General features: G+C 45.5%; 1 protein-coding gene across 1 annotated transcript; it reads right to left on the bottom strand.

The window, feature by feature from the left end:
• Positions 1 to 30158: 30158 nt before the first annotated feature.
• Sox11 (SRY-box transcription factor 11) lies at positions 30159 to 38753 on the bottom strand. Its single transcript, XM_063254420.1, has one exon. It carries the CDS (start codon positions 38751 to 38753, stop codon positions 37377 to 37379), a length of 1377 nt encoding a protein of 458 aa, XP_063110490.1. The 3' UTR covers positions 30159 to 37376.
• Between the last annotated feature and the right edge of the window lie 33336 nt (positions 38754 to 72089).

Below are 72089 nucleotides of genomic sequence, written 5' to 3'. Positions count from 1 at the left end.
TCCTTGGGAAGTTTCTAAGGAAAGCCAAAGATGGGAATAAAATTGCAAGGACAGTGTGGGATATGGAAAGGATGGAACAGGATCAGAGAGGGAAGATGATTCTCAGAGGACCAACCAGGGGAAAGGGCAAGATCTTTGCTCTGCATGGGGATGGAGGCCACCTGGTCCAGAGCTGGGACCTGCAGTATTCTTTCTTGTGTTACTATTTGTTAGAGTGTTCAGTGTGTGGTCACTGTGTATCTGTGTGCTGTCACACCTCAGACCAATGGCACAACCAGAAAATATGCTCCTCCAGAATCCAGGATATGGCTAAGAACAGGGCTGAATGATTTCGAGAGCAGGAACCTGGTTCAACAGCAAGGGACTCCTGAGATGACAGGAAGGGGAAGTCCCTAGGGAGGAGGGAGCTGGTGGTCCCACGAAAGAAGGAGCAGAGGTCATCCAAAGGGCTTTGAAGAAGGAAAACAGGAAACCATCAATCTCCTTGGGCAATGTACCTTGAAGAACAGGGTAATAAAAGGAAGCAATAGCTGAGTGGCTGTGGTATTGCTATGATGCCTGCACTCTGGGCAGCTGAGACAGGAGGATGGCAGGTTCAAACCCAAGGTGGGCAATTTAGAGACACAGCAAGACACAGACTCAGTAAAAGGCATGGTATACAGCCCAGGCCAAACCCGTAAGGGGAAATAGATAGTGATAAGTAAAGGGCAGAATAATTCAAAGAAATGATAAAACAACAAAGCAAGACAGTTGCTACATTAAGGAAAAGTACAAAGGAAGTGTAGCGATGTAGCACAGTGTGCCACACTGGTGAATCAGGGTGTTGCCAACACTGCCTTGATTTAAACAAAATGTTCAGGAAGATTAGAGAAAGAAAATGAAAGAGTGATAGTATAAGAGAATTAACTGCTCATTTGCTAGCATATTAATGTTATCTCAGATTGACTAATTAGCAGAAGCTGTCACATACTGTTATTTTGGAAAGCCAAGTGTGTGGTCGTGATTTTGATCCCCAGTACCAAAAAAAAAAAAAAAAAAAAAAAAAAAAAAGAGAGAGAGAGAGAGCCTTGGATTCTGGAAACAAGGTAAAATGAAGAGCTTTTGACACAAAGCCTGCAATATTTTATGACAAAACTCTCAGTAATATTTAGGAAAATGTTATTTTTGATTGTAAAAGAAAATAAAACACAGTTTCAAAGTTTTCATTCTCACTGAGGTCTGGTGTTGGAGCCCTGTAATCCCAGGACTCTGAAAGGCTGAGGCAAGAGGATAACAAACTTAAGCCCAACCTGGTCAATTAGAGACATAGTAGTAGGAGCCGGTTCTCAAAATTAAGCAAAATTTTAAAAGGAAGTTCAATCTTAGTACTGCACTAAAAATAAAATAAAATAAAAATTCCAGTTGTATAACCCAAGAGTATACATAACACTGCATAATGAAATAATATTCAGTCTACAAATACCCAGTTGCACATGGGGGGCAGCCTGTGTGCAGTCCCACAGTGAAGTTCATGATGGTTTAGTCCTGGGGTGGCCCCTTCCAGCACAGGTGGGAAGGATCCCCCATTTTGTATTAGCCCAGACTCTATTAGAGCACAGCCAGTTGGGGCCCCAGCCCGAGGGCGGCACCCACAGTGCTGGCTTCTATCGCTGCTGTCCAGGATACAGGACCATGGTCCCCTCCCCACCCCACCATTCACAGAGGCGCTCAGCTTCCTATGGCCCAGAGATTCCCCCTAATCCCCAACAGCTGCCTTGGAAATGGAGCCTGAGTTCCTCACCCGTCACTCATGCAGCCCGGAGCACCTGCTGCCTCCCAGATCTTTCCTATGCAGGGGGAATTTCCACAGCAGAGACGATTTAGTGGCAGATATGAGAGCAGATTTTGAAAATGATTCTATGTAGGAATGAAATTCCTTGAAACTGATATCACAGAGGTGAGATCAGAAAACTAGAGAAAAATACTATTTATTGGGGTAAAAGGCACATCATTATAAATCCAGTCCCAAGCCCTCCTCTTCACTTCAAATACATCCATCCTACTGTCCCTGCCACTTTCAGTGGCAGTGCTGAAGTCTTCTTTCCTGAATGTCCTTCTGAGATGAGATCAAAAATACAGTGACCGCCATGCCGAGTGCCATCCAACGGAAATGCAGGTTTGAGAAATCACGACATTCAGTCCTCAGCCACCTCAGTCACCGGATCTGACACCATGCAGCTTCAGTGACCAGGAAAGGGAAATGTTTTGAATCCATTTGGGATACTGAGGTAGCCAGGACAGTGCAGCTAAAGACACTTAGAAAAGTGGACTCCAGAGCTGCTGCAGGAAGCGACCAGAACAATAGGATGAGTGTGTGCAAAGTCAGGGAGAAGATTTTGAAGGGAATTTGTGGTAAGGTGTCTTTTACTCTGATTTTATAAAAGATTTAAGCATTCACCCTATTGCATTAGTGGCACCTTTATATTTAATCTTAAACATGATTTTACTTTCACTGTTTCCTGTTATTCTCACCAAAAAGCCTGTACAGTATATATTTGTTACTTGCTATCCCAGATGAAAGAAAGGGCTCTCCACATGACTAAGTAGCTTTACTGTATTCATACAGCTCACTGCATGCAGATGTGAGGCCTTGAAATTATTCCCTTTCAATGGTGACACGAATACAAGGTCTCACTGTGGGTTCCAGGTTGGCCTGTAAGTCACTATGTAGCCCACACTGCCAACAAACTTGTTACAATCCTCCTGCCTCAGCCTCCCTTGTGCTGGGATCACAGGTATGCTATTATGCCAGCCTAGATGAGGCAAAGACTGTCCATATTTCATTGTCCTACATATAACATGAAGATATGCTCAGCACCTGACCCAACCGTGATGCTCAATAAATGACAAATGATTGTTGAAAGAATATATGATTAAGAATGAGTGTGTGCTTATTTTTTACTTTGGGAGGAAATATGCCTTTATAAACCTCAGGATCTGAGTCTATTGATTACAACCATGGATTACATATTTTTATCATCTTTAGTTACTTTGTTAGAAGATTATTATATCATGATGACTAATGAGGTTACTAACTTGGCAAGATTCAAAACTTAATTGCAAGTTAACTAAAAGTCTAAGCCAGGTGTGTTGGTGCATAGCTGTAATCACAGGGCTCTAGAAGGCTGAGGCAGGAGGGCTGCCAGTGCAAGCCAGCATAGGTCACATAGTGACTTAGCAAGATCCTAAACAAACAAACAAACACCAACAGCTGGGGATGTAGCTCAGTGCAAATGCCCAGGGTGCAATGCCCAGTTAAAAAGGAGAATAGAAAGAGTCTGATTTGTTCTCTGACCCCGGGGGATTATTATACACAGAGCTGGAGACATGGAGATCATCCCTGTTCCAGAGCTGGACCCAGGTGAGTAACAAGTAACAAGATATAAAAAGGCTATGTGGCCTCTCCAGGAAAGTCACTTTCTGCCCTCCCCCACCCTAACCGGCTCTAATCATTTATTTAATCCTTGCAACTGTTGCAAAGTAAACATTGCTCCTCAAATCCAGCAGCAGCTGTGTCTAAGCCCTCAGCCCCTTTCTCCCACCCACCACGCTGCAGCAACCAGTTCCAAAGTTACAACCACTGGCCTCCCCTACGTTCAACGTTTACAAATGACAAAAGACAGGATGTGGCCGGAGGAAGCCAGCAGACTCCACTGGGAGCTTCTGGGTCACATCTTAGATGCCAGAAGGGGACAATCATCTCCATAGCAAGTCCAAGTAGCCTCGGGGATTCCTGCCTCCACTTTTCTCTCTCCCCAGATCACATCTTTGTGCCCAGATCAGGCTCTAGCAGGCTAGTGACAGGACCGTGCTCAATAGCATGACCCTGGGTGTTGATACCACAAAGCATACACACAGGAAAAATACACTTTCCAGGCAGGGACTTATGTGCTTGGCCTTGGGCAGGGCTTCCTGGAGCGACACTGGGAAAGCTTCTGACATGGACCAGGGAAGAGAACCCAGGAGACACGCTGCAAAAGGAAGGGTTTTAAAGAATTCAAAGCTTAATGCTGATCCCAAGAAATAGTGTAAGATGAGTGACCAAAAATAGGGGCTGGGAATGTGGCTCAGAGGTGGAACTGTTACCCTGAATGCTTGGATACACAAACCCTGGGTTGATTCCCAGTACCATGCGTGCACATGCACGCACACACACACACACACACATTTAAAAAATAATTTAATACAGTGCACGACCTATTGCCATGAATCCCTCTCAGAATCTGCCCCTTCACTTGGAACACACTCATTCCATCATCTTTACCACTTCAGGAGAGCAGCTCTGGAGTCCTCTTTCCTGAGGGTCTTTCTCAGGTGTGATCGAAAATACAGTGAACATTGCTTCCCAGAGGCATCCAACAAAAGCAGTCTTGTAAAAATATGATACTGTGTCCCCATCCACCTCAGTCACCAGATCTGGCACTGTGTGACCTCCGGCTCTTCCCTTTCACCATGAAAGGGAAATAAATGTTTTGAATCCATTCAGGACATGGAGGCAGCCAGGACAGCGCAGTTAAAGACTCTCAGGAAAGAGGACTCCAGAGCTGCTGTGGAAAGTGGCCAGGATGGTGGGACAAGTTTTCAAAGTGAGGGGAGAATTGTGAGGGGGATCCATGGTAATGTGTCTTTCACTGTAATACTTGTTAAAATTCAAACCTATGTTGTATCTTTTATGGCACCCGAGCATATTCAGTGCCACAATCCAAATTCCACAGCAGTTTTGTATGATCTCCAAAATCAGTTTTTCACTGCTTTTCCCCACTATCACCATGTAGCTCATAACCACTTCCACATCAGAATTTCAGATTTTATTGCCCCTTTTCATATTATTAACTTCTTAAACCATGGATAAACAAGGATAAAAATTGAATGGGGAAAAATACTCACCCTCAGCTGTGCTCCCAGGAAATGCTACCATTCCAGAGAGGCCGTACCTGGAAACTGAGTTCTAGGTAATTCTGTGCATGGAGAAACAGAATCCTGGATCAGGGAAAGTAGACTATTCAGTTCCATGAAACGGACTTGCAGATCAAAGAAAAAAATTTAATGGGTAAATGAGTTTCTCTGTATTTCAGCATCTAGGTTCTGAAGATGGTTTAGACTCCCTGCAGCTGGGGAGTGATTGGCTGCGGTGTCTCTCCTAGTTGAGAGTCTTTTGTTTTCTTTACAGTTTACCTGGATTCAGAGAGCAAGACACATTGTCAGCAGGAAACCCCTGGTCAACCAAATCAGAACACTTTGCTTCTATGGGGTCACTTCAAAGGGTTCTACAAAAAATCACCAGCATCATTAACTTTAATTAAAAAATAATTGCACAAGGCTTGCAAATCTACAGTTCTCTCTTGATCAAAGTGTGTGTAACAGATTTCCCAGGATTAAGAATTCCAGTTAGGGGCCAGGAAATAGCATTAGTCCCATTCCTTCTCTCTGTGAACAAAGCAATACCTCAGCAGATTTAAAAGGTAAATTCACATCTGAGTCCTAGCAAAAGTAACTCCAGCTCTCGCTACCTCTTCAGGTGTCTCTGTGTGCAGGGAAGCAGCTGAGGCTGGGTCCCCAAGCTACCTGCAAATGTGCTATTAGGAGCCAATTTGGTTGTTTTTGTTGTGGTTTGATATTGGAATTAGCTGGCAACCTGTAGAAACTTTCAGGACAAGTCAATGGGCACTCTCGGTGGCAAGAGCTGGCTGCCCCTTTAGAAGTCTGGTCTCCATTGCTGCCTGTGCCTGGCCTATTTCTTCCAGTTTTCTTACATTCATGGCCCAGGACACACTGTGATTGTCAGGCCAGGCATATCTCTGATTGTGCAAGAGACCACTGCACAAGTTTGTGACTGGCCCTGGGTCCCGGCACTGTGTCCCAGCGTAACTTTTTAAAAAGGAATTGGAAAGTAAATTGTGTGAGCGAAGGAGCTGAAAAACCAGGCTCATTCGCAGCTTGTATCAGCCCCGGCATGCAGTGTGATTTCCCAAGCAAGTGGCAGCAGAACCATGCCTGGGGCCCCACCGAGTGCTTCTTACTGGTCAGCCCTTCAGATGCAAGGATTTAGAAGTCATTTGACTCTAATAACGCTCCTATAGTGTGAGCCCTCATGAGCATCAGTGTTTGGAAAATATTCTCAGTTTTTGCTTTCTCCACTTACACTCAGGAGTCTTTTTTCTAACTTTGGTTTAAAAAATTAGCAACCAATAGAGTACGGAGGAGCGTGACTGTCATTACAGAACTCCAGGAGGCTGAGGCAGGAGGATGGCAAATTTAACCTCAGCCTGGGAAACCTAGCCACTTAGCAAGACCCTGTCTCAAAATAAAATTAAATCAAAAGGGCTGGGGTATGACTCAATGAAGGAGCCCAGGGTTCAATCACTAGCACTGAAAACAAAGTCAGCCAAATGTCAAGGACTAACTCAGGCATTCAAAAATTTCTGTCAGTCAGTCAGATAACATTATTGATCAAGGTGAAGACTGCTGTTTAAAACAAACCAAAATCTAAATCTCTTGTTTACTTGTGTGTCTTCAAGATGGCTCTGCTGCTTAATCAGAAGCAAAGGCTAAGTTAATTATTTCATCTCAGGGACAAACACAATGGCTGATAATTGAAAATCAACTTTTATGGAATGAGTTATACCATAAATCAAAATAAATGCACTAGCAAAAAGAGTTAGAAAATAAAAACAAAATCATAGGAAAAATTTTTCTCCAGTTTTCAATTTGTATTTCTTTGTTTCTCTTTGCACTGAACTATATTTCAGCCCTTTATTTATTGGGGTAAGGGAGTAAGAGCCAAGATTGCGCAGGCTGGGCTTGAACTTCAATTACAGACCCTCCCACCTCAGTCTCCCATACTGCTGGGATTACAGTCATATGCAACTTTGTCTAGTCAAAATATTTTAAAATGAGATTTTTCCTTTAGTTCAAGGATGGGGTTAAAAAAGAAAAAGTGCCAGGCATGATGGTGTACACCTGTAATTTCGGCACTTGGGAGGCTGAAGCAGGAACATCACCACAAGTTCAAGAGCAGCTTGTGCTACATAGTTTAAAGTCACCCTGAATGACATAACAAGACTGTTTGTTGAAAATAATTAAAAAAAAATATATATATATATCAAGATCATTAGACTTGATAGACGCTGGATGATTATGAACTCTATGCACCTAACCTTTTGAACTGAAGTGTAATGTAAATTTAGGAAACTGGACAGGTGTTTGCCCATTGCCTTCCTAATGAATCCTTTCAAACAGACTCCCTTTATACCAGTGGGACAGGAATCTTTTCTACCCAAGCACTGTTTCAAATGTCTTTCATTTTTTTTTTCCTTGTGAGGCAGGTTCTTGTTACAGTGGTCAGCCTGCAATCACCCTTGAGAGCCTCCTGCCTCAGTTTCCCAAAATGCCTGTACATGGCACTAGGCATATACCACCACACCCCGCTTCTAACACAGGCAGGGGGACACCTCCCAGGAAGATGCTCCACTGCAGACTTTTCACCTTCTACTCCATTCCCCTCAGAAATGCGAGAGGCACCATAGGTGAGGTCAAAGCCACTCTCAGGAGGGCATGAACCCTGCAGCAGGTGCAGAAGTCATCACTGCCTGGAGCACCCTTGCCGGGGAGGAGCTGGCTGAAGTCCTTGAGCTACGGGTCGAGTCCTGGCAGGTACAAACCACATCCTGTCCCCTCTAGCACCTGGACTCATTCACCCTAGCCCTGGCTCCCAGGCACTATCGCAGAGGATTATTACCTTCAGCTCACGGATTTTCAGTCCTCTCCCTTTCACTCTGCCTAAAGTGCTGCTTGGTTGCTTCACAGAACTTGATACACCTCCCGGGGACCCCCAGAGGACGGGAAAATGCCGAGAGACTCAGGTTTCAGACGTTTTTTAATGGCTGGAGGATGAAAGACAGAAAATGAAGTCATGGAAGAGAAGAAAGAGCCCTCACAGAAAGCTCAGACGATCCTGGCAGAGGATGATTTTCCAAACATTTGAAATGGGATCCGCCATCCCTGAGCACCTCTGAGACTCAGGGTCGGAATCCAGTGAGTGTCACCTTGCACGGAGGTAAAAGTTATGGAACAGGAAAAGCTTGCTTAGCCAGAAATGGAGATAATGGGGACCCCCAAAGGAGCTGTTCGAGAAAGTTCTCTACCTCACAGGAGGAAGCGTGTCCAAGCAAAAGGTAGCTGGAGGAGCGGAATGAATGGGGATTGTTTCATTATGTTTGAATTCTGAGGAGGCCAAGTTTGCAGGCCATAATGATCACATTCCGAGAGGGCAGTTGATGCATGAATATTGGATTCATTCATTCATTTATGTCCCCTTTCTCTCCTCCTTCCTTCACTTGAATAAAGTGTAAATCAATAATTTTATCACAGTACAAGACACAGGAATCCACTTCTGAATCCTCCCCCTCACTGCCAACACACTCAGCCCATGGTCCTTGTCACCTCCTGCAGCAGCTCTGCAGTCCTCTTTCCTGAAGGTCTGTAGGAGGCATGGGCAGACACAGTGATGCTGCTGCCAAACCCCATCCCACAGAAAAGCAGCTCTCAGGACCATGATGCTGAGTTCTCATCCACCTTGATCACCGAACTGGCACTGTGCGATCTCCAGGTCTTCCCGAAAATCAAAATGGCTACAAAAGGAAAATGTTCTGAATGGGAGATTGAGGTGAGCAGGATGCCAGAAGAGAAGGCCTCCTGAGGCTGAGGCGGGAGGATCTAATCCCAGCTTGGGCAATCTAATAATGAGACCCCCACATCCAAATTTAAAAAGAAAAATAAAAGGACGTAAGATATAGCTCAGTGTCACTAAAAATGTGAAACATGGAGATAAGAAAGCAAAACTTCAGGAAGATATGATGCCTGAAAGAGTTTTGCCCTAGAATAAATAGCAGGACATTATGGTGGTAGCTCAACATGGTGGAAGGCCAAATTGGGGATGCTGACCCTGACGGCCACTTCTTCCTTCTTCCCTGATTACAACTTCCTCCTTCCTTTCCCTGTGCATGCCAAGAAAATTCCAATCAGCTCCTTGCACATCATCATTGCCTGCCCCACACATCACATCACATCCAGGCAGAGGAGAAAACCAAACCCTTGCTAGTTGTGGGCTCCTCTGCACGTCCTTTAAATAAAAAGGCCGCTCTTACTTTTTCTTATATTCTGCTCCTTTATTGCGCCAGAAAACTAACAATACCCTACAAAGGCAGGAGCAGCTCAGGGTCAGACCCCTGACTCCTCAGCAAATAAAATGATGTGGTCACTTGTTCTTTTAATTTTTTTTTTTTTTTTTAAACTAAAAGCTGCTTTCATAGCAGAAAAGAGGAGTAGCATCAGCAAAACCTAGTACTGGGGCCTGGCTGCGGTGTTCACAGGCACGTGCCTCCTGGAAGGCAGAGTGCCACGTGCAATGAATGACATATTCGCGTGCTGCTAGAGGAGAGGATGACGCAGGAAATCCTCGCCTTAGCTCTCTTCTCCATGAACAGTGAGTTTATTTTTCTCTTTGTCACTGATGCTTTTTTTTTTTTTTTTTTAAGCCGGGGTCTCCCTATGAAGTCAAGGCTGTTCCCCAATTCTCAGTGACGTTCCTGCCTCAGGTTCCCAAGGGCTGGGATTACAAGCATCCACCCTCATAGTCTGGTTCATGGTGCATTTTCATTAACAATGTTCTTTAATGAGTTTCATTTACCTTCAAAGTTGAGAAAATGCATTTTACTTTTTTTATGAGTTGCCAAAAGCTGCTGAAACCACAACAAACAGTGGGCATTATTATTCCCACCTAAAACTTGAAAACCAAACACCTACAAAGGGACACAATCTCTGGGGTCTACCTGGTCCTTCCTCTCCAGAGGCTCTGACCCCATCTTCCCAGAGAGACAAGATTTACCAAGGGAGAGGCAGGGCGGAGGCCACAGGAGATGGATCGCAGCTAAATCTGCCTCAGAGGAGGATGGCTGGGGACTGCGTGTGAGCTGTGAGTTACCAAACAGGGTGAGATAAGAAAAATTCATGGGGGATGTCAATACACAGGGAGAACAGGTCCTGGAGGGTCCCCCCGACCTACCCACTTTGAAAATAAAATTATCAAGGAGCCAGGAACAGACATTATAAGAATCTAGAGCGAAATCAGTGCTACCAATCACATTCGCAACTCTAATCACCCAAAGCTCTACTTATGGACTGTCTAAAGTGTAGGCCCATGATGCCCTCTGCAACTGAATCCGATGGCAGGATGCTATTGCTTCCTGCTTTCTGTTCTTCTTTTTCCTTTTATTCTTTGTTTCCAGTTCCAGGGATTGAACACAGGAGCTTCACATTGCACTCCATCTCCAGCCATTTATGTTAATTTATTTTTTACTTCGAGACAGAATTTCACTAAATTGTTAAATTGCCCAGGCTAGGATCAAACATACAATTCTCCTGCCTCAGCCTCCCAGAATTCTGGGGTGGCAGGTATGCACCACCATGCCAGACTCTGGAAAAATGGTGTTTGGGATTGAGTTCACAGAAATAATGAAATACCTGCACAGGGCAAGAGAAAGGGGCCTGTGAAGTGTGCACCCCTTCGCTTCTGCTCTCCATTGTGTCTGCCTGGTCTGTCCACCTTAGGAATCTTCTCCTGGGAATCAGCCTTGTCACTGATAACTTCTCGGACCCCTTTCTCCACATTTCTTTGTTGCTCTGTGCAACAAATATTGATCAAATATTGATCAGTTCCCATGAGAGGTGACCCAGGCAAACGTCACAGTTCTCTGCTCTGATGAAAGAAGGGAGAACATCACACTGGTGATATCAGCCATGAACCAAAAGTTCGGGATCCAAAGGTGTGAGTTCCTGCCGGGAGCAGACTGCAGCCGTCTTCAGATCACTAAGACTCCCATAAGAGGCCTTGTGACCTGGGAGTGTGAGTGCCCCAAATCAATACCGGTTCTCAGGTCTACAGCATCTTCATCAATCACCATTTGCATGATGTACTTGTGTTACATCATTTGGAGAGAAAGGAAAAAGGAAATGTTTGACAATAAACCACAGTTCTAAAAAACGCAGAACCAGGTTTCTATGCACACACGAATTTGTGGTGCCTTCTTCCCTGAGTGGGTACGATCACAGAGCAGCAGCAAGCTGGTCTAGGGGAACATGAGTTCCCTTAGGGAGGGACACGGGCCGCCAGGGCTGTCCGTGTGCAGCAGACAGTGAGAAGCAAAGCTGTGAGGACAATCCCAGGTTTCCCAGCCTTGAGTTCTCCTCAATGGCTTTTCTTAAAGGACAAAAACAGAAGGAGTTTATTTAGTCATTTGAATATAAAAGGAACAAACTAGCTGGGCGTGGTGGCCCACACCTGTAATCCCAGCACTTGGGAGGCTGAGGCAGGAGGATCCCTGTGAGTTGCAGAGCAGCCTGGGCTTCACAGTGAGCTCAAGGCCACCCTGTCTCAAGAAAAACAAAAACAACAACAACCAAAAAAAAAAAAAAAAAAACAACAAAAGGAACAAACCAAACTGGGTTTGGCAGTGCACACCTGTGATCCAGCCTCTGGGAGGCTGACTGGAGGACTGCCAGCCTGGGAAATTTAGGGACTGAGTGTGACCCTGCCTCAAAACAAAAACATGAGAAGAAGGTGGGGTGTGGCTTAGAGTGAAGGCCCTGGGTTCAGTCTCATCACCACATACAGAAAGGTCATCCACCTGAAGTAGGAAAGGTTTATTATGTTCCAAGGCCCAGAGGTCACGTTGAGCTTCTCCATTGCTTAGATGAGAGGAAAGGCAGGGGCAACATGGCAGAAACACAGGTGGAACCAATCTGCTCAGCTCCTGGTAGCCAGGAAGCAGAGAGGGGCACAGATAGAGGGGATAGTGATATACTTCCTGGGCATTTTCTAGGAGAACTGACTTCCTGCTGCTTGGCCTGACCCCTTCCCCCCAGCCCACCGAGTTCTAAATCCATAAATAAATCATCCACTCCTATGATCAGAGCCTTCATGGTCCTAGAACCCCAAGCCCCCCACTGGGAGCCCCACTGCACAAGGGACCAAGGCTGCATCACATGAGCTCTGAGGACTTCACAGACCCAAACTGTAGCACACACGCAATGAGACAGAATTCCTCACTCGTGCCGCACTTTCTGCACCCTCCTCATCCTCCCAGGAAAAGCAGTAAACCCAAAAACTGCGATGCTGACTCGCTGAAAACTCAACATGGACCAGAGGTGCAGAACAGCTCAATTCTAATCCCACACCTGGGCTCACAGTGCAGCCTGAGGGGTCCAGGGGTCCTGTCCTGCATGAAGCAGCTCTGCATGTAGAAGAGAGTGTGTGACACTTTGGGTGGGTGATTTCTCATCTCTGCATAGTTGGTATTTGCCAGAAGGTTTTCTCTCTCTCTCTCTCTCTCTCTCTCTCTCTCTCTCTCTCTCTGTCTGTCTGTCTTTCTCTCTCTCTCTTTCTCTCTTTCTCTTTCTTTCTCTCTCTCTTTCTGCTTAATTAAGGAAACAGGTTTGGGAAATGAAACTGCACAGAACAACAGAAAATAAATACATGTGAGATGTGAGGGTTTTAGGGCATTGTCTGTTCATTTCTCCTCAGGCTTCCTCCCTCTCCCCAGCACCTGCTCCCCCAGGCCTGTATGTGTGATCTGGGAGGAATATTTTAAAAGACAGCAGGTGATTCAGATGTTTTTTGGTGCAGAATGAAAGTTCCCCATGAGTTTTCACACTACAGTGGGCTCCAATGCATTTCCAGGTGGGAAAGAATCACCCAGCGCCATCAAGCGATCTCGGAAATCAGAGTGATAACTGTGTGTGTGTGTGCTGCGGCGTGGGAGTCAGCATTTCAAAATGGTAAGAAGCCTGAATAACTCAGCTTCATTGAGGCACTTTACAAGAGGTAAACTGAGGCACAGGAGGCTGAGCTGAGTGGTCACCAAATGGATGAGTGCCAGAGGAGAGAATAAAACCTGATGCCCCAGCTCTGGGCTTGGTAGGGCTCTACTCCCTTGAAGAGCAGTGACCCTAGCTGGGCATGATGACTCATGCCTGTAATCCCAGCACTGGGAGGCTGAGGTGGGAGGATCCTTGTGAGTTCAAGACCAGCCTGGGCTACAAAGTGAGCTCAAGACCAGCCTGAACTTCATAGTGAGACAATGTCTCAAAAAGACAAAAAAGACAAAAAAAAAAACAAACAAAAAACCAGTGACCCTGGTCGTAAACGGGCTGGTCACAAGTGACATGTGTTTAATATAGAAATTTACTGCAGTAAAAGACACCTTGATATGACTCTCCCTCAAGATCCTCCCCTTACTGTGAACACACTCATCCCATTGTCCTTACCACTTCCTGCAGCAGCTCTGGTGTCCTCTTCCCTGAGGGGCTTCATGAGATCTGATCAAAAATACAGTGACTGCTGCTGCCCGGCACCACCCAATGAAAGGCAGCTCCTCAAGTCACAACACTGTGACCTCATCCACCTGGGTCACCAGATCCGGCACCATGTGACTTCCAGCCTTTCCCCAAAGTCACAATGACCAGGTAAGGGAAATATTTTCAGTCTGCTTAGGACATCAAGACAGCCAAGACCGCACAACCAAAGACCCTCAGGAGGCTGAGGCAAGAGGATCAGCGTAAGTTCAAGGCCAGCTGGGGTTACATAAGAAGACTTTGTTTTGAGAGAAAAGAAAAAAAGAAAGAAAAAAGAAGGAAGGAAGGAAGGAAGGAAGGAAACTAAATGGATGAATACAGCATAGCGCCTCTGTGGTAGGAAGGGCTCAGGGACCCCGCCTGGCAGGCAGGCTCAGGTGGCAGTGTACCTTTTACAGATGTCATCACAGTGGCCTTGCTTCTCCCTCCAGCTGGACCACAAGGTCATGGACTTTTGAGTCCTGTGGAACTAGAGAAGGTGGTAAAATTGGGAAGACAGGGAAAGTCAAGGTCAGAAATGTCCCCTAGGACACAGGAAAGCACCCCCCCCCCCCACGCCATACTGAGTCACACAGCTCTGGGGAGCCCCAGGCTGAGGGCTATAAGGTCAGCATAAGACCAGGCCTGGCAGGGGAGCAGGAAGACCAGAAGAAGAGGTTCCCAGTGGCACCTTGCTTAGTGCTCTGCTTCACAGGCTGTGTCTGAGGGCGGGCGTGGCACCTGGTCCTGGCTCATAAATAACACTGAGAAACAGCTGCGGGAGCACAGTGCTGTGGGTGACCTGGGTGTCTGCTTTGTGTCCAGTCCAGAGTAGATATCGAAAGTTCTCTCCCTGCAACCCCTCTTTGGCCAACTCAGCAGTAATAGATGACAGCAAGAAATGACCTGGGAGAGGGGGACAGTCCACAAACTTAAAAAAGAAGGAGGAGGAAGAGGGGGAGGAAGAAGAAGAAACTGTCATTAGGGGTGACTGTAGTTCTCAGGAGTGTTTATCCTGCTAGGCATAGTGGTACTTGCCTAGAATTTCAGTTCCCTGGGAGGCTGAGGCAGGAGGAGTCCAAATACAAGTCCATCTGACAACTTAGTGAGACCCTGTTTCAAAATTTTAAAAAGGCTTGGGGATGTAGCTGAGGGTGAAGGTTCTGGGTTGGATTCCAGCATTACAGTCAATCAACCCAGCGTTTACTCAGAACTCTTTAAAGGTGAGCCTGGGAGAGCCAGCCGGGCCTAGCCCGGATACAGATGGGGTGGCTGGGAAAGAGTCCTCAGAGTCTTCACAAAGTCAAATGGAGTCATCTGAATTCCAATGACCAGCCCCAGGTGGTAGCCTCCCCTCGGGGAGGGAAAAGCCCTGGCCTCATGCAAGGTGAAAACTGTTTCTCAGCCGGCCAACACTTGTCAGCCTCCTGCAGGCTTTTGGGGTGACTCTCCTCTAAGTGCACCCCACACCCAGCATTCCTTCCCTGGCACTCCAGTCTCTTCTATCACCTGTGGGTTTTGAACTTCAAAGCAGACAGCTCCAGTTACTTTTCAAAAGGACCCTTAGGTCCCCTGCCCGCTGCCCATGGCCTTCAGAAACAGCCCCTGGCCTCGAGCTTCTGTTTATCTGCTGGGTGCGTTAAGTGAGTTCCTTAAGTGAATCCCAACTCCTGTTAATTATTTCCCACATTTGCATAGCTTTAGGGTTAGCCTGAAGCCAGTAGGCTTGGGGTTCCTCCCAGCTGTGGGGAGATAAATACCTCTAAGAGAGAGGTGAGAAGGGGAGGAACAGGCCCCAGGCTCCTAGCTTCCTGAGCACTAAGCTCACTCAATCCCAGGATCCTGGGGTCCGTCCACTTCTGGGTCACAGGGTCAGTACAGAGTGGAGACTCCCAGGAACCCACCAAGCCCACCCATCCCAGGGCCTCGCTGGTAACCAGCTTGACACAAATTGACCTGTTGTAGTATCTGTGCTGCAGTCTCTTGCTTTACTGTGAGTGTCTGTCTTCCTCTAGAAGAGAGGGGAATTATCTAGATTTGGAGGACAGCAACATTTCAACATTTTCTTTCGAAATCATCCTTTGGTTTTGGTATATCTCAAATTCCACAAGAAGGGTCTTAAATTCATCTAAACCTTGGGGTGGACCCTTCTTCTAAAGATAAAACGTCAAGTATGGCCTTTCAGGGACTTGAGAAAAGGTGTTTTATTTTTATTTTTTGAGATAGGGTCTTTCTATGTAGTGTAGACTAGCCTTGAACTTATGATATAGCTCAGTTGAGTTTGTGCATTCCAACTCGTGGTGATCCTCCTGCCTCAGCCTTCTGAGAGTGCTGGGATGACAGGCGTGCACCACTGCATCTGGCCTGGTAAGTTATTTTGTAGGCATTAAGTCCATTAACTCTAGAATTCCATCCAAAATGGAGAAAATCTCATGAAGTGCCTTCTTAGCTGGTGTCCAAATCCCTGTTTATAAAACAAATAGTAGCTGGGTGTGGTGGTGCAAAGTCTATCATTCCAGCACCTGGGAAGCTGAGGCAGGAGAATCCCTACTTCAAACCCAGCTGTGCAACTCAGTAACTTAGCAAGACCTGGTATTAAAGTAAAAAAATAAAAGAGATCTGGGGATGTGTCTCAATGCAAAGGCCCTGGGTTCAATCCTTAGAAGCACACAGTAAGCCATTAATTAATCAAACCTTTTAGAAATAAATCATACAAATTAGCCTGGAAATGTCCTGAAGACTAGGACTGTGCTTTCTCCCTTTCTTCACCCACTGTGGTAATCCACCTGCATTCCAGACTGGTTTCTGGTCCTATTGTGTTAGGGAACCAACTGTGCCAGAAACAGTTATCTCTGCAACAGTTCGAAGAAGCCAGCATTTATTAAAAGCCCCATAGACCAGATGCCACCAAAGACTCTTCTGCAAGTGTCAGGGGCCCCATCTTACATAATAGCCCCCCTCCCTGCATCCTAGAGATGGGTAATTCTTGGCAGGTGTAGTGGTGCACACCTGTCATCACAGCACTCAGGAGGCTGAGTCAGGAGGATTGCTATGAGTTTGAGGCCAGTCTGGGCTACATTGTAAATTTAAGCCTTATCTGAACTACACAGTAACACCCTATTGCAAATAAACAAACAACAAACAAATGACTTTCTATGAAAGACAGCCCCCTCTAAACCCAGTGCAGTTTGTCACAAGTCTCAGGTACTCAGTAAGCAGTGCTATTAGGGGTCTGAGTTTATTTTGCACACATAATTACTCATGCACGCTGGTTGTACAGATTAATAGGTTTTATGTTGGTGGATTAGGTTCCTACACTTAACCACACCCCTGACTCCCCCTAACTGTACACCCAGCTTCACGGTTTGGAGGTGCTATTTTCTTTTATTTTTGAGACCAAGTCTTACTGTGTAGCTCAGGTTGGCCTCCAACTCGAGACAATCCTCTTGCCTTAGCCTCCCAAGTGTCGGGAGGAATATTTTAAATTATGAGTTATTCATTTTGTTATTAATAGTAGGCTGTGACATTCAAGTATATATTTCTCTGTATATGTGAGAAAATAAATAGGAAAGTCTGTTTGAGGAATGGAAGATTTGCGTTATTCTAGCTAGGATGGGGTGAAAGCATCAGCGTGTCAGCTTGCCCCACTCTGGGTTCCAGGACTTGTTAAGTGCTCAACATGTCCTGCCTGCCTCAGCATCCCCTGAGCAAGGCTGGGTAGGGTGACAGCTTTTGGTGTGGAGCCCCAGCCAAGGGGAAGCTGCAGCCACAGCTGGAAGAGGTTGCTTCTGAGGAACGAATGCAAGCCCAGGAAAACTGGATCCGGGGACCCAGGGCTTCCAAGTAACACCAGGAAAGCAGGCGAGGCCCTCCCACTCAGAATTCTAAAGTGCCCTCCTCCTGGGCCTGGAGTATGAACCTGACCACAGTACCACAAGTCGACCAACAAATGCAGCTTCATTTTATTTCTTTAATTTTTTCAGAACCAGGCATTGAACCAAGGGCCTTCTGGTTAAGGCCCAACCCCAGCCCTTTGCAAAAAATTTTGACAGCGTCTTGCTAGGTTGATGAGTGACCCAAACTACACTTGAACTTGTGATCCTCCTGCCTCAGCCTCCCAGAGTGGTGGGAGGATGGGCCTGTGCCGTCGCACCTGTCTGGAAATTCACATTTTTGTCTCCCATTTCTGTGTAGCTTTATCTGTTCTGAGGCTCTTTGGAGAAATGAACCTTGAGGGCTCATTCACAGGCGACCCGCACGTTTTCACCCATGCGCACACACAGCAGGTGTTTGCGACAGGTGTGGGAATGCAAGGACCAACAGCAGTTTGGAATCAGCCTCGCCGTGTCCTCACTGTGCTGCTGGAGATGGGAAATTGGACACTTGGCATCACTCGAGTTGGCTAGAGAGAGCACTCAGCCCCACAGCGTGACAGAGAGGAGTGGTGGCCCAAGGGGCAGACTCCACAGAAACAGGTGATCAGTTGGGATGGGTTCCTGGTGTTGGGCAGGCTCAGCCAGGGGCAGGGCGGGAAGGAAACTGAGGACTCTCTCGGAGTGGCCTGGGTACATTAACAGGAGAAAGACCACCTTCACTGGAGGAAGGAAGGATGCCGATGGGGGCTCAAGGGCAGGAGCAGTAGCTGTACCCTGAGCACGGGAGGCACTGAGAGGTATGCAGCTGCCTCGAGGCTGTCACCCCAGCACTTTGGGAGGCTGAAGCAGAAGAATTACAGGTTCAAATCCAGCCTCAGAAATTTCATAATTTAAGATCCTGTCTCAAAATAAAGGATATGTAAAGTATGGAGATGTAGCTCAGTGGGAAGGTGCTGATTTCAATTCCCAGTATCAGAAAAATAAAGTCATGGGTAGGAACAAGTTTATGAGTGTATGATTAGTTTGATTTGTTTTGTTATTGGCTGTGGCTACAATTGTTCTGTTTTGTTACAGGCTGTGGCTACAATTGTTCTTTTTTGCTATTGACTGTGGCTACAATTGTTCTGTTTTGCTATTGGCTGTGGTTATAATTATTCTGCTTTGCTATTGGCTGTGGCTAATTTGTTCTGTTTTGCTATTGGCTGTAGCTACAATTGTTCTGTTTTGTTACTGGCTGTGGCTACAGTTGCCCTGTTTCATGATGGTTCTGGTTTTTCATTAGCTGTGGGTACAATTATTCTATTTTTTTATTGGCTGTAGCTACCATTGTTCTGTTTTGTTACTGGTTGTAGTTAGGATTGCTCTGTTTTGGCTGTGGTTGTTCGCTTCCCGCATCTGCTTTGTAAACTGCACTTGACTCCAGGTCTCCCTGCAGAGTCTACTCAGCACTCAGGACCTCCCACTATCCACCGGCCTTGGTGGGCACTAGAGTTCTAGACCACACTCACCACAGAGCAAGGCACATAGCGCTTCCGCTATTGCTTTCCGAGGCCCACAGAGACAGGGCCAGAAACGTGGCATCTTGCACAATGGGCACTGGAGGCCGAGGTCTGGGACCCGGGTCCCTGGATCCTTCCTGTTTGGTGCCACCTGAGCTGGTCTGTGGGCGATGGCAACACTGTCCCAAACTCAGCCTTGGTCTTCACGTGGCAACTGTGTGACACCCAATATCCCTTCTGCTAAGGACATTGCATATTAGCTCAGAGCTTACCTCATCTTAACTTGAGCATCTTCAAAGTTCCTGCTTCTCCCAGTACTCTGGGAAGCTGAGGCACATGAACCATAAATTGAAACAAGGAGTGGGTAACTTAGTGACTTAGCAAAACCCATCTTAATAATAATAATAATAATGATGACTAGGATTGTAGCTCAGCCAGAGGGCTCTGGGCCCAATCTCCAGCACTCCAGCACCACAAAAACGAACAAACAAATCGATAAATAAATAAATATCTTGTTTCTAAATAATGTCACACAGGTCCAGGAAGGTGGGATTTAAAATATGTCTAGAGACATTCTCTGTCTAGTACCTGGGTGAAGAAGTAAAGGTTTGGCTCTTCCTTTTTTTTTTTTTTTTTTTTTTTTTTTTATCATTTTTTGTTTTGTTTTTGTTTTCTTGTGTGTGTGTGTGTGTGCATGCATGCATGTGTGTGTGTGTGTGTATGTGTGTGTGTTTAGTACTGGAGAATGAACCCAGGGCCTTCACACTGAGCTATATTTATACCCCTTGCATATTTCTTTTTTGATTTTGAGGCAGAGTCTCATTACATCACCAAATTTCCATGGATGGCCTAGAACTTGAGATTCTCCTGCTTCAGCCTCCCAAAGTGCTATGATGACAGGCCTCTGTGGTCTCAGTCTGGAAAGCAGGGCCTGGGTCTCCACACAGGGCCTCAGAGCAGGTATGCAAAAGAAAAATGTGTGTGAAGTCTGCCTGTTACCTGAGGCTTCTGGCCACAGCCCTGCCCTCTGTCTGCAGAGGTCCTGTCTTTCTATCTGAACCACCTTGGGGTCTAAGGGAAGCTGCAAGTGGGGATCCCCAGATGTGAGGGTCCCAGGGGCACTGGCCACACCTTTTTCCCCCTGCTAACTTCTTGCTGCTCATCACTAACCTTTCCTGGGATCCCTAGTAAACATCTGTAGCACTGCAACACAAGTGGCCCTAAGCAGGCAGCAAGTCTCATTCCACAAACTAGGATACAAGGGGCAAGAGAAGAAAAGTTCCTGGTGGGAAGCAGGAAGGGGTATCAGGGCCCACATTTGTCCTTTATTCCAACAGACAGAGACAAAAGACAAAGGAAGCCCAGAGATTCCTTACCTGGCCCCTGTGGAAGTCACAGGTGTACACTTCCTGTGTCCTGGAACGGTTGCTTAGGAACTTGGTGGAAAAAAACAAAAACAAAAACAAACCACAAATATTTCTCTTTCTATTGTCCAAAAGCAGCTTTATTACAATAGACTCATAATCACCTTTCTAAAAGCATACAATTACATGGCTTTTGTTATCATTTAGGATATGTATGAGCATTTGCCTATGTAATTTTATATTATTATTATTATTATTTTATCATATTTTGTTTTCTATGTAACTGAGGCTATCCTCAAACTCATGGCAATCCTCCTGCCTCAGCCTCCCAACTCCTATGTAGCCTAGAACATTTTCATCGTCCACAAAACAAACCAGCCTTGACAAGCCATCATTCTCTAGCCCTGTCCTCAAAGGCTCCCCTCTACTTGCCGCTTCCACCAATAAGGAGGATAAGGAGGAAGGTGATCCTGACAGATGAGCGTGGGTGTTTAATGCTTTGCTCTTGAAAAAAGACAAAACACAAAGAACAAATGTTAACTCGGTTTACTTTTCTGGGGAAGTCATTCCCTGTGAATAAAGGAAAACCCTAAGTGTTGTTGACCGGGACTGATGAGTTGATGTTTTGCCAATACAACGATGAGATGCAGGGAGGGTGGGAAGGGATAGAGGAAGAATTGCAATGTGTTCTGAGCTCGCACCAGGTCCCCATGATGAATGCGATCATTATGCCCTGCAGATGTGAGCTCTTAAAAGTAAAAATTGAAAAGGTCCTCCTGAGGGGCAGAAAGCGCAGGCCGAGGGAGAGGAAAGCTGGGATGCTCAGGCTGAATCCGCTGTTAGGGTCAGGGTTAGGTCAGGGCTAGGGTCAGAGCCATCACCTGTGGGTGCCTAGCACTGCACAATAGTGACAGATCCCGAGGGGCATGGGGTCCCAGGGCCCTGACACTCAGTGACAAGCTGGCCCCAAGAGTTCAGCCCTAGTGATTAATTTCCAGTGATAACAGTGCTTGGGTGGGCCGGGCGCTGCAGAGGTGAACTGCAGGGCAAGACCTGAATTTCGAGTTTCTTCCAGCTCTGGGCCTTGTGCTGTGCCATCGGCTGGAGGTGCAGAACTGAAGAGACATTTCCCAGGGGCAACTTAGCAGGAGCAGCTGGAATTCCCAGCCTGGAAGGAGGCTCACATATCTGTCCTCTTAGTCAGCAAAGTGCTGATTTCTGTGACCAGCACACACTGGCCACAGTCTACAGGGCAGGAAAATGTGCAGATGTGGATAGTGTCTTCAAATGTCTCCCCCTCACTGAGTGTGATGGTGCAGATCTAGAGTCCTAGCAGAATGGGAGGCTGAGGCAGGAAGATTGACAGTTCCAGGCTACCCTCAGCAATTTAGTGACTTACTGAAACTCTGACTAAAATAAAATATTAAAAAAAAAAAAGGCCTGAGGATGCAGCTCAGTGCAAAAGCTCTGGGTCAGTTTCACCAGAAGGAAAGAACAACTCTGAGCAGTGACTTTGGTGTCTGCATGTGTGCAGTGTGGGGGTCAGAATACCTTTCCCAATGGAGCAGGAGAAAGGATTCAGGGCAGAGAGCAAGTACATATGTGAACACAAGGCTTAGCTTAGGGAGAGGCGGTATCCACCAAGGAAACATGTACACAGTACACATACACACATGCACACTTGTACACACATATAGGTACGTGCAAACACAATCACTAACATGCATACACATTCATTCATATACACTCACGTGCACATTAACATGTGCACATATATTCATACCTGTACACATCCACAGTGCATACACACATGCAGATATACACACCTGTGCTCATATTTACACATATGCACACACTTGTGCATGCTGTTACATGTGTGCACACCTGTATACTCACACATGCACACTTTTACTTGCATCAATAAAACAAAGAGTTTAAAACTAAGGGTGCAGTGGAGCAGGAGGAGGCTGGAGAGGAGGGAGGGAAGGGCCAAAGCACAGAGGTGCAGGCAGTGAGTGAGGAGGCGTCTCCTGTGCCCTGCACCTTGGCTTACTATTTCTAGGAACCCTGTGAGGCTCAGCAGTGTCTGCTGTGCCGGGGTCCCATGCAGGGCGCTACCCTGGGGAGAGACTTCGGGAACAGCACCTGTGCTCTAAGGACGATTCTGGTGTACACAGCAGTATGTGGTCAGATCTGTGGTTTCCTCTTTACAAAATCCTTCCTCCAAAGACAGACTTTGGCTTCTTCTACTAAGACCTCAAACCTCTGCCAAGCTCCCGGTTTCCTGGTTTCTCTCTGGTTCCAGAAGGTTGGTTTTGAACCTCTGCCCTTAAATCCACAGGGGGAGTGAGCTCGGGGATCACTCAGTTCCTTCACATCTTGCCTCACCTGTGCTAGGGCAGCATCACTGCTCACAGGTCTAAGGGCTTCGGTGAGTGTTGAGTGACATTGTTAGCGAATCGGCCACCTAGAGTAGCACTTGGTGACCTGGTAGGTCTAATGGCATTGGTCTTGCTTTGGGTTTCATATAATGAAAAATGCAATATCATAAACATCAAATTCCTTAGCTATGGTGAGGGAGTAGACATTGTATTTACAGGAGCTGACTCCAGGCTGTAGAATAATACGTTATTTTACTTTTTCATGTGGGGAATTCAATCTAGGCCTTGCATATACAACATCAGCATTCTATCACTGGGCCACATCTTCAGGCTTAGTTTTTATGATTTTTTTTTCTTTTTGTGGATGTTTAAAGCAAGGTCTCACTATACAAGCCAGGCAGGCCTCAAACTTGCAATCCTCCTGCCTCAGCATCCTGAGTGCTGGCATCACAGGTGTGTGCTACCACGGCTGGCCAGTCCTGTTTCTCTTAATGTATATTTTCTTAATGTGAAGCAATTAATAAGTGGCATTTCTACAATGACAGCAGCGTGATTGCTTAATTGACTGACTGATTGGGTCTCTTTAACTCTGGAATAACATATCCTTTGTTCATATCATGTTTGAAAGTCTAGAAAACTTTACATACATTCTGAATTATAAAATATCCTGGCAGGACTCCCAGGTCTGGCCAAGGAGAGGAGTAAAGGGTGAGATGATTGAAATTACCTTTCCAAAGGCTTAGACGGTATTAATTGGCCTTCTGAGTACCCAGGGCCTATTTTTTCCCCCTTTCCTTCTTATTTGGAGTGAAAGACAGAAATCCAGCCAGGTGATGGTGGTGCACGCCTGTCATCCCAGCACTCGGGAGGCTGAGGCAGAAAGATCAGAAGTTTCAGCCCAGCCAGGGCAGCTTACAGACTCAGCAAGACCCTTTCTCAAGATTAAAAATAAAAATAAATAAATAAAAGGGGCCGGGGATATAGCCAAAGCCCTGGCTTCAGTCCCTAGTACTGCAAAATAAACAAAGGCCTCTCTACAGCCTATGCCATTAGGCCTGGTAAGAAGGGAGAGATTAATTATATCACAGCACAAATAAATCATTCACCTTTGGAAACTGTAACATTGAAGTTTACTCCATAATATTGGATGGGTAAAAGGGACGGAAGATGGTATTTAGCATGCTGCAAATTTTTGCGTCTGTGTTTGTGTGCAGAGAGACAAACGGCACGGCTGTGGAACAGTGGTTGATGCTGAAGTTGCAGTCCTGGGTGGCTCCTGCTCTTCTGGCTTCTGATTTCCCTCTTCCAAAATTCTCCATAACGTCTGTGCATAATCCTCTGTCTCGTACCTCCCGATTGTCAGACATTAGCTTTCTCTCAGTGTCCCTCCTCCAATGATAACATGAGTAATAAAAGGATTTTATAGGAGATTGGTGGTTTTTGTTTGGTTTGGTGCAGTTTTTTGTTTGTTTTGCATTGCTGAAGATGGAACCCAGGGCCTTTGCACTGAGTTGCATCACCAGTCCCCCACCTCCCTTAAAGAAATTTTGTGACAGGGTCTCATTATGTCACAAGTTATCCAGGCTGGCCTGGTACTCACCATCCTCCTGCCTCAGCCTCCCAGAGTGCTGAGATCACAAGTGTGCACCATGACACCCAGATTTAGTTATGCTTGCTGGGACCATTGAGAAAGAAGAGCTTCCAAATTATTTTTACAGACATACAAAAAAAAAAATGGATACTAGCATGCTTTTCTTTTTCTTTTTCTATTTTCTTTTTCCTTTTTTCCTCAATAGTAAGGATTGAATCGAGGGCTTTCACACTGAGCTACATCTCTGCCCCTTTTATGTTGATTGATTGATCGATTGATTAACTAACTGGTTGATTGGGTCTCACTAAGTCACTGAGTGGCCCAAGCTGGATTTGAAGTTGGGGTTCTCCTGCTTCAGCTTCCCACAGGTGTGGGTGACAGGTGTGCACCACCACAGCAGACTAGATGACTGCTTTTGTGGCATTATTTTTTTCTCATTGAGTGGGAGGTGCAAACCCAGTATGGTGCCCTGAGTTCAGCTGTGAGTGTGACACTGAACATCATAGGATGTGTCCTCTAGTTTGGACACAACTGCAGATGTCACACCCACAAGACCTGCTGGTTTTGACACTTGGATAACTTCCACTTAGGAAGGCTGAGTCCCTTAGCGAACTTCACGAGGGGGTCAAGAAAAGTCATCACTGGCAGATGTCAGCATTTCTGAATCTCACTAGTGGGGAGCCCACCTATTTCAAAAGCAAGCAGAACACCATTCTGTCTCTAGCCAGTCCCCAGTGCCCGGCGTCTGTGCTTGGTGGGACAGAGAACTCCAAATAGAATTGTGTGGGCAGTCAGGAATGTTTTCATTTTTTCATTGTAAACCATCATATTTCCTCCCCTCATTATTTGTCTGCATTATGTATTCAGTGCTAATTTTCTCTCTGTGGCACTCGTGAATTTATGGCTATGTTAATATGTTAGTATTTCTCCATCGAGGAGAGGAAATGAATGCTTTTAAATGTATTTTTTTAAAAAATGAAAGACTAAAATGGACTAAATATAATAATAAGGCTCATTATGTGATATCTTTTATCCTAAAGATTACTAGAGGCTTTTCCAAACCTAGAGAAAAATAGCCAACAGCAACCACCAAACACAAAGCTCAGGGAACCATGATTCATCACTGAAATAGAGCTATGATTGCTTGCTTTTCTGAGCCTATTTGTAAAAGTTACCTCATAGCAGGGGGAAAAGTCAAGTTTAAGCTGTTAAAATAATAAATTACCATTTTTATTCTCGAATAATTAATATAATTTGCTAATTCTCTTTTAAGAAGTGTTTTTTTTCTTGGTAGAGTTTGAAGTTTTCAAGGATGGGATCATTTGGAAGAGAGCCAAGTGCAAAGGCACACACCTGTCATCCCAACACTGTGGGAGCTGAGGCAGGAAAGTCGAAAGTTCTAGCCCAGCCTGGGCAGTTTAGGTCCAGTCTCAAAATACAAAAGCAAAAAAGGGCTGAGCTGTAGCTCAGTGTGAAGGCTCCAGGTTCAAAACCACCTCAGGTTAGAGACTTCCTATTTCTCTTTCCTTCATGTGATCACAGTGAAATTTCAAGTGTGCCCCCATTTTTCACCAAAACTCTGTCCACCCCTTGTACCAGGACTGGCTCCCTGCATTCCAGCAAGTCATGCATCACGGGCGTCACTGGTGTCACCTGCCTCTGTGCCCTCTCCTGCATCACACAGTCATGGGCTGAAACAGCAGCTGGGGTCAGGTGGTCCAGGGGACCCAATCTCAGCCACTTGAGCTCCAGCCAGTGGCCCTGGTCAAGCTGCTCCCTGTCACCTGCTGCAAGTGCTGGGACCCTAATCCTCTCACTCTGAAAACCCTGTCAGGTGAATGGATTCTGCCAAAGTGTTTCTTTTAGCTTTAGCATCCAGGAAGAACAGCAAAACAAACGAAACTCCCTGCTTGCCCACCGTCCTCGGTGGGCCATGGTGGGCCGGAGCTCAGCTTTTCCTGATGACCTGGTGTTGCTGGCTCGAGCACCGATTTGTGTAATGTGATATAACACAGTGACTGCTCAGCAGCCATCAGAGCAGGGCTGTTTATCTTTACACTAAACCCTCCCAGACACGGAGCTTTTGGTTCACTTTTAATAGCTTCCTTGTTAATCTCTTTCGGGGATTTTTTTTTCTTTTTTTTTTTTTTTTGCTGCTATCTTCTGTTCCCAATTTGCTCCTCAAAATCTATTGATTCTGATAGTCTACATGGTGTGTTAGAACATTAAAATATTAACTGTTATCTGGGCAGCATGGTAGTGAACACCTATAATCCTAGCACCTGAGAGGGGAGGCTGAGGCAGGAAGAATACAGTTAGTTTGAGGCCATCTTGGGCTAAATAGTGAGTTCAAGGCCAGCCTGAACTACATAGTGAGCTCCTGTCTCAATAAACTAAAAATAAACAGGGGCAAAATAGGGATAAACAGCATTTGAGACTCTATTTTAAAGATGCCATTGTCAGAGTCCAGAGACAGAGACAGTGTCAGAGTCCAGTCTTTTCTTGCCCGGCAGGAAGGTCCTGAGGACTTGGACTTCTAAGATGTGCGCTTACAGCACAGAGCCCCTTGCAATGCCTGAGATGGGAGGACAAGACTCCCTGCATGGTCCTGAAAGCGTCACAAGGGGAAAGTGATTCTCGGAAATATTTTAAGGCCTGGGATACAGCTCAGCAGCACAGGGCCTGCCTGGCAAGTGTGAGGTTGTGAGTTTGATTCTTGGTACCAAAAAAAAAAAAAAAAAAGAAAGAAAGAAATATTTTAGTAAAACTGTCCCTTAAAAATATATCTAAGGCAGGCATGATGGTGATGCACCCTAGAAGGCTGAGACAGGAGGATCACACACTGGAGCTTGGTTTGGGTAATTTAGGGCCTTTGCAAGAGCTTGTCTCAAAATAAAATGTAAAAATAAAAAAGAGATGGAAATATAGCTCACTGTGAAGGCCCTGGGTCCAATTCTTAGCAACACAGACACACACACACACACACACAGATACACACACACACACACACACACACACGCACACACACACATACACACGAAGCCAAATCTGATATATAACAATGCTCAGTGTTTGCCAGGCCTGGTGGTACACACCTGTAATCACAGCACTTGGGAGGCTGAGGCAGGAGAATCACCATGGTTTCAAGGCCAGCCTGGGCTACATAGCGAGAACTTGTCTCAAAAATCAATAAATAAAGGCTCAGTATATCTCTTTTCTTTTCCTTGTGTTACTATTTTCAACTTTTAGGAGGTTCACTGAGCTCTCAACACCCATTTCCCACTGCCGCTCTTTTAATGCCCCAGCTATTTAATGTGTGTGTGTGTGTGTGTGTGTGTGTGTGTGTACGCACGCGCCCATGGGTGAACACACGCACCATGATGCAGGCTGCTGTGTAGCCCGGTATCTTGGAACTATACAGCCCAGGCTGGCCTTGAGCTCCAGGCCATCCTCTTGCCTCAGCCTCCTGAGTGCTGGATGACAGATGTGCACCACCATGCCTGATTTATTAACGCATTTAATTCTTTGTAGTTTTACACAGTGGGATGCAGGACACACTGGGCTGTGCTTCCACACTGAGGAGAAGAGGGGGCAATGTGGGCCTCCACAGCCACGGACCCAGGTCGGAGCTGTGTGTGTCTCCTTTCTCCCTTCATGAAGCCCAGGTCACAGCTCAGCTGGTCGTTCGGGTCACAAGTCGCCATCCCTGCTGAGGCGAATGGTTTAGGGGCCCTCTGTTTTGGAGTTTTCCTGGCTCTCTCAGAGCAGCCTCCCCCAGCATCTCAGGGCCTCAGAGCTCAGCACCCCACCCCCACCCTGAACCTTCTCTCCCCACCAGGGAGTCCCTAGCTTGGCTAAGCAGCCCTTCAAGCCCACAGCAAGCACCGAGCACCCAGAACGCTCAGTGTCAGCTGCACAGTGAGTTGCTGTGGGGACTGAGAGGCTTGGTCCTCAGGACCTGGCCTGACCTCTGCCCCTCCCTGGGGCCCCAGTGCTTGCAGAGGTCTCTGCTTTCCACATTTCTGTATTCTCCACCTCCTCCTTCTGGCTCCTCATCCCAGCCTTCACCTCGCCTCCTGGGTACCCCCACCCCCACCCCGATTCAGCTCAGTGCCCAAGCTTGAGGCCTGTTTCTTTCAGACCCAACTCTGGCACTGAGGAATCTGGATTGGAAGTTCAGCTCCCATTAGGTGGCCCACTCCTGTGATCCCAGCACTTGGGAAGCCCAGGCAGGAGGATGGCCATGAGTTCAAGGTCAGCCTGGGCTACGTAGTGAGACTCTGTATTAAGAAAACAAGTTAAACAAAGCACGACAATAAAAATGAATCCTGTTAAAGCTCTAGAGACAGGCAAGTGAGCCCAGGGTGCCCAGGAGCCCACCCCACCCTCCAAGGGATTCTCCTGCTAGGGTCCACCCACTGACCATTTGGTCCAGCAGGAAACAATAGCATCCAAAAACTTCAGAAAGGGACACAGGTGACAATCATGACTGCTGCCTCTGGTCTGGAAGTGCTAACAAAATGCACACTGGCTATTTCCTCTCAGAGAGAGTAGTCTTAAAGGATCGAGCTCCCTAACAAACTGGTCTTTTTTTTTTTTCTTTCTTCAGATTTATTCATATGCTCTCACTTGTGAGCAGATCTACCTCTCTGATGGTTTACTCCCCCAAACTTTTAGCTCAGTGACTCAGTCCAACTGGTAACAAAGTGACAGAGGGACCCGGCTGGGACTCCCTTCTACCCCATTTCTCTGATGATATTCCAAAAAGGGACAATTTTAGCAAAATTTTGCACTCTTTGGCCCATGTCAAAATAAAGATTTAATTATCTCAATTCTCTATGCTAAGCATTTCTTGAGATTATTCACTTTCCAGTAGAACGAGTGATTTGTCTGGCGAGTATATTTGTCATCTATATTTGCTGGAGACATTGTGTGAAGGGAAGTTAATTTCATGGTGTATTTTAATCAGGTAGACATTTTTGAGATTTGCTGGGAGAAATCAGGTGTTTTCACACCTGATGGGGTTTCTTTAAAAAAAAAAAACACCTTAGTAGGGGACATTTTTAGCACAAATGCCAATCAATTTATTAACTTGGAAAATTTTCACTAAAAATAAATTCAAATAGCATAAATGGGCTTGATGAAGAATTTGCCCCACAGTGAAGATCTTTTTTGTGTTAATTTCAAGGAATTTTATTGCTAGATGAAAATTGTTGGGGCTTATGTTTTTGTTGCTGTATCCTTCAACATATGCATAAAAATAGTCTGACCAAGGAGGGAGACATCCTAAAATACTCAAGGACTAAGTGGAAGTCCTACGGTGCACACATTCCGTGTCATTCTTGGACTTTAGCCTCTGTGTGTGGCAGACAGAAATCAGTATCACCCAGCACCCCAGAGTGGCCTGCTCCTTGCAGACTGAGATTTGTGACAATACAACACAAACGTTTCTACAAAACCAAATTTAATATACAACACACACTCACCATGTAAACACATCTTTAAAAAAATCTGATAATAATTCCAAGGGTCACTTACAGGCTTTCATAAAAGCATTTTATATCAAGAATCTCAATACAGAATGATTTCTATGTCAAAATACATTTACACTGTAAATCGTTCAGTGAGAGGGAGGTTGGGGTGACGGAGTCTGCTGGCATTGAATTCAATAGCAGCAACTGCCCTGATAAACGTTTTCTGTTCCTCTTCTACTTCATACGTTTTGACAAAACATGACCATCTACCCTTTCATATTATGACTATGCTTTTATTCACTCTATTGGCCAGATAAAAAATACCGAGACATGATCGCCACGCTCATTCCAACTGTCACCAGCTCCGCAGGTTGCCCATTGGCCTCTGCTGCCCCTAAGGGACCCGATTCTGTCCTGGCTACAGGTGGCTTTAGACACTGAGGCCCCAGAACTTTGCAAGCCTGACTTTCACATCGACTTGGAGACAACAGGAAGTCATCCAGTGCAAAACTGGAAGGAAAAAAAAAATCACATAAAAACCACGAGTTGGAGCTTGATCACACCATTTTTATTTAAGAGTCTTTTGAACAAATTGTGTTCCTCTGCGAAAAAACTCTTGCGAAAGCAACATGGGAGTGTTACTATTTTCAACCCTGAGCGTTAACACTGCGCACCGAGAAGGGTGGTCGAGAAGTTGGTTCCATTCGAAGTACAAGCACAAGCCACTGATATTCTCTATGTGATCAGGTTTTTACAAAAAAATACATAGTTTTCAATAAATAATGCTTAATTTTACAACTTTGATACAGCAACGTCATACACTGTTTTAACATACTAAACTCTGCATGCTATAGATAGCCTACCCAAAGACACGACTGCCATGCATTTTCGTTACCCTAGTCCTAGCAAACACTTCTTTCTCCAGCGCATTGTCTCAGGTAGCTTTTTACCCTCTTTTTTCTGTTTCACAGCAACCGGTCCTGCGCTGACATGCAAACCCTAAAAAAAGGATCCCCCCCACAAACCACTCAGACTTCTAAACAAAAGGGCTTTTCAGCCTTTCCGCTCCCAACCCTGGAGGGGCTATGAAAGTTTAAGTTTCATGTGGCCTTAAAAAATACACACTTGTTAAACAGGGCCGTGCTGAAAACGGCTCCAAAACGTCAGGTCACCCCGTCCTGTCCAGGGTGGCCATCCGGAAGTGCTACACCATACCACAGCCACAAGGAGTCCCAACCCTGAAACACAGGCCTCCGTCTTAAAACAGTCCATTCAAACAAAGGTGTCACAAAAACAAATGCGAGACTCTCTAAACCCACAACGTATGTACAACAGCAAAAGTAGACAGTGAGGAATCCATGGTGATGGCGTGGAAGTTCTCCCTGCGGGACTCAGGGACCAGGCATACTGTGTCTGAACATAAGCTGGGTGAAGGAAAGATGAGACAGAGGGCCCACTGTCCAGGGCTATTTGATCAAAATTCTTTCTGTGGCGGTGTTGTTAGTTATTATCATTATTATTTCCAGTTGTTCCTTTTGGAAAGGGGCAACGTGATGTGTTTAACGTAAGCATCACATTTAAAAAAAAAAGAGACCAGAAAAAAAAAAAAAAAAAAAAAGGAACTCTTTGAGGACCCTGGAGGAAATTCTAGTTCTGATGCGTTTTCAAGCTTGTTGTCATATTGCTTTATGTGAATCACTGTCACAGAAGAGAAAAAGCGACCTAAAAGAAGTTTGATCAAACAGTTAAACCGGGAGCCTCTCTCTACATATGCTTAGAAATCACCAAGTGCTCACTGGAAACCACAGCCCCACTCGACCCTATTGCTCTTTAGTGGTTTGTTTACTCCACGGAAAAGTCTTGTTTACAGCTGCAGGCGACCAGAAGTTCCCAAATCATTTACGACCGTCCTATCTGTCCTCGGGCAGAGGTTCTGGATCTGACACTATCTCTACCCCCATAAAATTATTACTTTTATACATGGAACCTTATGAACTTATGTTTTCCCTTTGTAAGCCTTTTATACTTTCTGCACTTTTGTGCTTTTTTATTGAGTATAAAAATAGGTCTCCTTTAAAATTCTGTTTTAAGTTCACTAAAAAACTACTTGTTTTGTGAAATTCTCTTATAAATCCACTGCATCCACATGGAAATAGAGAAACGAATTAGGCAGCTAATGGATATAGGTAGTGTTAAAAAAATACAATGAAAATAAAAAATAAAGACATGATAGGGGTCAGGAAAAAGCAGTCCGAGGAAGGGAAATGGAAGAGAGCTTGGTTTTGTGAGTTCTGGTTAAGTTTTATTGTGGATGAGAACACAAGATCCACAGAAAGAGAGAGGAAAAAAAAACTCTTAAAAACCAAAACCTGAGTTGTTATCAAAGAGCAGAATATTTTAGATCACCAAACCAAAGGGGAGAAGGCAGAATAAAGCAAGTAACATGAACGGTGTGAAAGAACTCGATATCAAAAAAAGCCAAATCTCAGAAAAGCATGTCACAGGTCGTTACATGGAGACGGTTATTGGGAACTTGGAAATTCTTGTGATAGGATATATAAGGCTCATTCCTGTTATCCTCACAGGCCGTAGGCTATACAAAGGGTTTTTGAAACTGACATTCCTAATGGAAATTTTACAAAATTTGGCCCTTAGAATAACTGAGAAATATCCTGAAAAAAGTTTCCCTGAAACTGTAATAAAGAATGTTTTTTTTATTATTTTTTTTATTTTTATCTACTGATAAAGTCGACAACTCAGTAAACTATTTTCGCTGGTCTTCCCACGTAAGAAAAAAGCACAAATATAGTTGCCTTAGAAATCTGTTAAAAGCAGAAGACCTTGCAGGAAAAAGAGTATAAAGATTCTATAAATGGGAGAGTCCAAGAAAACCCTCTCTCCGAAGTGTCCACAAAGATACATATGCCCGTTAGGAGACAAAAGTAAGAATATACATACTATTAATCATATCAGAGAATAAAAAAGTTAAGAGTGATATAATATATTCATATTGAATGACCACTTTAATATAGAGCAAGTTATTTGCTTTATTTCTCAGATTCCTTGGGCAAATCATCTAAGTTCAGACCCATAAAACTAATGTACATTTCTTGTAATATCCCAGTATCAAGACGATGATGGTTTTTAATTCCCAGAAAGAAAAATAAACCTTGCCTTTTGAGCCTTTTTTTTTTTCCTCACAAAAAACAAAACAAAACAAAACAAAAAACCTAAATCATCCTGCTGGCTACAAGCATGCATATTCAAATCCCTCCCCTTGATTAACATTAAAAAGAAACATCTCTGGCCCAAGAGTTGCAATGATTCTTTTTTCTAGCTAAAGGATAATCATTCTACAAATAATTTGCCCAGTGATAGTCATTCCAAACAGACATAATATTTGCAAAGCACAGTTAAGTACACTGCCTTTTATTAGCATTTTTTTTTAAATAAAAAGGATGCATATCAGAGCGTAAGGACTGGAAAATATTTCCACAGCTTAAAGAATTAATAAGATGTTGCTGGTTCAAGCTCTTAAGGATGGAAATCTCACTGAAATGTATTCAGTCTGTGAACTAGTTACAAACAGCAGGGTACCCAACTGGCTGGGCTTTGAGAAACGCCCACCCCTCCCCCACGTCACCATTTAAAGATATTCTGTCAATGTTTAGTTAAAAATAAGACTTACTTAAGAGACAACAAAAATGCAATTAAACTTTTATTGACGCCTATCCAGTGGCAAGAATACCTTGCGTATATTACGTTGTAGACATTCAAAAGAATTTATTAAGAATGATTTTCACAATGCATTCATCAAAGAGCCTTAAATAGTGTTAAAAAGGGCATTCAAGCACCTGTCCTGAGTTCTAGCAGGTTTTCAATTTTGATCGCCAAAAAACTACTCCTCTCTGAATTTCCTATCGAGAATTTCGGCCACATAGCTTTAAAAAGAAATTAATAAAAACCCAGGCCAAATCAAGGCATGTTACGAACTGACTTAAAAGTTTCTACCTCATCACAGAAAATGTCCAGGATTCTCCTATGATTTAAAATGCAAAACACATGCAGTCTTCAGATCTGCAAAATATACACAGCGTCAACTTTAGCCATGGGTTCTGCGTTTTCAGTAAGTTTTAGAACTGCAGCAGGGGCCTGCCACGGAAATTCACCAGCAACAAGTAATGGTCAATTAACTGTAAACCGCTGGTCGAAGTATTCGTGGCTCAAATAAACGTCTCACCCCTAACAGGAGGCTCCTGGGGGGAGGGGAGGAGACGGAGGTAAACAACTCCAAAAATCCAGTTCTAGCTCGGGAACCTTGTTAACGCCACCGCGAGCGCTTTCTTTTCCCAAGTGTACTGCTGCAAGCTGATGGTTCAGCGGCAAGAAGGCGCAAGCCACAAAAAAGAAAATCTGTCCTCTGCAGAAAAGGCTGGCTGGCTTCGCGTCCCGGGGTGGGGGCTGGGGCAGGGCTCGTCCTGCACGGAGGGAGGCCAGGAAGGGAGGGCTCAAGAGGGACCCGGGAGAGTGAAGGGAAGGCGGGAAGGGCGCAGGGCCCCTCTGGCCTAGAAGTGCCTGCTGCGAACACGCGGAAGCTTCCTTCGGATCGCGCCAAATCTCGGTTAAAAACGGCTCAAGGGCCCACCTTCCTAAACCACTTCAGATGGTGATTTTTGCACCAAGTTTCAATTAGCCGTTGCAAACCTCCTGCATTGTAGACCCCGGGGACCTGAGCTCTGCGGCTGGCGCACTGGGTCCCAAGGGCCTCCCCCCGCCTCTCTCCTCGGCCCCCGTGAACGACGTGGCAAAGGCACCGTGGAAGGGGGTGGGGGTGGGGCTTTGGAGTCTGCCGTGGGCGCGCGACCCCCTCAGGTTTCGCCAACCAGGGTCCGCTCAAGAGCTCCGGGACAGGGCCAAGTATGGACAAAGGGTGGTTAAGTGGGGTGCTACTGGCTCAGCAGCCCTCCTCAGGGAGCCGGGCACGCGCGGGATGGGTGGTCGCCGCTAGCCCCGAGCTCAGAGGAGGTGGCTGGAGAACAATATCAAGATGCAAGAGCCACCTTGCAGGAGGAGCCCACCAGCAAGGAAGCCAGACCCAGGGACGCCCCAGACCCCGCACACGCCGGGGAGGACCTAAGGCGCGTCCTCCCAGGTTTGGCTTGTTTCCTCCCGCCTCGAGCCCTGGCAGCTTTCTGCCCACCGGCCGCGCGACGGACAACAGCACCAGCCTCCAGTGAGCCAGCGAGATCTGATGCGCCCAGACGCATGCAGAGGTGGGGCCTGGAGGACCCCGCCGGTCTCCAGGCTGCACGCCTGCTGCTCGCGGCCAGCCCAGGCGCCCCCTGAAGCCCACAAGGCCTCCGGCAGCCAGGCGCAACTCAGGTCACACCGGCGAAGCCGATGACCAGCCAGAGCCTGCGGCCCCGGCCGGGGACACCAACGCCAACAACCTGTCCTCTGTCCGCCCCCTTCTTCCTGGTCACCGCGAGAGGCCAAGAGGGGTGGCGGTGTTCGCCACCATATCCACTGCTGCTCACAGGCAGGGAAAAAATTCAAAACTACAAACGGCTGTCTCCACCCTTCGAAAGGAATCACGGGGATCGGAAACCCCCGAGACCCCCAGGGCCTCTGTCCCCGCGACGCTCAATCGGTCTCCGGATTCGGGCCAGAACTCACAACCCCCAAGAGCTCAGGACCCCGACCGCGCGCCCCGGCGACCAGGGCCTTTCCAAGCCCGCCTGTCCCCGACCTGCTGCAGAGCCCTGCGCGTCCGGTGGGTGGAGAGGAGGGAGGGAGGAGGTGAGAAAGGAAATGGGGGTGGGGTGGAAAGGAAAGCAGAGAAAGAACACTCTCGGCCGGTCCTGCAAACTAGCGGGAGGGAGCAGGAAGAAATCCTGCTAATTGAGTTCTCTGCTGCGCCCAGACGCAAGCCTGGCCCTCTCCGGGGCACCAAACAGGCCACCGAATGCGCTGCGACAAAAGCCAGCACCATAGACTTCCAGAGAGGCTATGGTCCGTGCGAGTTCTTATCAGTCCCAGCTGATTTATTATTAAAATTACCAAGATACAGACTCCCAGCACACACCAAAAAAAAACCCCCAAAATCAAAACAAAACAGAACAAAAACAGCCAATGATGTAGACAGCGCATTGAGTCTGCCTTGCCACCATTTGCTACAAAATATGCAGATGGTCTGTACTTTATTTAGGTTATATTGCACAAAATGAGAAACTTTTTAAAAACTATGTGCCTTTTTTTCCTTTTTTTGCTAAAAATCGAGAATCCAGTTTCAAACCTTCCACCTGGGGCCCCATCCACATATCACAGCGTATGAGATACATAAATTCCTACTATAGTACAGTACATATACAATCTTTAAACTAAGATAACAGCTCTGAGGTCTATATCACCATTTTCAATAAATCTTTACCTACAAATATTGAACAAATCTCTACTATAGCTGTACAAAAAAAAGTTTGCTTTTTTTTTTTTTAAACCACAAGGCCTTTAGATGCAAGGATTACTTTAAAATTTTAATCCTTTTTTTTTAAACCAGGATATAACGTACCAACAGCATGCTAAAAATAAAAGTCAAAAAGAAAAAACCCAGGAAAATAAAAGAAATCAAAAGGAAAGAAGTGCCTGAAAGTCTTACTGAAAAAACACAGCAAGAATGTTCCCTTTTCACTGTACAAAAATACGCCTGAAAATATATTAATTTTTAAAAAAGACTGAGGTCTGTTATGTATCAAAAATGTTTCAATACCTTTGTACTGAGGTTTAGGCTGTCTGGTATTCAATCAAAGAGGTATAGGGAACAAGTTACAAAAAAAAGTTGGCAAGTAGAAATCACATTTGTAAAACCATAAACAATTTTGATCTGAAAAGTAAACGCTGATCTTATGTCAGTTCACAGTTTTTTTTGTAAGCGTTTGTACAGTCTGCATTCTTCAAGCTCCCTGCAGTTTTGTTAAAGATTCAGATGCATAGAAGACATCAGTTTTCTCCCTCCAAAAAAAGAAAACCAAAAAAAAAAAAAAAAAAAAAAAAACCCAACAACCAAAAAAAAAAAAAAAAACCCATAATAAAATAAAATAAAATTTAAAAAGTTGCAATGGTCCCTTTTTTGTTTTTGTTTTCTTAAAGAAAAAACACCAGTCCTTTAAGATCTCTTAAGAAACAAAATCACCAACTCCCTAGGGTAAGAGTTGTGCTGCCGGAGGGATTCACGGTAGACGTCTTCCACTGCTAACACCAACCAGCTTCAAACAGCGCCTTTCCGGAGCGGAGCAGCGGGTCCTGCCTCCCCTCCCCCGCCCCGCCTACTAACCTTTGTTGCAATCACGAATTTCAGGAAAAAGAAATAGTAATTACAAAAACACATGGGAGGGGGGGGGGTTGGGTGTGGAAAAAAAAAATCACAACTCCAGACTAGATATGCAACTATCTTGAAAATACGATCAAAGTAGGAAGGGGAGAGGGCAAAAAAAAAAAAAAAAGGGTAGGAAACATTTTAAAACTACCAATTTCACTTTAACTCCACCAAAAAAAAAAAAAAATCGTTTCCAATTTCTTTGCGTCCCATCTTAGCAATAGCATCAATATCTTCTTTTCCTCTCCCCTCCGCCCTCTGAACCACCACCGACTATATCATCAAAATCATCATCATCTTTATCCTGACCGCTACGACCTCCTCCCAGGGAACCCAGCTCTGGAGAGAAAGAGCCTGAAGCGGGGGGCTTGGGGGACCCCCCCCCCCGTCACTCAATACGTGAACACCAGGTCGGAGAAGTTCGCCTCCAGCCAGTCCCCCGCTATCATCTCGCTGAGCTCCGGCGTGCAGTAGTCAGGAAACTCGAAGTGGGACCCCAGGCTGCCTTCGCTGAACGAATCCAAATCCTTATCCACCAGCGACAAGGACAGATTCCCGGCCGCCGCGCCGCCCCCCAGCTGCTGGTCGCTGGCGCTGTGCGCGCTTTGGGAGAAATTCAAGCTCAGGTCGAACATGAGGTCGTCGGCGTCGTCGCCCGCGCTGCTGCTGCCACCGCTGCTGCTGCTGCTGCTGGAGGAGGAGGACGACGAGGTGGACACGGAGCGCGAGGACCCCGGCGACAGCGCGGGCTGCGCCAGCGGCGGCGGGTGCTGCTTGGTGATGTTCTTGAAGCTGTAGTAGAGGCGGCTGCCGCCCCCGGCGCCCGAGGTCGCGCCCGCCCGCACCTCGTCGTACAGGCTGGCTCCCTCGGGGGACTCGGCCGCGCTGCTCAGCGTTGGGCTGGCGGGCACTTTGGCGACGTTGTAGCGTCTCAGCAGCTGCGGTGGTTGCTGGTGCCCGGGAGGCTGCAAGAGCTGGTGGTGCGCGGGCTCCTCGTCTTCCTCGTCCGCCTCCTGCTTGATGCGCATCTGCAGCTCGTCGTCATCATCGTCGTCGTCGTCGTCCTCGTCCAGGAACACGCACTTCACCGACTTCCCGGTGCTCCCGCCGCCCGCACCTCCTCCCGCGCCGTTTGTGCGCAGGCTTCCCAGCGAGTAATCGTCGCCGGCGCCCCCGAAGTCCCCGGGCTGCGTGGTCTTGCCCGTGCCCGCCTTGGAGCCGGCGGCCGCGGGGGCCTTGAGCTTGGCGCACTTCTTGCTGGAGCCCTTGGAGGTCTTGGCGCCGCCCGCGCCCGCGCCGCTTGCGCCCGCGCCGCTTGCGCCCCCGTTTGCGCCGCCACCCGCCGCGCTCTTCTCCGGGCTGTGGCTGGCGCTGGGCTTGGCCGAGGGGTCCATTTTGGGCTTTTTCCGGGGCCGGTACTTGTAGTCGGGGTAGTCGGCCATGTGCTTCAGCCGCAGCCGCTCCGCCTCGCGGATAAAGGGGATCTTCTCGCTGTCCTTCAGCATCTTCCACCGCTTGCCCAGCCTCTTGGAGATCTCAGCGTTGTGCATGTCCGGGGACTGCTCCATGATCTTCCTGCGCTCGATCTTGGACCACACCATGAAGGCATTCATCGGTCTCTTGATGTGGCCCGACGCCGTCTTGCACCAATCTGGGTCGCTCTCGTCCAGGGCCACCGGGCTGCAAGCCATGAATTCGCCCTCCTCCGTGTCCAGTGCCTCCCGGGGCAGGTTGCTCTCCGCTTCCAAGCTCTCCGCCCGCTGCACCATGATCTGCTGTGGGGCTGGGCGCGCCAACCCGGGCCGCTCGCTGTCCTCGCTGTCGCGCCTCGCTCCCCCTCCCCCTCCTGCCCCTCCACCTTCCCCGGCAACTTGCGAAGTCCTCGCGGCTCCCGGGGTCCGCGGCGCCCCCCCTCCCCCCCGTCCCCCCTTTCCAGGCTGCGCACAGCGGCGGCGGCCGCGCGCTGGGGGTGGGGGCTGCGACCACGACCGGAGAGGAGGCGACGGCGGCGATGGTGACGACGACAGCGGTGGGGCGGTGGAGACAGCCCGGGACCCCTGTCTCTCTCCCTCTCCGGCTCGTGGCTCCAAGCGCCGGACCGGTGCACTTCCAGGCGCGCGCGCTGCTTCTGCAAAAAGTTGCGGGCTCTCTCTCAACTCGTTATCAGGGTGTCATATGGGTGACGTCACTCCGGCCACCAGCCAATAGCGCGTCCTCGGTCCCGCCCACCTCCCTTTATTAACCAAGAGGGTCCGCCCACTGCCCCGCCCCCGCGCCCCGCCCCCTGGGCAGCTTTGCAAAGATGGGGGCGGGGAAGGGGGGGGTGGGAGGAGGCAGTGTCTAGAAATGTTATTTTTAAAAAGTCCGCGTGTGCGCACAGATGCGACTCTCCCTGGGATGTTCGAGAATGGCGCCCAGCACCGGACCCCAGAAAGATCAGGCTGGTACCAGTGCCAACAAAAGGACCCTGTCCCCATGGAAACTCAGGGATTCTTTGTGCACCGTAGACTCGGTGCTGCCAGCGAGGGGGCTCCTGGTCCCCTCTCCAAGGGCGCACGCTCTGACTCGGGAAGGACTGGGACGCTGGGCGCCCCGAGGGCGAGGGTTCGGGGTGTCCGATCTGACCCGGGTGCGCTCGGCTGCTCCCCGGGGGTTCAGCTGCTCCCGGCTCGCCCAGCCCGCTGCACCCCGGGCCGGCGGAAGGTGGCGCTTTAACACAGCCGCCTTCTGCGGGCACGTGGGTGCTTTTTTTCTCGTCTTTTTCTAAAGCAGGCAAAAGAAAAAAATCCATTTGCAAAGCTAGAGAGGCTGTAGGCTCCCTTCCCCGGTTTGCATGATTTATTAATATTAGTATTAGTATTATTTCAGTTTTTGGTTTTGTTTTGTCCCTTTTCTCCGTCTACTTGCCTTCCCAGGGCGCGCGCCTTTGGAGACGTCGCTGTGCGCTTTGGCTGCGCCGCGTCCCCGCCGTGCGCCCCGCCCCGAGTAACGGTCTGGGGGTTTGGTTGGTGCTGGGTCCTCGCCTCCGATCTGGACAGACAGGAACTCGGGGACTCGGATCCCCACCCCCACCCGGCGCGTCCCCCACTACGAGTCTGGCTCTTCTCCTCGCTTCGCCCCTCCCCCGGCTCCCCGTCTTCTTCCCAGTCCTCCCTTCCTCTTTGTCCCTTCCCCCTTCGTGGGTCACCAACGCCCTCTGCCGCAGCCTCCTCCTGAAATCTTGCAATTGCTAGCTTCGCTAAGCTTCTAGGTCACTTGCTATTTTAGCTCAGCGACAGAAAGCAACGCTAAAAGAAGGTGCACTCGAATTTCCAGCCCGAAGCCTTCGGATCGGCGCGCGGAAGCGACCAGCGGAACAAAGGTGGGCTGGGCTGCCTGGCGCTGAGAGACTGCACGGCCGGCTGTAGCCCCCTGCGCCGTGGAGCCGGCGGCGCCACGGAGAAACTCGCTTTTCTTTGTGTCTTCTTGGTCCCCATTACCTGTGCGGGGCTATTCTGGGGCTGGGAAAATAAAACCGCCACTTCCCATTTAAGGTCTGTGGTCACCCTTGCCTTCCTCGTCCCCCTGCCTAGCGCCGGGGGCGGGCGACTTGGAGCAGTTCCCCGGCCTCCTCCTCCTCCTCAGCCTCGGGCGTGCACGGGAAAATCAGCTGCTGGGGGCGGGGAGGACGACCCCAGCCCGCGTCTCTCCAGATGCCCTCTCTGCGAACAGCCCTGCATTTCTTCTTCACTTTCGCGTTATTTTCTTGGGGATTTTAAGATGAAATGGTAGCAGATTTTACAGGTACTCAGTTGCAAATAATGCTGATAATAATGATAATAAAAAGTAAAAATGAAAACAAATGACAATCGCTGTATTTCATTCCCTTCCTGGAGGCACCCTAATTGGAAACACTTCTCCAAATGCTTCTGCTAGTCAAGCCAACGTAAATCTTCGTAACTCTGGAATTTTATTTTATTTTATTTAGAGTCGTGGGAAGGGAAAGAATTCAGTCCTTCGCATAGGGCGATCGGAAGGCTGGAGACAGGAAACCCAGGCAGTGTGTGAATCCGTCTGCACACGGGAGGACAACTCTGCCTTCTCTTACCTCACATAGTTGCCGGCTGAGGGGACCCCACGGAGAGGGGGAGGAGCCAGCAGTGAATCCACGCTCCCCTCCCCCGGCACGTGTGACAAATCCACGCTCCAGAGAGAGGGAGGGGCTGAAATGTATGCCCTCAGTTGCATCTGCGCTGCTAAGTCCGAGGGCCTTGACCATTTCAGACGCCAGCGGGGAGCACAGCTGAGGTTCTCGGGCGAATTCCACGTCGATGTGCGGCCGTGGCCCTGCAGATGAAAGGAGGCGCGGAGCGGGGACAGCAACCCAGGTCTCCTCTCAAAATGCTGTGCTCCTTCGCGAAGAGGTAGAAGTTAAACATCGGCTCTTTCAGATAAGACGCGATTTCTGTGCCAAGAAAGACGCTCTTGTGTTGGAAAGGACAAAGCCAAAACAGAAGCGGAGTTGAGAATGACTGAGAGATCTGGCACCCTGCGGAACCGGGGAGAGCCACCCACAGGGGCCCGGTGTGTCCTGACCCGGATTCTGTCCCCTTCGCACAGGTGGCTAAAGACGATTTTCACGAAAGCTGAATCCTGCTGCTATTTGGGAAAGTGGCCCCACCTCTGTGTGTTTCGTGTTATCTGCATTTGGTGAGGTCTTGAGGAAGGAAAGGAAAAGCAAACTCCGTGACTGCCTTGCAGTTTTTTATTTCCATTTTTGCATCCTAAGATAAATTTAAAAACAAACATAACTTTAAAAGTAAAGAACCAAGAATGTGTTTGAATAGTTGCGTGCTGCAGTCAGAAAGGACCAGTATTTACTTCTGAAAAATGGGCGTGTGCCTCTTGGGCAGGAACCAACCATCTAAAGGAATTTTAAACTCACAAATACATATATATAAACAAAACACAGATAGTGTGGCTGGGGGTTTAGCTCAGTGGCAATTCTGAGTTGTATCTGAAAGCACCTGCCTAGTAAGTGTGAGGTCATAAATTTAATTCCTGGTACAAAAAAAAAAAAAAAAAAAAAAAAAAAAACCAAGATAGATGTGGATTACTGGGGAGTGAACCCGAAGCCTCCATACTGACCTACATCTCCTCCAATTTATTATTCTTATTATTTATTTTGAGACAAAGGTCTCACTATTTCGCCTTCTTTGTTCTTGAACTAGCAGTCTTCCTGTCTCAGCCTCCCAGGGTTCTGGGACTGCATGTGTGCACCAAACACTGGGTGGTGGCCTGTTTTAGTAGTATCTCTTGAAAACCTAATTTAGTAAAATGAAAATGATTTTTTTAAACCACTGGAAGCAAATTAGGAGGAGGCCCTTCAGTTATCTTTACAGAGCTGGTGTGCACGCATGTCCTGTATCTGTCTCTGCTGAGCTTTCTTGGTAACAGAGATGTGCGACTTTCCTGGTAACCATGAACACTGCTGGACGCATAGTTAATGCTTGCAGTCTTAATGAACACCTTTGTTTGGAGTCGTGGATGCTTGCATGGTTGTGGTGACTAATATCTTTTCCAGTGCATTTTTCAAAACAAGATAAATTTGGCTTGTAAGGATTGTTGCAAGGGAAGATACGACAGTACAGAACATCTCTCAAAGTTACAACCCATGTGAACACATAGAGAACCTTCCTTTTTCTCCTGAAGAAGAAACTTTTGAGGAAGCAAATAACAATCCATAAATATCACTGGGCAGATGTTTGACTCTTTTTACTGAACACTTTTTTGGGGGAGCCATGAAACGGCACACTTTCCTTGTGTTCTCTGGCCCTGCTCTCCCCCCAGACAAGTTCCTCCACCCCTTGGGTTCAATCTAACCTTTAGGCTCTGAGCTGTATCTGAAAACCCTCTATCTAGTGGATGTTTCGTGTCTACCAGGTGCTCCCCATTAAATGACTTTGGGGTCAGAGGGGCCTGTGAGGATCTTGCCTGTCCTGCTTAGGATACAGCGAGCCTGGCCCCTTCTTACATTTCCTCACTTGCTGACTCTCATCACTTTGCACACAGATATAAAAATAAAGTGAGGGGCCATCTGCACTCTTCACCCCACACCCATGTACTGAAACACCAAGCTCTCCATAAGGTTAATATTTCTGTGTTGGAGAATTCCACCACCCCTCCAGGATCTGACACCTGTGTGGCTCTAAATACATACTGTTTCCTCCTGCTGGCTAGGCTGGAGGGTTTTGAATTTCATTTCATTCTCCTTACCTAGAACCTTCTCTTCCCCTGTTCAAGCAGCTTGCTTGCTGCATTTGGGGCCAGGTGCCCTGCTGAGATGACGTGGGTGTCTTTGCACATGCATGCACACACACAGCTGATGTGTGTGGTTGCACCCTTTCACTAGCCTGTACTTCCATAGCCCAAGCAATCTTAATCTTTTCATACACGTATTCTCAGAATCATTCCACTAGAGGTTGAAGCTCATTAAGGTAAAATTAGAAGAGCATGCATTTCCCAGAGGGGCCTCAGAAACTTTTTCTGCCTCCAATCTAACTTATGAAACACAGGTCTCCATCATGGCCCAGCTCAGAGGCTGCCCAGGATATAGCACAACCAGTGTGCCACAAATCTGTTTCTCCTCCCTCAATCTGTGACATTGGCTATTCCCTAGTCCATTCCATTCCATTCCATTCCGCTCTGTTAAGCATTGGCTAAAATCCACTGAACTACTCTACTATTAAGACATTGCTGACATGAAAAATTTTAGTTTAGGTGTTGACAACTAAGACCTTGTCTTAATTGGCCTTGAACTGAAAATTCTGGTTTCAATGTCTGTCTCTGTTTCTGCTTCTCTTTTTTTCTTTCCTTTTTCCATGGTTCTTATCATATGTCTCTCAGCGTTTAGTTAATAATGACCAGAAAAATTATACACATTTGCTACAAAATCAATGTCTTGTCTTTTTTTTTAAAAAAAATCATTCAGCTGAATGATATACACACAGGCACCTTAGTTTATGAACTTAATTTGTTTCACTACTTTGGGGAAGAGAACTGCATTTGTGTTTGTGCTGCAGGGAAGACGACAGTGATCCTGTAGGTCACCTGATGTGGAGTTTGTGAATGGAAGCAGAATTTTTGCTGAGTGTTTTTGATCACAAAATCAACGTTTTGCAAACAGAAACATTTACAAACCAGTTCATTGACCAGTTCATATGACTTTATTTTTAAGAGCAATTTTAGATTTACAATCAAATTCAGTGGAAATTCCCACCCCATCCACTGTGGACCATTTGCAAACAATCATTAAACTGAGCAATACACTCTCTGACACCTGATGTCCATGGGTGACACCAAGGTTCATGTTCAGTGTCCTGTGCTGTGTGGGTTCCACCTGTGCCCTTGTACACTGACGGTCCTGGCTGCAGTGTCACTCCAAGGATGACATCCTCCCCGTTCCACCTATTAATCCCTCGTCCCTCTTCAGCCCCTGGCACTAGCCCAGCCTTTCACGGACTTCACAATTCTGCCTTTTCCAAAATGTAAGAGGCATGTTTTGGAACCCTACAGCACGCGACCTTTGCAGATTGGCTTCTTCCACTTAACAATCTGATTTTAGATTCCTCCCTGCTCATATGTTTTGAAGTGCTCGTGTATTTTTAGCCCTAAATGTCTTCCTGGATGTAGCAGGGTTTATTCACGTATCTACTGAAAGGCATCACGACTGTGTCCCAGTTTTTGGCAATTATAAATAGACGCACTGTAAACACCCTCGTGTAGGTTTCTATGGGGCCACCAGTGTTCAGTTCCTATGAGCAGGTGCTTCGATTGCTGCACCATGTGGCTCGAGGTGGTTTAGGTTTATGAGAAACTTCCAAACTGTCTGCCAAAGTGGGCGGAACACCCTCATTTCCAACAGTAAGGAAGGAAAGTCCCATTTCTCCAAATTTTCGGGGTTTGGGATGTCAGTAATCTAATAGGTATGAAGGGCTTCATGTTCTTCTAATGTATATTTCCTTAAAAATGTAGTGGAATCCATGGAATTGCTTTCTGGATGCTTACTTGCTATCTGTGTGCCTTCTTTGACCACTTACCTGTTTGGATTTTTGGTCTATTTTTAATCAGTTATTCATAACTTATTGTTGAGTCTTATGTACTCTTTGAATATGTTGCATGATAATCCTTTATAAGATATGCCTTTACAGGTATTTTTCCCTGGCCTGTGGCTTTCCTTCACACACACACTGCATATGCAAAACTGAAGGTGGCTTGCTATGGTGGCATATGCCTATAATCCCAGTGCTCTGGGATACTGAGGCAGGAAGATCACCAAGTTCCAGCCCAGCCTGGGCAAATTAATGAGACTCTGTCTCAAAATAAATAAATTTAAAATGGGTTAGGAATGTAGCTCAGTGTGAAGACTCTGGGTTCAATCCCCAGTTCCTCAAGTAAATAAATAAATAAACCAATAAATAAATGTGAAACAAAGTGCTAGATGCTAACACGAAAGGCATGTCTTCTTCCACGTCACATAGTAGCATGTGTTCATTCTGCTCAGATTACACATCTTCCAGAACTTGATATTTCATGCAGTTGAAGAGTTTTTTCCCTCAGCACTTCAGGAAGAGTGTGTTCACCTATAAAGAAGTTGAATGCCAGGTTGTTAAAGCATTTCTTTTCCAGGTCAACTAAGGCATCATGATGGGGACAGTGCTCTTTCAGGAAGTGCTGAGAGTGGCAGTTTCTGCTCCGCTGCTGTCCCTTGTGTAAGAACTGACACAGCCTCAGACAAATGCTGGACGGGCCTCAGTTATCAAAGGGAGGGGTAACGGACCAACCACCCACCACCCTGCCCAAGATCTGATAGAGTCTCTGTTTTTTGGTGACTTGGATCCCTTTTGTATCCCTATTTTTGTGTTCTAGGAAGTGTGATAGAAAAATCAGGTGAGTGTTTAAATTTTTTAAATTTATTACAGTAAGATACATTGCCATTGGTTCCCCTCACTTTGAATAAACCACTCATCCCAGCATCCTCGCCATTTTCCACAGCAGCTCTGGAGTCCTTTTTCCTGAGGATCTTTAGGTATAATGTCCTGGCTGCCCTCGAGTCCTCATGCAGAGCCGGTAACTGAGGTGGCTGAGGACACAGCCTTGTGTTTTCTTTTTTAAATTTTTTTTTGGTCTTTTTTGTTTTTTTATCGGTACCAAGGATCGAACTCACAACCACCTGCTTGCAAGGCAGGCGCTTATGCCGCTGAGCTAAATCCCCAGCCCCTCGCCTTGTATTATTTACGAGCTGCCTTTTCATTGAATGGGGCTCCTCAGCAGCAGCCACTGTGTTTTGGTCTCACCTCATAAAGACCCTCAGGAAAGAGGACTCCAGAGCCGTTGCAGAAAGCAGCCAGGCCAATAGGATGAGTGTGCTGGAAACGAGGGGAAGATTTTGATGGGAATTCATGGCAACATGTCTTTCATGGTGTAGGTTTTTAAAATTTTAGCCATTTACCACACAACTTGATCACCTCTGGCCCGTAACAACTTTATGGAGTTTTCTGCGGTGGTGAGTTTCCAGCCTTCACCTTTTTAGGGAGCACAGGAGGATCCCTGTGGGCCATGGGAGGTCTCAGTACTGTCTGCAGAGCAGGGTTTCATCGCTGCGTCTGCTGGTACAGCTTCAAAATCCAGGTTTATATCATCCTTGCTTGGCTTTGAGCAAAATTCTGTGAGAACCACAAAAACACCACTGAACTGCTTCCTGGGCCAAAGATAGAATTACACCACTCTAAGTTAGAGGGGCCCACATGCTGACAATGGACACACCAGTGACAGTTTCTCCCTGTCCTCTGAGTGCTATGCAGCATGGACCTGACTCTATAGAATCATATCTCCTGGCCCATTGCCCCATTCCAGGAAGACGGGTGACTTTGTGGTATTAATCCACGCAGCCCCACATGCCTACTTTATTCTACCATCACTCACATCTACACCACAGAATGGCCTAGATCACACAGGACACCAGGACAGAGTGGAGAGGACCGAGTGATATCATACGGGAAATTCCGCTCGGTTATTTATAAAGACCTGCTAGGTGCCACCATACAATGCAGCTCCTCCGGTCCACTTTCCTGGTATATTTTAGAAGCAGGAAGAGATGACAGACACAAGACAATTGATGTACATGGCAGCTTATGCACGGTGTCACCATTGTGGCAGTGCCACAGGCAGGACCATGGTGATGCCAGCACGATCCAGAGAGAACAGTGTTCACAGTCCACCTGTGAATTCTCTTCCAGGAAGAGATAAGGTTCATGTGTCCTAGGCTTTCCATAGGCATTGATTAGTAGTTCTTGGTTCCATCAACAAACAAAGAAAGGAAGAAGAGAACCTAGAGGCCACAGTCACGGCGAGGAGCAAGTGGTTAGAAAGGAAGACAGAGGACTAAGAAAGAGAAAAGGGACACACAGGCTGCTCTCCTCTGGTTCCTTGTTTGTCTCTGCCTAGCTCAGTGACACAGCTCTCTGCCAGAACAATGTACTCCATTCCACAGTACAATTGTTCCCTTTGAACTTGGTGGTTATTTTCCTACATGATGAATGCTGGTGTTTTCAACATTTCACCCAACCTTTAGTGAATTCGCTCTTACAGGTTTTCTCCTTCTTGCAAGAGGCTGTAGGCTCCAGCTTAGGGAAACCTAGAGTAACACAAAGCGTACTGTACCTACCCCTCAAGCATCTCCAAGACCAACAGCTTGGTTGTATTTTGCTCGGGAGCCCTGAAACCTGTGCAACTCTGTACAAAGTCACGTGGTTGCAAAATTGGAGGGGATTTCTTAGACCTTCAGTTGACGGTGTCTGAAGGTTCTGTGTAGTGGGTAGATGTGTCTAGGACTAACTGAAGAGAAGTAGAAGCATAACCATCGGTTCAAGTTCTACTTTAGTTGAAAAGATGCACCAAAGGATTTATCCAGACTGGTAAAGCAAATCCTTATCTTCAAGATACAATAGCAATAGCTCCAGTTTCTCCTCAGTATTAAAATATTTTTTATATTCTCCCCAAGCCTGGAGGACAATCTCTTTTCCTTCATTCTCACTGCCCATCGTTTAGAAGAATGATACGCCTTTTCCATACATTTTTGTTGCTCTTCTTAGTATTCAGTTCTGCTGTTCCTAAGACCTCACAGTGTGTCTAGATTTACCCTCTTGTAAGCAGAGAGCAAGAAGCTATTTCATAGCATTCTGGGTGAATAAATGATCGTGCGAGTAAAATGTCACTGTATGTCTATTTTTGGATCTAACTGTGAAGAATAGGATCTGGGGTATAAAAGGAAAGGTATTTATAGTATTTCCTGGCCATGTACTTACTTGCCTGACTACCTCAGCGGAAGCTTGTTTATTGTGTTCATGCTAATTCCAGCAACTCTATAGAATAACATTATACTCCACACACAAGTGCTCCGAGAACTGTGCTACATGAAATATTAATACCAGCAACATGCTGGATATAAAAAGCCCTGACCCCACTGACGTGGATCAAGGCTAAATCTGGCCATATTTTCCAGAAGTGTAAATATGAGAACTATGCTCACTGCCCCCACAGAAAGAATCGATCTGCCTCACACCAAAGACCATGGAAGAAGGTGTGTGCGCCGTCTGTTTAAGAAGGAAGCATGGTGAACATTCTCCCTACCACAGGGCTCTTCATTAACTTCTGGGTATGCTCCCAGCTTTGGGAGGTTTGGAGTTGATTAATCAAATTACTGGTCCATCTCTGTGCTTGCTGTGCTCAGAAAAGGGCAGGCCTACACAGGATACTCAGAGTACAAAATTCACCGGGAAATTCCACGTAGACGACTGGGGCGGGGAGGTCTCTCTTTGTGAAGCCTGGCCTGTGTCCTAACAGCCTCTGCTCATCCTTAGCAAAGTGATTCTCCACCTCCCCCTACTTCATCCAGTGTTATTGTGCGATGGATGAAAAGACATGGAAATGCTTTCTGCAGCTCCTGTCTGACCCTGAAGTATTTTGGCAAAAGTGAGCCATCCACGTATTATTGTAAAGTGCTTTTCCAAAATTAAGCATGTAATTGAGGTGGAATCCAAGAAAAAAGGCATTTGCACCATTTTTGTAGAGATACTATATGAGTGTTTTGTATTAATCACACTGAAGGTCTTTGACTGTTTCCAGAAAGAAGAATGCAAGGAGAAAGAGAAATGAAAACCCCACCTTACATGTCTCATTTAGGAAAAAAATTAATAATGCTGTTAAGGATGTGAAACTGAAAGACTCAGGCAGGCTTCATGGCATTCCAGGCTGACAATGGTGGAGTTGTGGATTCATCCATTAATCTGGGAGTGGGGAGGGGGGTTCCGGCTCCCTATCACTTGCAGTGCTCAAGCACTCCACACCACCTTTTCCTCCTCCACCCTCTGCCTGCTATTGGTAAAGTCCAGCAATTGTAGCTGTGTGGAGATGCTAGAAAACAACAGATCCCAGTAAGTTATAGAGGAAACTACAGTTCGTCATTTTGGTGATAATCAGTCACAATTGTGTCTCTCCTTTTATGTGATACCTTCTGTTTGGGGCTAATTTGGGCACTGGAGAGTCACAGGGAATTCGCACCCAGGGCTCCTGTTCCTGTGTGAACATGCACACGGGCGAGTGTGGCGGGCATGAGCTGAGATTCCCAGGGGACGCTGGGCAGGGACCAGCACCTTGTGAACACAAAATGGCTATTTGGAGACAGAGTCTGCATCCTTTGGTTGGATGTTTTCATGGCAAGTGTGGCCTTAGGATGAAATCAACTAACCTGACACGAGACAAGCTACCAGGAATGTGTGCTTTAGAGCAGAGCGACCTTCATCTATCTCCTCCCTTCCTCTCTGCTTTCCTTCTTCCTTCTTTTCCTTCCTCCTTTCTCTCTCACCCTCCCTTCCATGCCCCCACGCTGTCTCTCAGAGTAGCCTGCCTACAAACTTAGCCTTCTCCTCAACTGTCCTTTCCGCCTTTCGCTTCTCCACCACAACCAGAATAGCATCCCAGCTCCTGCCAGCCTGTCTGGAGGCCACTGCCACTTAATGACATCCAACCACGTAGTGAGGCTTACTGGGTCCCAGAACCTTCTGCCTGCACCCAGTGGGAAGCTGGAGAACTTTAATGCGGCAAGGAGAGGTTCTGCATTTGCCTCTTTGTACTTGGGGACACAGGGAGAAACAGAAAATATGTCCACGCCACGTTTAATAAAACAGTTTCTCCTGAGCACATGACACTTAACTTTCCCTTTGAGAGGGTTTGCAGAATTGCACAGTTTTCCAGTAGCTCTTGAGGATGTGAGATTTTCCAGTGGCTGACAAGGACACCACACTTTCCAGTAGCTGTTGGGGAAGCAATCATCTGTCCTCCTGGGGAGGCAGAGACATAATCTACAGTCTGATATTTCTCCTTTGTGTGTGTGCTCTGAGTAAGGTCTATACTTATTAAGGAAAATAAAGAGGAATCAGACGCTTTCATAAAGACCAAAGGAATCCTCCCATATTCTGCACTTTTTTTCTCTGCTAATCAGACACAGCCCCAATTCATTACACATGAATGCAGTTATAGGTTTTCAATTTATATCTGCTTTTTGTTTCAGCAAATCATCTACGGATAAAATCTACAGCAGAGAAACCTGGCAGGCCAGAAACCTTTTAATGCTAATGGCAGAGTGAGGGTGAGAATCACACCTTTTTCTGGGCTGCAGAACAAGGGTATTTTGATTGCCATTGTCTGCTCTGGGTCACAATTGTGTCACCACACATTCAGGCTTAAAAAGTGGTAAAGTCACTGGGTAAAATTTACTATAAGTTAATACAAGATTATGCAGGATGAGGTCTTGATATTGGGCATTGCACCCCAATTGTTTTATTTTCTGTTTTAAGAGTTAGAGTTTTGCTAAGTCACTAAATTGCCCAGGCTGAACCTGAATTTATGATCCTCCTGACTCAGCCTCCCAGAGTGCTGGGATCACAAGCCTGCGAATTATGCTTGGCTTAAATTGTTTCTTTTGCATTTAATTTCTTTCTCGCTTTTGGTTGTTAGCCTACAGCTTACTGTTATATACTTGAGTTGTCTGCTAAGTTGAAAATGAGTTATTTGCCTTCAAAGGGAAAGGGTAGTCATCTCTATCCAGGCGTCAGCCTGTTATTTCTTGCTGATTTTTGAATGCCAGACACAAATACAGCTGAATACTAAATAATTCCTTCTTTTGTCACTACCAACATTGTCACTATTGCTATCTCCATGATCACCATCTGAAATTAAATGTCCATGGCCTGGCATGGTATGAAGTAGCTGATAGAAAAACATGGTGAATGTTTAAATTTAAAACAATTATAGTAAAAGTTTACCACATCTGTTAACACCCTCGCAATCCCCCCAAAATCTTCAAACACACTTGTCCCAGCATCTGGAGTCCTCTTTCTTTCCTGAGCTTGATAAATAAAATATGGAGAGAGCAGCTGCTGAGTGCCATCCAAAGAAAAACAAGGTCGTGATGGCACAACACTGTGTCCTCTTCCACGTTAGTCACTGGACCTGGCATGTGTGACCTCTGGCCCCTCCTCAAAGTCAAAAGGACCTAGGAAGAGAGATGTTTGATCCACTGGGGAAATCAAGGCAGCCAGGACAGCACAGCTAAAGACCCTCAGGAGACAGCGTGCAAAGGAAAGGGGAGGATTTGACCATCTCAGAGCTCACCACTGCCTGGAGAGGCCCCGCTGATTTACCTCCCGGTCCTGGGGCTGCCCCTGCACAAGCCTGCCAACTCCCCATCTCCCAGGAACATCATGGCTAATGCTCTTTATTTTTCTGAAAGACTTTTGTTCAGTGTTTGTCATACAGTATATTTTCATTCACTCGGGAAATTTATGCATACGTACCTTGATTCTATTTCACCTCCTTTACAGCACTTACTCTTCTCACTTCCCCTGACCTACTTTCCCATCTCCAGAAAAATCTGTTTTTACTTTTACTCTTTCATTTACTTACGGCCCAGGTTTCTCCTATAAGAAGAGCCACGCGATATTTAACCAAGTGTGTCTGCGTTACTTCACCTGACGTTATGATCTCCAGATCTACCCATTTTCTTGCAGATGCTATGAATTTATTCATGCTCATGTCAGAAAAGAAAATGCCACCGTACCTCTGCCACATTTGCTTTCCTAACAGACTTCTTTGCATCTCAGCTCCATCTGGGTAGCTGCTTACAGAGCTCTGGCCTAGGAAACTGGGAGTTTCCTTTCATCATCATCTGTGATGTCCTGCTTCACTTCAGGAGGAGACAGAAAGAAGCCATTATTACTCCATAGTGAAGTGCTGCCTTCTGGGTGAGTGTCTCCACCTGCCCCTGCTCCCTGGAGAATTTCTTAATCCTCTGTTAGCTTCTACCCCATCTGCTGGTGTGTGTGTGTGTGTGTGTGTGTGTGTGTGTGTGTGTGTGTGTGTGTCCTAGGCATCCAGGTAGAACAGAAAGTCCCATTCTCTGTGCTACATGCTCTGGCCACCTGCTGCGCACATGATTCTAACATAGTGCAGATCGTGTACCGAAAACCAGGGTCGTGGACCAGCCCTAGCCAGTACCCTGTTAGGAGCTGACTACACAGGTGAGGGACTTTCCAGCTGCCCCTGTCACTACCTGAGCTTTGCCTCCTGTTAGGTCAGCATTAGATTCTCCTGGGAACATGAACCCTACCGAGAACTGTGTAGTGAAGGGGATCTTGGCCCCACATGGTTATGGGCACCCCAGGTAAAAAGAGTAAGAGCAAAGTGCACAGCGTGATCGTCCTAGGAAGGAAGTGCATGGTAGACACAATGCGCTCGATCGCCCCCAAACCCTTCCCGAACCAGTCTTTGAAAAAACTTCCATAAAATTGGCCCCTGGTGCCAGGGAAGAGACACCTAACATTGATGATTGCTGTCACCTTCCCCAGTGTCCACATTGAGCAGCAAGATGGTGAAAGAAGCACAAAGGTCACACCTGGATGTGCCTGAGAGAGAGAGAGAGAGAGAGAGAGAGAGAGAGAGAGAGAGAGAGAATGATAGCTCTTGCTTTCAGTCACAACTGAAAGGTGTCAACAACTCTTCTCAGTGTCACTTTCGTTTTGAATCTCTCATCACTCAGGCTGCAAGGGACTTATCTCAGATACCCTGAACTTTCTATACCCTGAAGTCTGATGGTGCATGGGGAAGACAGGGGGTCTAGGGGTGCAGCTAGACCAGCTGCCCAGCACTGGGGAGACCACCTCTGTCCACTGCTGTGTGCTCTGCAGATGCCCAGACAGGTGGCCTTATCTCTGCTGTCTCCCTGCAGGTGAGGCTCCTCTGCCTCAGGCCAGTGTCAGGTGGAAGAATCTTCCCCACTGCCTGCTGACAGGACTTGGACATCTTGTCAGGGCTCCCCAAAGTCCATCTCCTTTGATCTTTTTCTCAGTTATTATCGTATCTTGGTTTTGCTGCCTCCTTGGGGTTCCAGGGGAATCAGGGGAGAGACTCCCACCTTTCACCCTCTCTGAGCCCAAGCCCACCACTTGTCTTTCTAATAGCTTGGAGAATCTTCATAACAATGGAGAAAGAGATTAGGAGAAAGGAGAGAGAACTTACTGTCTTTAGTGAGGTTGCTAGAGACTGAGCTCCAGTCACTTGCATTGCCTTAAGCTATTAGAACCTCAGCGCTCAGAGCCTGGGATCCGCCAGGCTGCTTCCCTTTCCATAACCTAAAATCCACCCCCTACTCCGAGGCCAGTACCCAGGGCATTTGTCTGCACAATTACAAGCATGAGAAGCAGGAGTCATAGGACAAGATAGGTTGACCAGAGAGACATAAATCTCAGTGGATATCTGCAATGCCTTACAGCATCGTACAGCTGTGAGAGCCTGTGACTCACAGAAGGTCACACACCTTTTTATGGTGTCCCATGGATGGGTAGGAGGTGGACACTACTCCCTATACGGAAGAGACGCAGCTATGTCTCTCTTGTTTTTCTTGCCTTCTGTACCTACTTCTCTGGGCCCAGGACCACGTTTGCTCTACCACAAACTCACATAAATATTTGATAAATGGATGATTTTCAGATTCTTTAAAAAATACAAGACGTTAGACCCTTCTCCATGAAAGATCCAATCGAAAAAGTGGCAACTGAAATGAACAGACCCTTCTTAGAAAAAGTACAAATAGCCAATAAATACATGAAGAAATGCTTAACATCACTGGCCATTAGAGAAATGTAAATTTAAACAACGCTGAGATTCCATCTTACTCCAGAAAGGATGGCCATCAACAAAAACTCAACTAATAAATGCTGGTAAGACTATGAGGGAAAAAATAAATGCTTCTACATTGCTGGTGGGAGCGTAAACTAGTACAACCAATATGGACACCAGTGTTGAATTTTCTCAAAAAACAAAAATGAGTTTGCCTTTTGACCCAGGTATTCCCCTGGTAGATGTCTTCCTGGAAGAGGTGACAATGGAATACTACTCTTCCACGAAGAAGAATGAAATTGAGTCATTTGTAGGAGAATGGATGCACCTCGAGACCACCAATGTTAAGGGAAATAAATCAGACCCACAGGTCTAAATATTGCATGGTTTCTCTTATGTGAGAAACCCAAACTATCAATAAAGAGTAAAGTGAAAAATGCATGCTAGGAAGAAGAGGCATAGATCTTTTGCAAAAGGGAAGGGAACTCGGGAGGTGGAGAGAAGAAGAGAACAAGGCATGTAAACAGAAATAAAAGGCGTCGTGCCCACTTCCAATCCACATAAGGAATGTGATCGTTGTGGAATGCAGACATTGACTCATAGAAACTTTTAAAAATTAAATAAGCGAATTTATTCTTTGCTACTTAAAAACTAAAACTAAAACAACAACAACAACAAAAAAAAAAACCCAGCATCAACAAAACGCTGTCTTCGCATGGCCTCCTGCGGATGCCTCTGTCTGGGCCTGACGGGAAGCCTGGACTTGCGTCGTCCTGGTCACCACCACTGCAGGGGAAGACGCTGAACCCTCCGCTGCGTGCCGCGATGCTGCTGTGTGGATCTCACAGCAGTCGGTTTGCTGGAGCTGGAGCTGGAGCTGGAGCTGGAGCTGGAGCTGGAGCCAACACTGTACACGCATCGAACACTATTGAGGATTTGCTGATTAAGTCACCAAGCCGGAAACAGTTACAGTAACTCAACCTCCAATCGGATTCCGATGTCAAGGCAGATGATGCTGAGGTCCTTGAAGCGGGGAAGCGAGCAGCGCAGGAGAGCTGCCTGCTTTGGGCACCGCTTTACTGCTCCAAGCTCGCATTCGCTCATCTTTGGGTCTAGCGAATCGCACATCAAAATGCCATTAACAAACGCTGTGGGGTCCGTTTTCTTCTTTCACACAACTGACTATAATGTGTCCTAACAGATTGAGTTAATACATCGATGGAAATTTATAGGCGCTGAAGAGCCTCCTTGCAAATCTTTCGTACTTTTCTTTGGTTTCAGGAGAGCCAGGGGCAGTGCAGGGATGGGAAATATAATTTCTAGATGTGGAACCAAAGGAGATTCCAGCTCAGCACAGTAGCTCTGGCACCCTGAAAGGTGACTATGATGGGGATGGGGTCTCCACGAGGCCCCCACAGTCCATGCAAAATCAGTGTGTGTGTGTCGGGGTGTAGTGCTCTGGACTCCTTTTAAAACCTGCCGCTGGGGGCCTTGGACAATCCAGTGAAATATTTCTGGATTTCTAAACATTTTTTTTTTCTGCGTAATACTCACTATACAACAAGTACACATAAATATGTGTGAAATACATACATAAACAAATAATGTTCAGAATCCACATGTTTTAGAGTGAGAGGTTCTCTCTGGTTTCCCTATGGCTTTATAATCCACAGATGTAGTGGTGTGGTCTTCTGTTTCCTTACCTGTGTGTGGTAATGGGATTGAACTCAGGGTCTTCACTTGACATCTCCAGTCTGTTTTTCATTTCCAGAGAGGGTCTTGTTAAGTCATTCATTTGCCTAGGCTGGGCTCTAACTTGTGATTCTTCTGCCTCAGCCTCCCAGAGTTCTGGAAATTTTGGCATACACTACCACACTCAGCTTGGTCTTTTTCGTAATGATTTACCCAATGATGTCTCACCTACAAATGAAAGAAACTAATCTGAGACATCTTTGAGACACATCTTGCGCTAGCTGGACCTGGTGGTGAGTTCAAGAGGAGCCCAAACCACACAGTGAGACCATGTCTCAAAGTATAATAAAACATAGAAGAAAGAAAGAAAAAAAGGGGCAGGGGGGGAGAGAGAGAGAGAGAGAGAGAGAGAGAGAGAGAGAGAGAGAGAGAGAGACAGAGAGAGAGAGACAGAGAGAGAGACAGAGAGAGAGAGAGACAGAGAGAGAGAGACAGAGAGAGAGAGAGAGAGAGAGAGAGAGAGAGAGAGAGAGAGAGAGGTCCAGTGCTAAAGATCTGATGGGAAATATTAGAGAATAAATTTGCAATCACTTCTAGAACTGTTTGCTGTTGGCATTGTTTCCTTGACCAGTTTCTTTCTTTCTGGACCGTGCTGATGCTCTAAGAGAGGGGACAATTCCTCACGTGAAGCATTGTTCTGGGATGAGACCAAACATGCAAGTCAGCTAACATGGTAGACTGTCAGTGGTGGGTGGGTTCATTAACAGCTGTAAAACTGTAAATGTAAAGGAACAGAAGCAGGAGGAACGTGAGGAAGTCACATTTGGTAGACTCACAGGGACATCCAGGGGAAGAGAAACCTCAGACCAGTGCATCCCTGATGTCCGGCAAGTCCAAGCCTCCTATTCTGTGGAGTTTGGGGATCACTGAGGGCAGATAAGATCTATTCCTGACATCCTGTTTCTTAGTCTATTAACTCTGCCTGGTCCTTCTAAAGTGAATCAATTATATTTTTAGGAGTAGTTTTAAATTTACCAGAAACTTGGGCAGGAGGGACAGAGGTCCACATCCTTCTTCTCTGGATTCGCTTTAGCACAGTGCATAGAACCAGGACTGAGTTAACATCATCAGCTCGAGTCCACAGTCTACGGTGGGGCTCGTTCTTGGCGCGGTACATTCTATGGGCTTTGAAAAATGCTAAATGTCAGGTATGCATGGTTACAACACACAGAGTAGTGTCACTGCCCTGAAAGCTCCCTGCATGGCATCTTGTCACCCACCAGTGTAGGCACTGACACAGGTGAATTCAATACTTCCATCCATACGAATGTTCATGACAGCTTTTCCCTCATTTCCCAAAGCTGGAAGCAGTGAAGGTTTTCTCCGAGAGAGGAATTACTATACAAACAATAGCCTTACTGTGGAATATTGCTCAGTGATAAAAAGAAACTGTCAAGCCACAAAAAAGGAGGAAACACATTCATTATTAAATTAACGCAGTACTGAAAGCATTTTTTAGTAGAAGAAACCAGTCTGAAAGGGTTATATACCATGTAAATCCAACCTCAGAACATTCTGAAAAAGAAAAAGTTACAGAAAACAGAGACATACAAACCCAGGAGGACCGCAAGTTTGAGCTCAGCTCAGCAACTTAACAATGTAGGGAGACTGTGTCTTAAGATAAGAAAATGAGAAAGAGCTGGAGGCATAGCTCAGTAAGAAAGCCCAGCATTCAGTCCTCACTACTGCAGAAGTCCAGGAAATGGTCAGGAGGGTGTGGGAGAGAGGAAAGGTGAGCTTTGGGACAGTGAAATGACAGCACCGTGGCGGTAGAAAACCTCACTGTCAAAATCCATGCAGTGCACAATTCCAAGAGTGGCCACAAGGATCAATTTCCGTTCTTTAACCTAAACCAAATGCCCAGGACTGCACACTGTCTGTGACGTTTTGAGAAGTGAAGTGGAGCCTCTCTCTGTTTTCTGTGTAAGTTTTTCATAAACCTAAAAGTGCTCAGAAAAACAGAAAATACTTAGAAAATGTATATGTACATGTAATTTAAATGTATAGTTTTAGGAGATTGCAAAAATGTATTTTATATGAGGTTTGGTGCCGAATGATATGTAGTATATTCTACAATTTATTTAGTATGTTTACAATTTTTTTTTCAGAGGTATTGGCTTGGCTTCCCAGAGTCCTAAGTTCCAACATGACGTGGATCTCAGGAGACACTGCTAGTTCTCCCCCTGGAAGGGCTGCAGTGCTGGGAATCAAGGTCCTCGTGCAAAATGAGGTAAGAGAATATGAATTTTTGATGCACATGTGCTTCTACATATGTCAAACGTCTACCCAAAGATGGACAAGAAACTGTAACATTTCACATGACAGGGACAAGACCTAGTTTACTGTTATTTCATGCTATTTTGTATCTTCTTGAATTTTGTAACATGTGAACTTATTACCTATTCAAAATCATAAAATAAATAGATGTAATTAGCCAAGAACGTACAAGACACACATAAAGAGAAAATGGCAATAAAGTGATATGAACTAATAAAACATAATGGCAATAAAAAGGCAGAACTAAACAATCAGATCTGCTAGACAATTTAGAAAGTTAGAGTAATAAAAACAGAACTATAAGATCATCTAAGAAATTATATAGGGAAATGTTCTGAAATATAATGATGGTTTAAATACAAAGAAAGAAGAAAAATAGAAAAAATGTGTTTTGATGTGTATCATAGACACACACCATATATTAATATATTACATATCATACATATATGTAGATCAATAAAACTAGGATAGCTTATGTGTAGTATTGTGTATACAAATCCTATTAAATATGAAATAAGTCAGAAGAGTTAGAGCAAAATACGTGGAGAGAATTTTATAAAAGATGGTTGCACGTATATTTAAGAAATATTGCCTTGAAAAACTTCACATGCAAAGATCTATAAGAATTCATATATTTTCATGAAGGATTATGTATTTTTGGGGGGTAAGCTGAGACAGGGTCTCTCTATGTAATTCAGGCTGGCCTTGAACTGCATATATAGTGTAAGCTGGCCTCAAACTTGTAGTGATCTTCCTGCCTCAGCCTTCCAGAGTGCTCACACAGACTTGTGTTACCCTGCCTGGTTGGAGTGCATACATCCCACAAAGTAAGGCACATAACCAAGCATATGGCAACCTCAGATTTTAGTCATAGAAATGGGGAAGAAATAAGTTAGCACAGATTTATGTGATTTTTTTTTAACCTTAGGAAAGATTTAGTAAGACTTTATAGGCATAAAGTTTGTCACAATAAGAAACTGAAACTTCATCATCCCGTAATGTCCTTAATGTCAGGGCTTACTGAATGCTCTCAAGAGCAGAGCTATCTATGTTCACAGAAAAACCACACACACATGAACAATGCCTGCTTTGATTTTGTGACAAACTCTGTGCTTTTTTGGTTACCTGTGACAGAATTAAAAGATGTGATCTGTGTGAGGGGCTGGGGTGCTCGGGTAGCTGGGAGTAGAAGAGGAATTTTAGCACTTTCAGGTGTGATCACAAATACTGCTGCCGATTACCACCCAACAGCAAAGCGGGCTTGTAAAAACATGGTGCTGTGCTCTCCTACTCAGTCACTTCTGGCTCCTCCTCGAAGTCAAAATGGCCTTGAAGAGAGACATTTTGTATCCATTCAGTACACCGAGGCAGCCAGGACACTGCAACTAAAGACCCTTAGGAAAGAGGACCACGGAGCTGCTGCAGGAAGCGGCCAGGACAATGGGATGAGTGTGCACAAGTGTCTGGAAGACTTTGTCCCTGCTTAGAGCCAGGGAATCCTGGAGAATCTGCCTGTGCAGGGTGTCAAGGGATAGAGACGGGCATGACACCTTCTCAGTACTCCCCAAATCCTAATAAATATTACCAACATCCAAGGAAGATTTATTTTTGTTATCACCCAAGACCTTTGCACTGAGCTACATTCCCAGCACTTCCCATATTCTTTTATCTTGAGACAGGGTCTCACTGAGTCACTCAGTTACGCAGGTTGGGCTTGAACTTTTAATCCTCCAGCCTCAGCCTCCCAGAGTGCTGGAACTGCAGGCCTATTTCCCACACCTGGTTATTTTGGTTGTTTTTATGAGACAGAACAGCTTCCTGTACTGCTGAAGATGTGGAATAGCTTTATTGCCTGGATATTGGCTTTCTACGCAGATGGTGCCAAATCATTCCTGTCCCACACAATGAGACTTAGGGCCCAGCGTAGGGACAGTAAATAACAAAGGGCAAAGGGAGGATCAAGAGTACCATGCTTGAGGTGTAAGTGTTCAGGTTCTGGCTGAGCTTTTGTGGCATTTTCCTAACCATTAAAAGATGAATCGCAGCGCACTGGTTTTAGGGCATCTTTTGTGGTCTGTTTAGACTCCATGTTGTTTCAATGTTATTTTTTCCATGTTGTATCCAAGCATGCCACCGAGAGGCCTCTCTGCAGATGCTGCTATAAACAGCAGCTGCTATAAATAGGTAACATTGTCACAGGGCCCTTTCGGAGCCCAGACAGGAAGAAGTGGTGTGAATGATCCCTTTGGACCAGTGTAGGGGTTGAGAATAACTCTGAGAAGCCTTTGTGGGCTCCAGACTAACAGAAGAGTTTCTCTTTTGTTTTGTTTTAATTTGAGTTTTGAGGCAAAGTTTCCCAATGCTGTTTAGGTTGGTCTTGAACTCACTATGTAGCCCAACCTGGCCTCAAACTCACAATGATCCTCCTGCCTCAGCCTTCCGAGTTCTGGGACAGTAGGTGTGTAATATCACACTCACCTCAATTTATTTATTCAGTTGTGTGGCAGGTATTTTAAATCTCTGTGTCTGTTTCTTCTCATGAACATTAATTTCTGACATTTTAAGGTGAGAGACCCAGAAAGAGGCTCTTTACATGGGATTTGGAACTTAGAAATCCAGTGAACAAGTAATGGGAAATAACTCATATTTGGAATTCCTATTGCAATACAGAAGTGGCCCAGAGGAGGCCTATTGGGGCTCCTAAATTCCCTAGTCACACACCCAGCCTCCCACGCAGGGAAAGATACAGGCCAGCAGTGCCTGGACCAGAAATAGCTGGGGCCCACATTCCTTCCCAGGTTTAGGAGGAGCAGTTGCAAGGGCAGAATCCACGGTGAGTGTTGCCTAAGTGATACGGCACTTTTTCTTTCTGGGGAAAAAATGTATAGTATTTGTTCACTTTTTCCCTATGCTATGAAACTTTACTCCATACCAAAAAAGTATGCGTCTTAAGTGAAACAAAGTCACTCCAAATCACACTGCCCAGACATAATCAGTGTTGATAGCTTGGTTTGGTAAGATTTCAATCTTTTCCTACATCAACGAAATATTTAAAAACCAAAGAAAATCATCTACAAAGAGTACATTGGGTGAGTTGATAATAGAGTTACATTTAATATACTGAAAGTAGCCCATCTCTTAATCTTCAACCATAATATTTCTTTGGGACAGTGCTGGGGCATTGAGCTCAGGGATTTTGGACTCAGATCCCAAGAACTACATTTTAGATTTTTAAAATTTTGAGGCAGGGTCTTGCATAGGCTGGGCTTGGAGTTGGCAACCTCCTGCCTCAGCTTCCCAAAGTGTTGGGATTACAGAGCAATTTACTTTTTTTTATCTCTTACTATTGCCCACTTAAAACTGCTGGTGCTACTCTAGTCTATTTTTATTTTAAAGGGGTAAAATTAAACATAACAAAACAAAATAGGAGATAAGAAAGCAACGTAAGAGACATAAATTTCAAAGCTAGACGAACAGAGATCTTCACTATCATAGTCTCTTGTTTTCTTCCAAATAGTTGTCCATGTCTTCGCATACAGAAAATTCATACAATACGACATAGTATAAAACTGATCCAAACAGAATGAGGAAGGCGTTTTAGGTCTTCAAAACCAGACAACAGGGAGTCACTAATGGCTATTGTAGAGTCTCTCGTTCTCTTCAAAATAGCTGTCCATACTTCGATGTCTATTGAAGTTCAACAATACAAAACAGGCTAAAATTAACACCATTAATTAGAACAAAGCAAAACAGGGGCTGGGGATTTCGCCCAGCGGCATAAGCACCTGCCTTGCAAGCGCATGGTCATGAGTTCGGTCCTCAGTACCAATAAAAAAAAAAGAAAAAAAGTATGTATAAAAAAAAAAAAAGAACAAAGCAAAACAGTGATAAAGGTATTTGCCTTCAAAGAGATGGTAGAAGGAAATCCCCCCTATTTGCTACATTGCCTATGGTCAGCCTCTCAAGGGATGTCCAGACCACTGGCTCCTACTTGCTGACAGTGCGGGGTGGATGGTGGGGAGGGGTAATGTGATGTTTGCAGGCTCACAGCCGCTCACCAGGGAGGGAGGTGGTTGCTTGGTTTCCCATCACATTAGGTCCAAGCATGGCGTGGGTCCCAATAAATGCCGGTGGCTCCTGTGCTGCACTGATTTAGTCTTATAAATAGTTGTGACAACTATGCTTGTAGCTCAATGTTTATACAGTATGTGACTGTTTCCCTAGTACAAATTTCTAATTGTACAGCATGTGAGATACAAGGGCATGTATGATATAAATGTCCAGGCATTCTTCCTCAAAATACATTCAACACCATTTCTGTAATGGTCAGCACAGTCTAAGTATCCAAGTCCCCGCACAGACATTATCAGAGTATTTCAAACCTTTTAATCTCTTTTTTCTCTTTCTCTTTCTCTTTCTTTTCCTCTTTCTCTTTCTCTCTTTCTCTCTCACCCTCTCCCTCTCTCTCCCTGTCTATCTGTCTTTCTTTGAGACAGAGTTTAACTGTGTAGACAAGGGTGCCCTTGAACTCATGTAATCCAGGCTGGCCTCAAACTCATAGTGATCTTCCTGCCTCAGCTGCCCAAGTGCAGGGATCACGGGTATGCACCATTAAACCTGGCAATCTTTATCCATTTCACAGATCACTTAGGCTGTCTTCTTGTCAACAAATTTAATTTTTAAAAGTATTCCTCTCCACCTGACAGATGCATCAAAGAAAATGCAGAGAACTTGGCAGTTATCCCAGGGTTTAGAGATAATCAACACGGAAAACTTTGGATTCAGTTTCCAGGACTAGATGCGGTCTCTGGCAGGGCCAGTGCTAGACAAGAGAAATTCAGCCCAGGGTGGGGCGGTCCCTTGCCTAGCTGAGGTCCACAATGGGAGTTGGAGTCAGGGCCAGACGTGCTTGGAATGTAGAAGGAAGCTCCCGTGGGTGAGTAGGAGGAGCTGCACAGATGTCGCTGAGCCCAGGAAACAGGTGAAGCCAATCTTGAGAGATGGTGAGGAGGCTGGAGAAAGCCAGGAGGAAGGTGAGGTGGATGGGCTCAGGTGACATTTTCAGGTCCCCGAGCCCCAAAGGGAGAAAATGTGAAGACCCTCAGATGTGACTGCGAAGCAGCACATGTAGGATGATGCACTTGAGTCTTGGTTGCTAAAGTGCAGAGAGGGGTGGCAGGCAGGAAATGGAGCTCTTTCCCTGCAGATCCCAGTGCTGAGCCCCTTCAGCCTTTCCTAGGCAACTGTGGGCATGGGGCTCCATGACCTTCCTAGAGTTCAAGCTGACCTTCTACGGGGCTGTTCAGAAGCTGCCAGCTCTCCTCCCTTTGGTTTGAATGTGTGTAAAATTCAGATGTGGGTTAAAGGGTATAAGACTCATGGAGTTTCAAATGTATAGAAAACATAAAATAAAAGGACCTTGGGTCATTTTAGTCCATGAGTGGCCCTGGGAACTGCACACAAGAGCAGGATGGCAAGTCCAAAGGCAGGTGGAACCAAAGAGCCAAACCCAGCACAGCATCCCAGCCGGGGAAGGAAGCTTTTCTGTGGGACCTTGCACAGGGCCCTGTATTTCCACTGCCTGTGTTTCCCTAAAGGTTTCTCCCCTGCTTGATACATTGTGTCAACATGAGAAGTTTAAAAGTTTAACTAAGTAACTTAATAGGGAGTCTAGGGTCCTCACTTTATGTACCTTAAGCCTGAGCATAAGGAGGGCCTGGAGATTGTGTGGGGGAGTAGTCTGGTACAGTATGAGGGGGAAAAAGAGACTTATTTTTCCTCTTTTTGTTGTTTTTGCTACTTTCTGGTGCTTGAAAGTGTTGCCCCAGGGCCATGCCACCCTGCCTGAGAGCCAATTGACTATGTACAGAAACTCCACAAACTGTGCGCTAAATAAACCTTTCCTTAATTTTGAGGATTGGATAGTTGGTCTCAACAATGAGAAAAAAGTAACCAAGACATCCCCTGATGTAAAGAAACAGCACCCCTTTCTGTCTAAAGTATTATGTCCTGTTATGGACCATGCTCTGATCTGCTTTGAAAGACATGATCCTTTCTCCTCTCAGATTTTTGTTTCATCTTTCTCCAAGGGAAACTTGTAGAGAGCTAGAAAGAGAAACTTAATGTCTTGGGGGAGACATTTTAACCACTTGCTAAAAAATGCACTGAAATATTTAGTACATGTCTTGAATGTGCTCTGGCCCTCTAGAGTTATTTCTCGCAAGTGGGAGGATCATAGCTGGATGATTTTATGTAACGGTCATCACTGCTGTGCCCTTGAATGTGGGCCCATATTGGATGCATGGGAGAGGTCTCTTCCCTCCTAGGAAAGAACTGGGAGTGGCCTTGTACTCGTGTAGAATCTGCATGAGGGTGGGGACATTCACATCCCTTCCCTCAGCACCGAGCCCATTTCAGCAGTGACTTCTGGTCATTGTATATTTGTTGCTTGGTTGCCTGAAGAGAGGAAGCAGCTGCTAGCTTCAAGCATTAGTTTCTCCTCTGTCCGTCGCCTACTGGAAGTATTTATCCCTCTGCTCTGCAAGCTGCATGTCACCTAAGGAGAGGTCTTAGGTGACACCTAAGGACAGCCCCATGTCCACCCTAATGGTAGCCTGACTGGTCTGAAGCCCTTAATCTGCTCCAAAGTAGAGAAGGGGAAGGTTGGGTTTCACGGTGTCCTTATTTCTCAGACCCCTGTAAGGAATCCTGAAAAGATCAGATTGACAGTCTTCATGCAGGCATACTTAGTTCTATTTGTGTTAGGGTAGAAAATGGCAGGTAAAGGAAGAGACAGACCTTCACAGCCTCCCTTTGACCACTAAGCACTGGTGGTGGATGGCGGGAGCAAGGAAGCCATGATGTTGGCAGCCTTGGCAGTGGAGAGGTTGGCAATGACAGAGTCTCTCAGGAGCATAAAGGGCAGGCTTGTGGGGCCACCAGGGATCCTTTGATGCCAAGATCCCTGGCACCAGGGAGCAGGGTAGCAATTCCTCAAGCACACAAACGCCAATGAGATGTGAGCGTGGGTGTGTGGAGGGGCGCATCTCAGGGTGGGGGCGACGAGGATTCATTTATGACTCTTCCCTGGAGAAATGAAGGGACTGTTATCTTTTGAGCCTACCACTCTGTTAATTAAAAAACTTATTAGTACATGTTTACAGTCCATAATGACTACATTCATCCCGGGGATTGGTACATGTATGTGACACATCCTAGTTCTTCTTAGTTCTTCATCTTCTCCCCTCTCTGCCCACTTGTTCCATCTCTTGGTCCCTTTCCTGCTCACAAAAATTCTGTCTCCTTGTTTCCTATTATCTGTCTTTTATTTTGCCCTCTAATTTATCTGTAATTTGGCTTTTTCATATGAAAGAAGTCAGGTGATGTTTTAGCTTGTGCATCTGATTATTTCACTTAACAACATGGTTGGATATGAATCCATTTTCTTACAAATGCCTCAAATTTTATTCTTCTTTTTATTAAGTCTAGTATGTCTCAACCCCCCACATGATATTATACCTAATGCACAGGAAGAAAGGCTCGGGTCCTATTAACCAGTGGGGTTTGTGTACTTAGATGGAGGTCGTCAATAGATGATCAAAATATTTCCTTAGCAATTTTAGGTTCACATTTGCTCTATTTGGACTCACAGAAGACAGATGTCCATTTGCATTGCTCCTCCACAGAGCCAACTGAGAAGTCGGCCACCAGTCTTATTCTGCTCTGTTTGGGGAAAGCAGCTTCCTCTCCTACCTTGACTCTGTGTATCTACTAGTTGTTTTCTTTCAAATTTTCTTCCTGGTTTTCTGGTTCACTACCACAGCTGTAAGCATAGAAATGAGTCCTGAATTACAGGGCATCATTTTATAATCTCTCAACCTGATGATGGTGGGAGAGTGATGTGCACTCAGTAGGAACCATGCCTAAGGTTTTCCTTTAGCTGGCAACCTAGAGTGGTTCTCCCTGTCAGTTCTGTATTCAGAAAAGGAAGTGATGGTGATTCTACAAGGGACTCATGCCAGTGACTTTTGGGCATTGTAGTTTGTGTCTTCTGCATCCCATGGTGCATGCAAGAATTCCCATCTCACTCGTCTGTGTGTGCTCAGAAGAAACTTACTCCCCAAGTGTGGCCAGTCCTTGCTTTTGGGAGACGATTTTTCCTAGCATTAGGTTGTTCTGATCATACTGAAGGCAGGCTGGGTTGCACATGATGCTGGTAGATGATGCAAATTAAATACACTTTCAATTTACGATATTTTCAGTTTATGATGGCTCTACCTGGACATAATCTAACCATAAGTCATCGATTTTATTTTATTTGTCCTGTGGTGGATTTGGGGACTTTATGTTTTCTTTCCTTTGATGTGAAAATTTCTTAGTTGTTATCTTAAAATATAATCTAAAGTTATTGCCTCTGCTCTATGTAATTTCTCTTTTGAAATCCAGGTAAGTACATGATAAGGTTCCTCATGGTCTTTTGATGTTATTAAGCTCCACACTATTCTCTGCCTCTGTTTTTCTGTGATACATTTCATGTAATTTCTTCCAAACAATCTTCTGATTCACTGATCATACTTTAGCTGTTTCAAAGCAGCCATTGTATTTATAAATTTATTTATTATATTTTTTTCTATTTCAGATGCTTTGTTTATTTTTTCTTATGTGCTAGGCCTTTTTCTTTTAAACAGATTTCCTTTCCTAAGGTCATTTTAAACTTATTATAGTTCTGTGCATCATGAGGAAAAGTTATTTTTTTTAAACAACTGATTATTCTCATATATGGAGTGTTTACTGAGCTGTTTGTTTCTTGGTTATTTCTTTATAATGGCCCTCTTTTCCTCTGGCTGTTATTTTTGTTTTGTGTTGTTGGGATTGCTTATTTTCTTTGGAATATTGTTATGGGAATTCTTTCAGGACCAACAGGAACTGTATATATTTTTTTCTATCAGATACCATGGACTATTTCAAACTAAATTTGTGGCTGGAGCTTTTCAGATTACAAATGCATGAATGGCAGCACTCTTCCCATGTGCTATCAAGTACCAAGTGAGAATTTCCTTACACTCACATGGAAGCGGGGTGGCATAGGTTTATTTTGGTTTATCCTTACCATGAATTTATGGCTCTTCTGGGTCTTGTTTTATAGAGCACAAGTTTCTGTAAGTGTGCATGTAGGGACTTCAGAGTAGCTATTTTCATATAACTCTATAACGCTTTAACATTTTAAACTCAAATCACTGCTTTGGTAAATTTTCCAAGGGCAAAAGGAAATTCAAAAAGCATTTGGCTTCTGTTTCTGGGATTATGACATGGCCTTTTGATAGACTTTGGCTTTACATTTTCTTACCGTTCTGTACATTCTCAATGCTTTCAGGAAAAAAATCTTTTCTATTTGGAATTTTTACATGTTCATTGTAGGAGTGTAGATCTTAATAAGTAAACATAATATTTGACTAGAAAAGTATAGTTACATTTTTATGATGCACTCCTGTTTATCCAGAGGCTCTAGAAGCAATTGATGTAACTCATTAGCCCAAGAAGACTCATATTTATTCCAGAAATAGGTTACATATTTTTAAAAGCTATATGATATTTTAAAAATTTTGATGCATAAATGGTAATAAAATATTCTCCAGTACAGCTGGAAAATTGTTCAGAAACTTGCAATCTTCCTGTGAAATGCCAGGGACCACCAAGAGGCGGGACAGATACAAACGTGTGCATGTGATTAGCTCTTGCATCCTGACTGTATTTTAATACCAAGTCTCTGATTGGCCCACATAGAAGAGAAAGGTAGATCCCAGTCTTGCCTAAAGGCATTTTCCTTGTCTAACAGTGCTTGATCAGGTCCCCTGCAGCACCGGACACATTAGATATGATCAACCACACATATGCTTTGAAGCCCTGGATATCTATGCGTGTTGAAGTATACTATACAAACTTACAAGATAGAGCATGAAGACAGAAATACAACCAAGTTTTTGTGTTTCTCTTTTATGGGCCTTAGCAAAGTTAAACTGTAAGAATGTTGCTGAAGATGTTTTCTAGAGTCTCTTTGGCTGACTTCCTTGGTATTCTACAAAAGCAGCACTTTGCCAAAATGAGACTCAGGTATCCAATAAGACTTTTTATCTCCCCATTTCTGAGCCTTTGATTTCACTATGCACTCACTATTTTTCCTAGAGGTTATGGTGTCTTACATAGGTGTCACGCTGTTGAACACGTTATTTTAGTTTTGAACTGTGACGCTGATGTCAATGCTTGCACATTTAGGAGTCTTTGGGCTTTGTGCCTATAGGAGATGACCCGGGAAGGTAAATGGCTTTTGCTTATGTTCCCCCTCCTTTTCTTTAACTTTCCAAGGCCACTCTCCAAACTCAGGTCCTTGTAGCTGCTGATCTAGGCTGGAAGCGTGGGTGTCACGCGAGGCAGCTCTGTCTTCAACCCGTAATCTCTGTGCCTTTTCCGTGCCTTTTCCACGCTGCCGCCCACTCACTCTCTAAATCATTACCTGGTGTTATTTTTCTGCTCAGGACAATTTGACAGTACTCTTTCCACAGAGAACAAACTTCTTAGCTTAGCAGTGGACGCTTCCCATATCCTGGGACTAACACACCTTTTGTGGTTTGCATTCTAATTCATGCGCACTGACACAATGCAACACAAGCCCAACCTCTCCTCTCTCAGTGCACGGATCCAGTTTCTCTATCCAGCATGGAGTCGGTAGGTTTGCCTGAGTGAATCCACCATAGCCGAGAACCATCTGCATGTGTGCACACTCATAAAACACAGCCGTCTACTCAACTTCGGTTTTCCAAATGGATTTGGCACTATCTTTGTGATAGACTTTCTATTCTGAGCTGTGATCTTAACCCTCTAGTTTCTGATCTAGAAGTCTTGAGAGAGATCTTTGTGTGAGCAAGGGAGAGTAAAAGTATGTCGTGCTTTTGCCAAGCAGAATATTGCACTAAGTCAATCCAGTGAGTGTTAGCCCATCTAGGAAGTTTAAAGTCTACAGTGTCTAAGTATTCTTGTGTATCTTTACATGAGACATGCTATAATCCTCGGTATTAACATCATTCTCATTTGGTAAGACCAGGAAGCTAATGTTTATAGATTTTATAGCCAGAGCTAAGTGCTGTGAAGAGGAGATAGAAATTGACTTTGGGATCCATGGATGTGCCACAACCCACCTTCTAATCTGTTCTGTAGTTGTCAAAGTATAAATCAGAGAGTGGGTGGATGATACCTTCCTCACGGGTCTCCCAGGGACCCTAGCCTATCAGATCACATAGATAACGGGACTCAAGTTAGCTCGAACAAGCTTATCCAAAAGTCAGCAGGTAGAACCAGTTCTTGATACAGTTAGGGCAGCTATCAAGGAAGCAGGGAAATCTCTTTGCTTGAAGCAAATAACTGGCAGAGTTTGTACCATATATGATTTGAAGACTTTCCATTTATGGACGAAGTGAACGCTGTGGAAACACATTGTAAAATGACAAATTCAGCAGTCACCATAAAATAGCATGTGTTTTTTGATGTATGTCATAAATACCCTCAGTGGTATTTCTCTGATCACTTTAAAATTTGTTCTATGAATTCAGTAAAAGCCTTTGATCTGTGGAGGAGAAATGCTTCCTAAATGTGTGACAGATCCCAGGGACTGAAGCATTTTTGTATTTTTTTCAGATAACTATAAACATGCAGACATTCCATTAAAATAAGTAACACACATCTAACTATGCTTTTATGTTTACCTCCAAGACAAAGAATGAAGCATTTTTAATGTCACTAGAGTTTTTAAGATCCTATCCAATTTCTAAACAAAGTACATGATTCTGCTGAATATCTCACGGGAGAAGCAGGTACAGAATTAAAGCCCCAAACTTAACAATGAGATGTGAAAGTCCAGTTAGCAGCCCGACCCTCAAGGGGATGCCTTGGTAACCCTGATGGAAAGCAGCATAGTGTAGGACCTTTGAATAGGAAAGGAAGATTGATCTCCCTCCTCATTTGCCTTGTTTGTCCTCTGCTGTTTATCTTGTCCTGTGAGCTCTAAATGGCAGTTTGGAAAGAGGGAAGCAGACAGTCTCCGTTCATAGGGGGAGAAAGGGCATGTGGATAGGTGCAAACCTAACAGTTTTACATTCTTCTCCAACTTGTGGTGATGTAGATGCTGAACACGTCGAGTTTGGCCTCCGGTGCGTTAGGACACAGCAAACCGCTGTAGTCTCTTTTTTCCTCTTCCTCCTCTTCCTCTTCCTCTTCTTCCTCTTCCTTCAGGAATTTAGCAATCCAAGCACATGCCCATCGCTCCTCAGTCCTTCCAGTTGCAGATCAGGGGACCATTGTCAGCTTTCTTCCTGCTTATCAGCCATTTGGGTGCCAATCTTGATTGTGTCTCCCCACCTCCCCCTCCAGTCCTGTTCCTCTTCTTCCCCAGAGAACTGGCCTCAAAATTCCTTTCAGGATTCTCCAGTCCTCTGTAATCCCACCAGCAGCCTGCATCGGTGCCCTGCTAGGCACCAGAGAAGGGTAGGCAGGAAAATAATGAAAGTCTCTGGTCTGAGGAGTTGCGTCTGGCAAAAGACAGGCAGTGAACGAAATAAATAGGAAGACATGGAATTGTGAAGATAATGAGTGAAGCAGGACAGAGAGCAAGGAACTGGGCACAGTGGAACTGTTGAAGGGGGGTGTGACTTCATTTTTGTTTATTTACATTTTGTGTGTTCATGGAACCCCAGAGCCTTTGCACGGAGCTACATTCTCATCCCTTCATAGATTTTATTTTGCGACAAGGTCTTGCAAAGTCACTCAGTTGCCTGGGCTGGGCTAGAATTTGATCAGATCCTCCTGCCTCAGCCTCCCAACTGCTAGAGTGACAGGCTTGCACCACCACGCCTGGTGAGAAACATTTTCCAAAGGATTGCAGGCATTGCTTTTACCACAGTATATATATTTTTTCAAGATGTAGGGACTTTCTCATTTACTGTAAAGTAACCCCTTTCTCACCTGAAATGTTCAGACTCTGAGTGTGGCCGTTAGGTCTGTGCTGTGTCACATACTGCTGGCAGCCACGTGCCATTATAGAATGCTCTTCAAATTTCATATGCTCTCTTTCTTGTAAGGGAAGAACACAATATTCATCTTCTATACTAAATTATTAAAGTAATCTGCTAAGAGAAATCCAGAAAGTTGCTATCTAAACAAAGAAAGAGAAACGGTTTTTCATGGGTACTTCTTATTTCTCCACAAAGACTTTTATTAAAAAGTGTTTATCATCTGTGCACAGTGACACACCCCTGTAATCCCAGTGCTGTGGGAGGCTGAGGCAGGAAGATCAATGTTCCAGCCCAGCCTGGACCACTCAGTGACTGCAAACTGTGTCATACATCTACCACGAGTGATCTGCCTGAGACTGATTTCTTCAGGTGTTTAGCAGTATTTTTTCTACATTTTTTCCTGGGAGGTGAAGGTAAATAAACCCTATGATGGCAGATAGGCCCACACTTAGTTTATGCCGTATTTTATATATCACTTTTTCTGTTTGAATCAAAATGATAGGAAAAAGTACGCTTTTCTAAAAGAGAACATTTCCTCTCATTGTAAATAGCTTTTTGCCTTTTTCTGTTTGATAAGAACTCTCAAAACAGACTTGTGATTTTTATAATTAATTTTAATTAAACTTGTAAGGATGTTGTTGACCTTGCATGGCCCTAAGCCCATGTGCATTAGCTGTTCATGTTTGCTCAATTCTTTTATTAACCTTAGAGCTTGAATTATCATAGAGTGATTTAAATACTTTCCTCATAGTTTAGGATTTGGTACTGATTTCTTGATATTTTTTGAAACTCTGTTACCTT

This window comes from Cavia porcellus, unplaced genomic scaffold (assembly GCF_034190915.1).
Source record: "Cavia porcellus strain 051 isolate PalLab524CR breed Dunkin Hartley unplaced genomic scaffold, mCavPor4.1 scaffold_8, whole genome shotgun sequence".
Lineage (NCBI taxonomy): Eukaryota > Metazoa > Chordata > Mammalia > Rodentia > Caviidae > Cavia > Cavia porcellus.
The sequence above is the reverse complement of the archived record's forward strand: the minus strand, read 5'-3'. Positions and strand labels throughout refer to the sequence as shown.

Excerpts from the sequence above, each read along its gene's own strand:
- Sox11 (XM_063254420.1), bottom strand. The coding sequence starts at position 38,753 with ATGGTGCAGCGGGCGGAGAGCTTGGAAGCGGAGAGCAACCTGCCCCGG.